The sequence below is a fragment of the Solanum dulcamara genome, chromosome 8 (assembly GCF_947179165.1).
Source record: "Solanum dulcamara chromosome 8, daSolDulc1.2, whole genome shotgun sequence".
Classification (NCBI taxonomy): Eukaryota; Viridiplantae; Streptophyta; class Magnoliopsida; order Solanales; family Solanaceae; genus Solanum; species Solanum dulcamara.
In genome coordinates, this window is record NC_077244.1 from 11680731 (window position 1) to 11752819 (window position 72089).

The following is a 72089-nucleotide window of genomic DNA, read 5'->3' on the forward strand; positions in this document are numbered from 1 at the left end:
AGATTTGAAGGCTTTTTTCCCAAGTTTGAGGTTCCAAATAGCAAATTTCTCTCTCTTTAGGCTTAAGACAGCTGATTGTTTCAAGGTCGCTCGCCTAACGTCTCCAATTATCCGTTTGAGCTGAAACTTCTTGGGCCTTGTCAAAATAATATATACTGCAATCCTGCAAAGTTTGGATGCCTTGGTGTAGGTCCTCAGGTTGCAAAACACCCTGCATCTCTGACCCTGCTGTAGTTTGGTCATAGTCTGCTGTAAGTTTGGATGCCTTGGTGATGCCTTGTTTGAAATCTGGCATGATGAAACCTGCAGCATTCCTTATATACTAAGTTGTTATTGTGCTGTTACTCTATTTGCTGTGCTGCCTTATTATCTGTTGTAATATCTTAGAAATGTACTGCAGATTTGTTTTTTTTCTTCTTGTTTTTATTATTAAAGTGCTACTTACAGGGGACTTGTATTAAAGTGCTACTGCAGACACTGTGTTCTAACTTATAAGCACTACTTCATGATATTAGACTCTTGTTTTTCTGCACAATGACCAAACCTTGTTATTATTCTGAAGCTAAATTCATCAAATAATCAGCAGATTATTAAATAGGCTCCTACATGCTGCAGGCATCATACAGTTTTTGGTAAGTATTGGTCCTTTTAAACTTGAGAAACTTTGACAAAATATTGCACTGTCTACAATATATTCCTGTACCTAGTCAATCAATTAACTAATAAGAATTTTTGGTTTATCGGTTTGCCTGTACTTTAGACCTTAATGTGTTATTAAAGTGTTACAGATTTTTTTTCTTCTTATTTTTGTTATTAATTTATTCATTTTTCTTGCAGAGTATCGAGACTCACCTTTGAAAATTAATTAGCTAATTTCATTCACGATACACCATCTGTGTGAGAATTGGTATGTTAATTGATTACACTATTCTTTTACAAAAGTTAAAGACTACTTCTACAAAAAGTTGTTTTGTAAAGCTCATTTTTTTATAGTTATGAATTGGCTGGCATTTATTCATGATGCACCTTTGGAAACCTTTATATCTCCTCTAGAGCTATATTTGACTTAACTTTTTATTTTGCAGATAAGAAAATAGAACCAGATATGCAGATTGCTTCCAATATTATGTTTATTGAGTTTAATTGAGAGATGAAGCAACTTCAGTTGTAATAGTCTAGATGATTTAGAGTATACTCAAACTCTAAGGTGAATTTTTGTTTTTGTGACATCTAACATATCATTTTGTCTAAAGCTGTAGTTGCTTAATTTTATGGAAGAAACTATATTAGTTTTTATTTATGTGTGATTAAGTTAATTGGCAGAAGTGGTGAACATTTGGGTTCATTATGGCTATTTGACATTTTAGTTATATTATAAAGTTAGAACTTTGTTTTGCCTCCGTCTATAAAAAAACCCGAAAAACCCGAAAAATCCGAAAAATCCGAGAAAAATTAATATTGAAAAACCCGACTTGTATTGGTTTGGTTTGGTTTATAGATTTAATAACCCGATACAAATAGTTTGGTTTGGTTTGTAACAAATCCGAACCAACCCGGTCTATGTACACCCCTACTATCTAATATACATTGGAAGCATGTGTGTCGTAGAAGTAGTATTGAACATCTACATTGTGAGCAAATATGATCATAGAATTGCTTATTTTATCCTAATATGTAAAATTTTCAAACATGACCAAAATGCACCTTTTTTCAATATTGCTCTGAAAACATTAGTTAACTGGAATATCATAAAATTGAACAGAAACATAGACTATCACAGAATATTCAAAACTAACAGAAAAGGGAATGAAAACTCCTAGACAAGAGAGGGGTGCTTTCGACATTCTATCTCCTACTATGGGCAATCTTGTAGCATGTATTAACAGGAATCCAAGAATTCCATGAAACGAAAGAACTATACATACAAAAACAACCCCTTTTTTTTTTCAACAGGTGGTGTCCAACTTGGGCTCACCTTAACTGTTTTACCAAGTATAATACGAACATCGTAATATAATTTAAATAATAAGCTTCTATTTAACCCCCCCCCCCCCAATTGAAATAGTAGTCACTAGACTAGATTTCGTTACAAATTATAATTTCTCCTACCATGCTCTTTGTGGGATTCGACTACAACTTTGTTCGGTTACTATATTTTGTCACTGACCGCTTTATTCCCATTTGAGGGTGTAATTTGGACAACATCACTCCACACCGGGGCATCCGTGCATCTCCACTTCACATGCCTGAACCATCTCAGTCTCACCTCTCGTATCCCATCCTCCATCAAGAGGTCAGCCCCACTTTATTTCGGATATGATTATTTATAATCTTATCTCTCCTAATATTTTCACACATCCATCTCAGCATCCTCATTTTCATAATTTACACCTTGACTGGTCAATACTCCGCTCCATAAAATATAGTAGGTCTAACTACCACTCTGTAGAACTTGCCTATAAATTTTGGTGGCACCTTCTTGTTACACAAGACTGTCGATCGAGCCTCTGCTTCATGTACCCTACACCAACACAATGTGTGTCATCACCACCAGTCTCTCCATTACCTTAGATAATAAACCCAAGATACTTGAAACTTACTTCCTTTTAGATGGCCTTTGCAGCAAGCCTTACTTTTATACCAACCTCATGTGTTATGTCACTAAACATGCACTCCAAGTATTTTATCTTGATCATACTCAATCTGAATCCTTTAGACTCCAGGGTTTATTTCCATACCTTGAGCTTAACCTTAACCCCGTCATGAGTCTTGTTAATTAGAACTATGTTACATGCAAATAACATATAACATGACACCCGACCTTGGGTTTTCCAAGGTAATACATTTATCACAAAGACAAATAAAAATGGTCTAAGAGCTAATTCGTGGTGCAACCCATTATATTAGGAAGTGTTCTGAGTCCCCTTCCACTTTTCTTACTCGGATCTTGGCTCCATCATACATGTACTTAATCACCCTAGCGTATGCCACACAATATCTTATAGACTACAAGTGCCTCCACAAAACCTCCCTCAAAACTTTGTCATATGTCTTTTCTAGGTCGATGCACATCATGTGCAAGTCCTTCTTCCATTCCTTATACTGTTCAACCAGTCTCCTAATAAGATGAATGACTTTTGTATGTAGTTGAATGTCCTAACATGAATTTAAACTAGTTTTCGAAAATAAACACGCCCCTTTCTCACTCTCATCTCCACCATCCTCTCTCAAACATTTATAACATGACTTAACAACTTGATACCCTATGATTGTTGCAATTTTGAATTTTTCCATTATTCTTATACAACAAAATTATTGTACTTCATCTCCATTCTTCGGACATTTTAATTGTCTTAAAAACAATACTAAACAACCTAATCAACCACTTCATACCTATCTTGTTTGTGCTCTTTCAAAATTCCATTTGGATCTTGTATGGCCCGTTCACCATTCTCCTATGCATCCTTAGAAACAGAACCTTAACCTCCCCAACCTTTATACACCTACAATACTCAAAATCTTGATGCTTATCGAAGTTCTCTAAATCTCCTAACATGTCTTTGTCCCCTACTTCGTCTAAGAATTTATGATAATATGACTGTCATCTTCGTCTAATGAATTCATCCTATAGTAGTAATTTATCGTTCTTATCCTTAATACACTTTACTTGGTCCATATCTCTTACTCTCCCCTCTTTCGCCTTAGTTAGCTTATACAAATTCTTTTCCACACATTTATCCTCTAGTTCGATATACAAATGTTCAAAAGTTATTGTTTTTGTCGTCATAGTCGCTAACTTTGCCATTCTTCTTCGTCGTCTTATATCTTTTCTTTCTTTACTTTATCTAAATATTAGAAAATGTAATAATAAGGGTAAAAATAGGTATAAAATGTAAATTAAGTGTTGTTTTTAAAAATTGGATAAGTAAAAAATGAATATTTCTTTTTAATATATTTAATATAGTGGATAAAAGAAAAGTAGACTTATAAATTTTAGAAAGTAAAAAAAAAAGAAAATGATAAAAATCCTAGTGGTGGGAAGCCCTCGCATCATATAGGCACACCAGCCGAAGGATCATAGTCGTTTCTCTGAGCCTCATTTTTGTTGTGAGCTGCCTCTAAAGCTTGATCGACCCTACACACACTTTTAGACTGCGAGAAAATGAGCGGTTCAGCGAAGAAGATCGCCGATGTGACTTTCAAAGCCGGCAGGACTATTGATTGGGAAGGAATGGCCAAGCTTCTCGTCACCGATGAAGCTCGCAAGGAGTTCTCCAATCTACGTCGCGCTTTCGATGATGTCAACTCCCAACTTCAAACCAAGTTCAGCCAGGTTTACTCTTTCTCTCTCTCTGCATTTTTTTTTCATTTTTAGGATTTTTTTTGTTTTCATAGATATTTTCTCTATAAGGATCTAGATTTAGATTGTTTCTTTTGCTATTCTGTGGTTTTTGGATCTATTATTAGGTGGATTATTAATTTGGTTGACTAAAGCATGATCTGTTTCATATTTGTGAAGTATGATTTTTTTTTATGTCAAGTAACAGTTTATTCTCTTACGCGAGCTGTGAAATGGTACGATGAAGGTAGAACTTTTGTTGAAGGATTGGGTTTTGGGATGTTTAACTAGCAAATTACGGGCCTAATTTCCATTAAAATTGAATTAACATGATTGTTTGATTTGGAATGATATCTATTATATGATTTGAAGAGTGGTAAACGTTGCCATTCGTACTCTTACATTTGTTGGATGAGTGATTACAGTGATGTGTGGGGAAGGGAGAATGAAATTCTGTTTTCATAACTCACTAATACATTTTTTCAATGGACAATTCAAGTGGCAAAAGAAAATAAAATGGATTGTATAAAAAAGGAAACTTGCTTCAATCAGTTGATGGCTGACCGATTAGATGATAAAGAAATGAGAATATGATAAATCAGGTACTGGGGGTAACCCTCTGTCAGCTAAGGCTTGGAAAGATGTGAAGAAATCACAGCCTCTGTTGGAGTTTGAACTTGAGAGCTCGTGGTTCTCAACCCACTTTATTTACCACTAGACCATATCCTTGGGTGCTTATGTGCATTCTTTCTATTTGTCCCAGAAGGTTTATGCTATAGGTTTTTGGACAAATCCTTTAACTATCCTATTTGTCTAGAAAGGCCGAAGAAATTATTAATAGGTACTTGTTATTCCCTTATTTCTACAACAACAACATCAAATTCAGTGTAGTCCCACAAAATAGCAAGACGAACAACGCAAATGCAGTAGTATAAGTAGAAGAAAAAGGATACTATGCGAATACTAGCTAAAACTAATAAATAAGGATGAGCAGAGGATTGTAGAAATGATATCTGTAACTGAAAGAAATGCAGGTGCCTCTTGTCCTCTTTTTTTTTTCTGAAAAGGAAGACATGTTGGATAATGTGGAAACCTTTACTGGCATTTCTAAATTGTTACAGTTAAACTAAAGAGAAATAGACAAGAGTCATTTGGATAGAAAATGCAATGTTCAACATTCAAATCTTGGTTCTTGAGGAACCTGGTTTTGGCGGGACCATGTGAGAAACTCCAGATCATTCGCTTAAAACTCCTCCTCTTCATCATAAATAATCAGGTTGTCCTCAATGACCTGAACCAAAAGCAATAGAGATTCAACTGCTTTTTAAGTGAACACAATGTTCTTTGCGAAAAGCTTTTGATTGAAATATTTTAGTAAATGCTATCATTGCTGGGCTGTAATTTTGCGGGCTTCTTGTATAGGGAGGCACCCTTGTCACCAAGTCTCAGATGCACATTGGCACATTTACTTATTGTTAAAAAACATAGCAACGAACAAGTTTATCATTTTATCAAATATTTTGATACCTATCAAATTTTTCGCTAAAATGAACTACTCAACTTTTAATTCATACCGGAAGAGTTATCACAGAAATTCAATTAGGGCTGCTTATCGGATGGATCGGGCAGATAATTATGTTTAACGGTTTGTCTTATCGGATATCGATTTTTAAATATACTAATCCACTAGCCAACCAATAAGATATCGATTGGTTTGGTATCAGATTGGTAATTATCGGACGGTTAACGGATAGTGTATTTACTCGATCATTTTATGCTTCCTTTTTTCTTCTTCACTCACCAATATATTGATCTCCCATCAAAAAAATAATTTGTCTATCTCTACTTAAGCTAGTAATTTTGTAGTTGTAAATCACAATGAGAAATACATGAAAACCTAAATTTTGATGGTGCATGAACATAAACATTTATTTAATAAATATTTACCTGTACAACAATTTAATATTTCATGACTAAAATATATTTCAAATACACATTTTTATAAACAAGAAGTGAAGATTCGTACATTATGATCAAGACTAGCTAGCTAGTAGACTTGTAAGAAATCCAACTCACAAAAACGTATCAAGTCATATAAGGAGCGACAAAATATTAAATGTGGCTTTAGGATTAATAATATGTACTTTATATATCGAGGGGTAAAAAAGTAAGTAGATAATTCTTAACGGGTTAACAATTTATCCAATAAGAAATTTGAGTAATCCGCCCCCACACCAATAAACCGTTAAGTATAAAATTTTAACTCATTCACCAACCGTTAATACAATAACCCAATACCGCCAATAAGTCAACTTCGCGGTTGGCTTATCGATTACTGTTCGATTTTGAACAACCCTATTTCAATGGTATTAGTCTCTGTCCCTATTGAGTTTCTGTGCCTGTTTTTAACCAAATGGTACTTGTGAGTTTCAAAACAACTAGAAAAATTCTCTAACCATGGGTAATACATGTAGTGTTGTGTTACCGATTAATCACTTGTTTTGTAAGTCTTTTCAGATAGAAAGTTTTATCTATTTGGATGATAAATTTAGAGGCTCTAACACTAGAGTGTTCTTTGCTTCTATACCAAGCAGGAACCTGAGCCTATCAATTGGGAGTGTTACAGAAAAGGAATCGGTTCTCGCCTGGTAGACATGTACAAAGAGGCCTACGACAGTATGTGCAATTTTAGATTCTCTTTTTCTGTTGGGAATCTTTTGTTTTACTTTATTAGCATGCTCTCGTAGTACTTTTAATGTTATTTCTCTCGTAGTACCCTGAATTTTACATCTCTTGTTTCTCAGAATTTGACTTTAAACTCTTGTCCATAAAACTTCAAAACTACTGTTGAAGTGTGTGACCATCTCATCTAAAAGCTTAAGCTATTAGAGAGAGCACACTTTTAATTATTTAATTGTATTCTCAACACACCCCTTCACGTGTGGGCCTGATTCTTTTTCATGGGCCAAGCACGTGGAAATTCTTTTTGATATGGGTGGTTGTGAGATTCGATCTCAGGACCTCTGCCTGCTCTGATACCATGTTGAAGTGTGTGACCATCTCATCTAAAAGCTTAAGCTATTAGAGAGAGCACACTTTTAATTATTTAATTGTATTCTCAACAACTACTAAGCAGAGTAAGTGGTCCTGGATTGTAAGGTTTCTCAGGTGTAGGATTTCATGATATAGTTTTCTATGTAGGTGAATTGTGTAAGCAAGTGGATTAAATGTGAAAAGTCTCTAGCTTTCTTCACATTTTAGTGGCTTATTTCATGAAGTACAGTTACCTTCCATAAATGTGTGAGTTTCATTTTGTTAGTGGCTTAATTTATGAGTTCCAAGTGCCTGAGTGAGAAATTTATCAGTTGATGCATCTATTGTAATATGCACATGGGATGTACAATATGTACCGACCTAGTTCAGTTTAAAACATCTGAAATTTTTGACAAGACAAATACAAGGTGAGGTGCCTTGGTGTATGTTGTTCGCGGATGACATAGTCCTGATTGACGAGACTCACAACGGAGTTAACGACAAGCTGAAGGGCTGGAGACAGACGTTGGAGTCTAAAGGATTTAAATTGAGTAGGACCAAGACAGAATACTTGGAGTGCAGTTTCAGTGGCCTGCCGCGTGAGGCTGACGGGAAAGTGAGGCTTGGTACCCAGGCCATTCAAAAGAAAAGAAGCTTCAAGTACCTTGGGTCTATTATACAGGAAGATGGGGATATCGACGACGATGTTTCACACCGTATCGGTGCAAGGTGGATGAAATGGAGGCTCGCCTCCGGAGTGTTGTGTGACAAGAAAGTGCCACCAAAACTCAAAGGCAAGTTCTACAAAGTGGTGGTTAGACCGACTCTATTGTACGGGGTGGAGTGTTGGCCAATCAAGAAACTTCATGTTCAGAAGATGAAAGTCGCGAAAATGCGAATGCTGCGGTGGATGTGTGGGCACACTAGGATGGATAGAATTAGAAATGGAGATATCCGAGACAAGGTGGGAGTGGCATCGGTAGAGGACAAGATGCGGGAAGCGAGACTGAAATGGTTTGGGCATGTGAAGAGGAGAGACACAGATGCTCCAGTGCGGAGGTGCGAGAGGTTGGCTATGGACGGTTTCAGGAGGGGCAAATGGAGGCCGAAGAAGTATTGAGAAGAGGTGATTAGACATGATATGGCACAGTTGCAGCTCACCGAGGACATGACCTTAGATAGGAGGCTATGGAGGACTCAGACTAAGATAGTGGGCTAGGTGGCCTATCTTTTCTCCATAGTAGTCGTAGTCGCGCTAATTTGTTTATTAACATATGATTTTTGCATGGGATTACTGCTTATATTAGTTGGCCCAGTTTACTTTGGGTATCCTATTTTTTCTATAGTAGCTAATGCTCCTTTATTCCCGATCTTTCCTACCCTGACTTTATCTCTCTCATTATCCATATTTTTATATTGTTTGCTATATGCCTGGCTCTACTGACCTATGTCTTGTTTTCCTTGTTTCTCCTCCCTTGTTCTTCTCTCTTAAGCCGAGGGTCTTTCGGAAACAACCGCCCTACCTTTTAAGGTGGGGGTTAGGTCTGCGTACACTCTACCCTCCCCAGACCCCACATGGTGGGACTATACTGGGTTTGTTGTTGTTGTTGTTGTATAGTTTCTGAATCCTTTCCTTAAGACCACTTATTGAACAATGCCTCTGCGGCTCTGCTGAGATTGTTGGACTTTATTGTACTCCTGTCCCATTTACGTCACACACTTCTTTTTAGTTTGTCCCAAAACAAATGAACGTTGCTATATTTAAAAATAATTTAATTTAACATTTCCCATTATACCTCTAATAAAATTATTTATACCACAAAAATAAGGAATATTTTAGACCACTAGTTTTCTAAGTATTTCTTTCTTGAATTCTGTGCCTAATCAAACGCCATCACGTAAAATTGTGATAGAGGTAATAGCAATTACTACATGCATGGTCATGGTTGGGGATGAAATGCTTCTCTACCGAGCTTGTTTTGCATCAGATATGTAGTTTTGGACAAAACATTTATTGTTTGGATGAAGAATATTTCAAATGAACCTGGCCTAAGTTTGTGTCTTTAGCCTCACTACAAGAAGTTGTCTACTACCTAAGTTTCTCGGACTTGGGTGCGGGTGTCCCAGGTGGATGCAAATCTGAGAGTCGGATTCGGCAAAATCTAAATTTTAAGATTCGGGAATACGAATCCAAGTATGGATACGGGTGCGGGATTTCGGTTAAACATATTAAATATTATAAAAATATAGTTATAAAGATATTCTAAATTTGAGAGATATGTTGTTATAAACTTACATGTATATTGTAGAACTCAATCTTCCATTCTCCAAGATGAGATTGCTCTTCCATTCTTCCTATGAACACAACTAAATAGCAACTAAACATTAAAAACATATTACAATAGAATAAATATAACTAAAAGAATAAAAAAAAATTGAAAAGAAGAACTAACCTTAGACCAAGGATAGTAACTCTTGAAACAAAGTGAAAGTGGAAAACTAGAAAAATTTAAGATTTAAGACATAAACAAAGATATTCATCCACAATTTAGATATTCATAAATTATAATTACTAATTAATATTCAATACATCAAGTAAAAATTTACTATTTAACAAAAAACAAGAGATCATCTCAACTCAACTCATAAGTCATAACTAACATAACAACAAAGTATTGTCAATTGTCAAGTTATTAAGTTAGCTATTCTTCAGCATCTTCTTCAACTTCTTCCAAACCTTCAAATTCTTCCTCAAATACCACACCTTCAATTTGAGGTTCATCTATTGATAGCTCGGTTAGACCATTAGTTGTCTCATCAATATCAAACCGATCTCCACCTAAAAATAAATTTTAAAAAATAGATATATTAGAATGTTTTACATAAAGAGAAAAAAATCATCATGCAAAATAAATAATTGAGGAAAATAATAAAGAAAATGTAGACATACCAACATCCCAATACTTGCTCGGCCCATTTATATATTTTTCTTTCTTGCGAGATAGCAACCTTAGATTATAATGTACAAACACTAAATCTTCGGCTCTTGAAGTTGCTAACATATTTCTCTTGATGTTGTGAATCAAAGAATACGTTCTCCAATTTCTTTCACAACAAGAGGAAGAAGCCGGTTGAGTAAGCAACTTGTAAGCTAATTGTTGCAAAAGTGGAGCCGAGACCCCATGATTTGCCCACCAAGAAAGAGAATCTTCATACATCATATGCTCAATCACATGTGACTCACCTAAATAACCACTTCCACTACAAAAAGATCCATACTCCAATGAGACTTGTTTCATTTCATTAGAATCTTTAAAGTACCTTTGAAAGCACTTGATTCTATTCAATGAAATTTCTTTATCTTCATTAGGAGCTAGTCTTCGAATTCCATTCTCTCCTTGAAGCCATGATTCATGATAGTATTTGAGAACCAAAGAGTGCCATACAATGTAGAGGGGTATTGCTTTTGTTCCACCTAGCCACAAAAATATCATGAATAGTATCAAAAAAGCTTGATTGACCGGAAATGAGATATTTCCCCATGCTCAAAGATTACTTTCTTGACCTTCTCAGTCATTGAGTCCCACATACCATAGATGAGATGTTATTTTGGACCATCAATATTGGCACTTCTAAGCATATCAACAATTGGTTCCGTAAATTCCAAAAAGTAGTCAATATTATCACACTTCTCATCATTCATTATAAGGGATTTTATTTCACGAGTTTTGTCTTCAATTCCCTTATCTCCCTTATAATTCTTCCATGACCATTTTCTCTAAAGATGATTTCACTTTGCGAACTCGGGTGGTCATAATAATGTGTGAGGCAAATCTTGTTTGACCAATTTTCAATAAACACAAATTTGAATGTTTTTGAAAAAGGTGTGCCAAGTCATGATTCACAACAAAGTTGTTCAAATTACTCACTTCACGAAGTAACTCTAAAATTCATTTGCAATTAGTAAAGGGAGGTGAGTTATCCGAAGGTTGACACATACTTTTCAAAGCTAGATTCAAAACAATGAACAACACAAGGAGTCCAAAATATATGAGGAAATTTTTGCTCCACAATAGTAGCGTTATCAAAGGCGAAAAGCACTAAAAAGCTCTAAGGTCCATTGGGGCTTTAAGCGCAAAGCGCAAAACGCAAATAAAGTGTAGGCTTTAATGAAAAAAGGCGCAAAGGGAGAAAAAGATACAAATATATATGTTTAGTCCAAGACCAATAGTTATAAGGGAAAAGGGTCAAATATGCCCCTGAACTTGTCGAAAATGTCTAGATATACCCTCCGTTTGAAGTTTGGCTCACTCATGCCTTCGCCGTCTATATTTGGGCGCATATATACCCCTTTCAGCGTTAGTTGCTTTGTTGGAATTTTTTTATGCAATTAAATTAAAACACCACATAATTGATTGTTTAATAAAGAAAATTATCACACTTTCGTCGGTTATTTTTTTACGCAAAATACAGAGAATTTCTCAAAAAAATTGATATTCATTTGTCAGTTTTTTTATACCAAATCTAACGGATGAACGTCGATTTGTAAAATGCAAAACTGTATTCGAAGAATATATACAAAAATAAAGAAATCATAAAATTAGTATTTTGAATTTAAATGAAACATAAAAAAATTGAAGGGTTCAAATAGAACAAGACTAAGATATATTAAAGTTTATTCTACATAAATATCATGGGAGATAATAGTGTTTGGGAAGACTATGAAAATGAAATGCAATTAATATAGAATGTTATTCGTGACTATAATTTTAAGGTAAAATGGTCAAATATGCCCCTGAACTTGTCAAAAATGTCTAGATATACCCTCCGTTTGACACATGGCAATTCCACGTGTAATATGTAAAAAAAAAATTCCAACAAAACAACTAACGCTGAAAGGGGTATATATGCGCCCAAATGTAGACGGCGAGGGCATGAGTGAGCCAAACTTCAAACGGAGGGTATATCTAGACATTTTCGACAAGTTCAGGGGCATATTTGACCCTTTTCCCTAGTTATAAATATGAATGATAAATATATGACCAATGAAATTGAGAAAAGGTGCGATAAGTGAAATATAAATTGTTTAGTGTCATATTTTCAAAAAAGGCTCATTGGAAAGGAAAAGTTTGCCTTAGAACCTTGATGACAATGTTGAAGCGCACATAAAGCGAGGCGAAGCGCTCAACACATTTTGAGCCTCGCTTACAGGGCTTAAGCCTGTTTAAAGCACGCCTTTGACAACACTGCACGATAGAACCGGCAAGTTTCATATTACTTGCATTATCCGTAATAACTTTAACAACATTGTTTGAACCTACATTTTCTATTGCTTCAATAAACTAGTTAGCAATATATTCTCCATCCTTTACTATCCCACTAGAATTGATTGAATTTAAAAACATTGGATCTCCACTAGATGATGCCGTTATATTGATCAAAGTCGTCTTTTAGTGTCGGACCGTCCATCCGAACAAATCAACAATCCTTTCTTTTTCCATGTATCTTTAATTGGTTGCAACTTTCTATCAATGTGTCTTTTCTTGAGCCAAAATAGTTGTTCTCAACCTATTATATGATGGGGGAATATAATCGGGAATAGAATTTTTAGCTAGAAACTTTGAATATTTTTTGAAATAGAGAGAGTTTGCAAAATTGAACGATAAACCTGATGCGTAGAACATTTTAGCTGCTAATTTATCGGTTGTATTTCTCTCATAGGTGCCAAAGGATTTCCCTATAGCTCCACTCTCCGAACTCTTTTTTTTGTTGGAGTAAATCAATACCCTTCAGAAGTGATACATAATTAGCTTTTTTCCTTGCATCGACTTGGATGGATGATTTTTTTCCGTTCAGCTTGTTCATTCTCCAACTTCAAAGCCACAAATATATCACATTGAATTTCTTTACATATTTGAACTCCATGATCTGATAATCTCAAGAGATGTGCTTTGGCTCTATTATATGATCCAGTAACTTTGACCATTATTGCAATGGTTACATGACCATGTTCTATTTCCACCACCATTAGGAGCAACCGAAATAACTTTCACATGATTCCATAATGGTTTATCATCAAAATCTACTCCACTTTTTGTTGGTCTCATAAGATCCTTTCCCTGTTGACTACTAGATGCACTTGCCATTTTGTTGGATAAAGAATGATAAAAAAAATTTGGTTAAGAAGCTTCTTAGCTATGGAACAGAGAGCTTGAATGGAAAAAAAGAAATTGAGAGAGACAATGGTGCTATACGTTTTAGGAGGAAAAAGTTGGTGAATGAAAAGACCATTCTGCAAAAAAGGTCTTTTTGATGTTACTTCGTGTTTGCCGCCGAACTCGTCTCGACACGACACTGGTGCGGATGCGGGGTGCGTATCCTATTCAGTCGATTCTTTCCGGATACTTTGACCAGAGCATTAATTTACTAGTTTAAATGGCTCAAATCACATGATTTTTTGTTAGCTTTTTTCTACAATTTAGTGACTCATAAGTCATAATTCCCTTCAATTAGTTATTCCATATTAATCACATGCTTAATTTAATTTGAGAATTTGAAGTTTAATTAACATCAATGGTACGTGATACAACTTATAAATTAGTTGATGCTTTTTACTCCTTGTGCCCTAATTTTTATAGCATTTTTTATTTTTTTGAGATACAACTTCTAAGTTTTGGACTATATAAATATAGTTTTTTTTATTTTTTGAAACTAAAATTTACATATTTGATAATCACGTAAAAGAAACATTTTAAGTTATAATAATGTAATAATTAAAACTATTTAAAAGAAATACGAAAATATTATGATCAAAGAATATGCAATTTAATAAAAGGGTTAATTATGTACAACTAGTAAATTTGTACGTGCTTTGGGCCATTTAAAATATAAACTAATTATAAAAAATTGACATGCTACTAATTCATTTAAAAATTATAATTCATTTATAAGAAAGAAATAGTCATAATTAGCACAACCTAGATATTGAGTAAGTTTAATTATTTATTGTCAGTTTTACAATTCAAGAAATAAAAGCCCATATACAGTATACAAGGTACAATTCACAATTAAAGTCCCTGTTCGTTTCTTCCCCCAAGAAATCTCCTCTCTTTCGCTCCTCCCTGTTCTTTTCCAAGACATCTTCTTTCGGCGAAATCCCTATGAAAAAGTGGGATCAAGAGATTTCGTGACTTACAAGTTTGTCGCTGATTTGAAGACGTCGCCGACGAAGTCCCTGTCGGTGACTGCAACTTCTGTTAGCTGTTCTTTATCAAGTTCGTCGGAGAAAATGTTGTCGACTTTTAGCAGCGATGAAATTGCTCTCTTCTTCCCCAAATTTGTTCTCGACTCTGGTCAAAGTATCCCAACGAATTGACCGAATCAGACACGCATCCCGTACCCCGCGCCCGCACCAGTGTCGTGTCGAGACGGGTTTGGCGGCAAAAATGAAGTAACATCAAAAACCTTTTTTGCATAATGGTCGTTTCATTCACCAACTTTTCCCTCCTAAAACGTATAGCGCTCTCAATTTCTTTTTTTCCATTCAAGTTCTCTGTTCCATAGGTAAGAAGCTTCTTAACCAAAAAAAATTCTATCATTCTTTATCCAACAAAATGGCAAGTGCATCTAGTAGTCAAAAGGGAAAGGATCTTATGAGACCAACAAAAAGTGTAGGAGTAGATTTTGATGATAAACCATTATGGAATCATGTCAAAGTTATTCCGATTGCTCCTAATGGTAGTGGAAATAGAACATGGTCATGTAACTATTGCAATAAAACAGTTACTGGATCATATAATAGAGTCAAAGCACATCTCTTGAAATTATCAGGTCATGGAGTTCAAATATGTAAAGAAATTCATGGTGATATATTTGCGGCTTTGAAGTTGGAGCATGAACAAGTTGAATGGAAAAAAATCATCCATTCAAGTCGATGCAAGAAAAAAACTGATTATGTATCACTTCCGAAGGGTATTGATTTACTCCAAAAAAAAAAAGAGTTCGGTCAAGCTATTAATGTTACAGCTTGCAAACCAATGAAGCAGCACAATCTTCAGTCAAGCTAATGTTATGCAATGGGAAATTCTTATTTTGGATCTACTTTTCAGAGGGAAATTCTTTCATTATTTCTGGTGTTTGACCAGTTTCAGGAACTTTTAGCTGGAAGAAAGCATTCATTTACTTGTATGTGGAGTAACTCTGTGCGCCGACTCATTAAGTGCCTTAAAGTTGCCCCTAGTCTAGACTGGAAGTAGAGAACAGTCAATTTCAATTTGTGTTCTCCTGCCTCTTAATCAAAATTCTTGGTAGATCTTTTCTGTTTATCCTGTGCTTGATTACTAACTCCTTATTGTGGATAGACAAAGATTCCTGTTGTCTTGTAGCAACAATAGTTGTCAATTCATGATATCTGAAATAATACTGATATCTTACACTACTTTCTTCACTTACCTAGCTTATTATAATTTCAAAAGTAAATATCGATTTAGTTTGCTGAGTGCAACTTCTACACATATTTCAACATAGTCCTCTATTACTCTTGATTTATTGCTCAAATTCCCGCCAAATTTTCACTGAATAACTAAAGAGGTTCAATGGTTGCACCAAGTTTGAATAGAACTGCTGGGCTCATAGTTCAGTTGAAATTTCATTTTGAAGTCTGTGCGTCTAGTATTTAGCTATACAAGGCTCTTCCACTATTGGAGTAACGGATCTAGCTCACACCCTGTATACATTTCAAACTCCAACGACATGTGTTGGCTTTTTGTAACTGTTTCAACTGTCTTTCTCTTTTGTTTGAACGAAGTTTGTGCAGATTCTTAACAATGTTTCTTTCAGGCATTGAGATCCCCAAGTTTGTGGATACGGTGACTCCTCAGTATAAACCCAAATTTGATGCCTTGGTAAGCGTAAAAATTATAATCACCTTCCTTACCTTTCTTTGCATGAGTGTTTTTTTCTAACTACTTGTTATTGGTATCGTCATACCTAAAATATTAGTTGAAAATTGATATAGGGAATTTTCAATTGCTCAAATCCTACAACCTCTCCTTGTGTTTTAATGTTGATGCCTCAGAAAGGAATCCACCTTTTGGCATAAAAATAGGTAAAGAGTATCGGAGCAAAATGAAAATGATTACAAAAAAATACATGAAGTACATATTCACTAGAATCAGTTTATCAAAAATTATTTTCCCACTGAAATAAAGTTCAGATACTCTCCTTTGTTGTCAGTGGAATGGTTAGAATACCAATTACAATATGCACCTGCTTGAAGCCAAATTGACATGTCAATGGTGATTCGATGAAAATGCCAAATCATTACCCCCTATTAGGCCTATCTTCTTTTCAGAAGTTTCAATTAGCACAAGAATGGCATGGTTAAATTATCATGTTTTTGGTTTATTCTTTCTATTTATTACAATAAATGTAGTTGGTGGAACTGAAAGAAGCCGAACAGAAATCTATAAAGGAATCTGAAAGATTAGAAAAAGAAGTTGCAGACGTGCAAGAGTTGAAGGTGATGCATCATTTCACTTTATTTCAACATGTATTCTTGTCAGTTACCCCCTTATCTAACCCTTGTGTAATTGTGGATTTCTATGGCTTTGTTTTGATGAACAGAATAAACTTAGTACCATGACAGCTGAAGAATATTTCGAGAAGCATCCTGAGCTGAAGAAGAAGTTCGATGATGAAATTCGAAATGATTACTGGGGCTATTAGTTTGCTTTTCACATAGAAGGTTTTGGGTCAACTTAGGATGGATGATCTAAGTTCATCCCTGGTTAGGAATAAAAGAAAAAGAAGTACTACTTGGTTAGTTTCAAATGTTAACTACAGTGAATCTCATCACTAGGACTGTAGGACATACTAATATGGCCTTGCGTTTGGAGGCAAAAGATGTTGGAGTGGAATATAGATCAAAATTCCATCAATTCTCGTTTTGGAATTTGACTAGGCTTTTTGGACGTTCAATGATTAGACCTTTTAAAGATGCTGAAATACTGCTTTTTGGACATTTGGACGTGCAACTTTCATCATTTATCACTGCTGAATGAGGGTGGCGGAAATACTCAAAGCATTCATGTGTTAGAAGAGTAGTCACTTGAAGAAGAATTGTAACAAGTTGTTTTTACCATTTGGGTTGAGAGTCAACTCTTTACAGAATGGAAAGAGCCTGTATTATATACAAATAAATTTGTAAAACAAAGTCATATAATCCAGGAGGATCACTTTCAACTGTAGTTAAAGAGAGTTAAAGAAACCATCCAGACTGGCTAACATCCCAAAAGTAATATTTAGATTTCTCTCAATAATGGCAATTGGGTAAAACACAAGTTCGACTGCGTCAACATTCATTTCTATCTTTTAACTCATGGTCGCTGATCAAACATGACTACTTATAAAGAGAACTTCTGCTTTAGATGATGCAAACTCAAATGCTGTTAGCCTAGCAAGTCTATTTAATATTGGAGATTCATACAAGAACCTCTGGGGATTGATTAACATTCTCACGAGCACCAGAGACTTGGCTAACTGAAGCTTGATAAGTTGCATCTCCCGCATACTGCCAGTAGCTTCTATTAGCTTAACTTCGGTTAGGTGTTGGAATATCACGTTCGGAAAAGCTTCCACTTCAAGACAATCTAGAGCCGATAGAGTGTGATCAATATTCAACACCATCTAAGACATATCAAACTCAACTACATAAGCTTATTGATGATTTGAGTATAAAAAGAAGAAAGCCACCACATAAGAAAAGAGGAATAAAAGAGAGAGAACCTGAATTTCCAGATATCGTAATAATGGGAAGCTTCTTATCAAGCAAAGAGCAGACAGAATCTCAGCCCCCTCAAGATAAATACACATGCAAAGATGTTTGACACACATCAGATCAAGGGGAAGCTTTGTTGGTATTTCTTGGCCTGTAGCCAAGGGGACCTAGAAAGAACAAGCCAAAAAATCAGGATGATTCGAAGGCCAAACAATGTGTAAATACAGAAAATGAAATAGAATGAGTTATGAAGCAACATTTACCCTGTAATCCAAGTGAAGATGCTCAAGAACAGAAAAAGATACAAAAAAGTTTGATGTTAAAAGAATTGCAACATCAAACCTTTTCCAGTCCTTATGATAATACACGAGAGAAAGTTTTGCCAAACGAGGGACACATTTTAAGCAGATAGTTGCCATATCGCCCTTGAAGTCACAAGCTCTCAGCATGGGAGCATTAATTTCAATGATGTCGCTGCTTAACATATCTGAGATCCTTAGTACCAATTGCTCAAGCAACAAGCAAGGAGAGATGAAACTTTCAAGCAACTTGGAAGAAATCGTAACATCATGTAGCTCTAGGCTAATTAACCTATCAAATCCTTTGAAGGCTGTTGGAGGACGTAATAAACAGATGCCTCAAATTCAAACATTTGAAAAATGAAGAAGGCAATTTGAATCGTTTCGGAAGTCTAAGATCAAGATGCTGAATGTTGTTCCGAGAGAGGAAATTTAATAATTTGCCAATACGAGGGCAGCTTTTCCAATACTTAATGCAAAGGGTAAACTTTGTAATTGATCCCGAATGACAGGCGACAATGTTTTGGATAGTCGTTGTAAGGTCTCTTAGGTTTCCAAGAGTCAGCATGAAGCGTCAGCTGTGGAAGTCTACACCAATGTTTTCTCCATTCCTTTGACAAAATGCTTGTGCACACAGCATCTCGAAAAGGCAGACGTATAAGAATCTCATCAATTACATTTTCAGGGAGTTTGCTGAGTACATCTGGACAAGAATGATTTATGCCCTTTGGATCCATCAAAATTTGTCTGCAAAACATAAACAAGGATGAAAAGACAAAAGAAGTATCACATTGTCAAATTATGAAGCCGCTTATTAGTGTGTTGTAATTAAAATCAGTCATCTGATTCGACAATTTATGAACATAAACGAGAAGAAAAAGTCAGATAATCAACACCAAAATGAATAATTTTTCAGTAAAACATAAACAAGGATGAAAAAAAAAAAACCTGTTCACATTGTCAAGTTAGCAAGGCCCAAGAATTGATGAACAGAACTTAAAATGAAATTACTCAAGGCATGAAAGCATCAGTGTTCAACTGTAATCTAATTAAAATCAGTCATCTAATCCAAGATTATTATTTTTTTTAAAAAAAAGCTTTAATCCAAAATTGGGTAACAACTACAAAATGAAAGTACTTCAACACCAAAATGAAATTAGTGAATGTATTTCAACACCAAACAGACCACCCATTTCGCCCCAAGAACTGATGAATAAAATCCAAGAAATTTACAAATTAGTTTTTCAGAGGGAAAACGATCAATAAACTTACTTTTTCAAAGGAAATTAGTTTCTTCTTCTTTGTTCGTTGATTGTAAGTCTTCAGCCAACAGGAATTACTCTTTTGTTTTTGAGTTATGCAAGAAGAAGAAGAAATAGAAATATCTCTCTGTGGAATTTTTTATTAAATGTAACAAAAAAGTTTCAAAATTAACAAGTGACATAAGTTTCACTTATTGAGTAAATGTGATAATTTTAAGATTAGAGTTAATGATATTAATTGTAAATCATTAAGTTTTATTATTTACACAAAAATCTTTCTACTCTCCTACCCACCCCATCCACCCACCCACACTACCCCTTCTCCTCTCCCTCCTCTACCGTCATTCTTACTTTTTCTATCATTGCTGCCGTTGCAACACCTTGAGTGGACAGATAATTACGGCAATCATTACCATCATTTCCTCTGCTACTACTGCTATCTTCTCCTTCATCACCATCACATTTTTCTCCTTCCTCCACTCTCACTAACACCTTCTCCTTTATCACCACATTTCTTTACTCCTCCTCCTCCTTCACTATAGCCAACATGCAGAAGTTGCTACAATAATTTAATAAATTATTGAAGTAATTCAAGCAATTGTTAAAGTTGCTGCAGAAAATAAAGCAATTGTTGTAGTTGCTGTAACAACTATAGTAATTATTGTAGCAATTATGATAGTTGTTGCAATAACTATCATAGTTGCTTGATTTTCTGTAGAATCTTTTTTTTCAACAATTTAAATATATATATTTTTTAAATTTTGAGAATCAAAGCAAAATAGGCTGTAAAAATAATAATAAAAAATGAACGATGACGACAACGACGAAGGTGACGACGATGGTGACGACAAAAAAGAAGAAGAATAATAAGAAGAAGGTGACGATGATGAAGAAAGGGAGAAAAAAAGAACAATATGATGGAGGGAGAGAGAGAAAATATAAAAAAAGAGGGAGAAACAAAAAAAAAGAGAGATTGATAAATAATAAAGGGGGGGGGGGGGGTTTCAAATTTTGAAATTTGAAATAAGAGGGAAGACTTTTTAAAATTTTAAAATTTTAATATGTACCCAAAGTTTCTAATCACTTTAATCAAGTTCATATTTCATTTAATCTGATTTGACCAAATCAATTCTCCCCTATTTCTTCCTTCTCTTAATTTGCATTTTATTTATACTTACTCATTTTCAATTTCTTTCTCCATATTTTCTTTTTTATCCATTTTAAAAAAAAATAGTTCTTTTCATTTTTAATAACTAACTCTTTAATTTTAATTTTTCACTTCATAATAATTTTCTTCCTGAAATTAAATTACATTTAATATATTTTAAAATATTTTTAATTTATGATAACAAATAAAAAAAATTCTTTATTTTTCAAAATTTTGTGTCAATTTAAAATAAGTCAAACAAATTTAAATGAAAGAAATAACATTTTATAACATCTTATCTACACGCGATTCTAATCAACTAATTAATTTAACTTTAGGATAAAATCCAAAATTACATTCTCTCAACTTTTGGATAAAAATCACGAGCTTAAGTGTATTGATTAGTATCTGTAACTTTAACATGGAGAATTATATAAGTTCTTAATAGGGAATTTTAAAATATAAATAAAGGAGTGCAATTATGAATTTTTTGTGGAATGATTTGTAATTTATTATGGTTAGAATAATTCAAATTAATTATTTGAATTATTACCATAGTAGGAAGCCACAATAAGTGATTCTATGATCCCTACCATGTTCATATTTAACTAGAACTCATAATCTTATTTTTCAGAGGAAAGAAAGAAAGTAATATGTTTTTCTTATTACAAGGGAAGACCATGTGTTTCTTCTCGTTTTGGGGATGGGAAGAAGTCTCTATAAATAGGGATTCTTCTAACCTAGAAAAATAATAAGTTTTCTATACGATAATTGCTTATCCAAGTATTGCGAGAGTTTCGGTGTGAACTTGACATCACTATAGAAGATTGCAAAATTGTATTAAATTTCAATAAATTTATATGTTCTAGCACAATTATATGTATTCTAATATAAACATATTTCTAAAATGCTTCCGCTATACATATGTTTTCCAACAACATCATCCACCATCAATTTCGGCCATTGCCTTGTATTTCCTTTACTATTCTCTCTCTCCTCGATCTTTGGTGTTTTTCCCACTAAAGGAGAATAGGGCTGTTCAAAACCGTCCGTTACCGATAACCCAATCGCAAAATTGGCTTATTGGCTTATTGGTATTGGGTTATCGGATTAGCGGGTGGGGAATGGATTTAAATTTTATAATTAACGGCTTATCGGCGTGGGGGACGGATTACTCAATTTTGTTATTGGGTAAACCGTTAATCCGTTAAGAATTTATTATATTTTAATATATTTTATCCCTAAACATATAAAATATGCATTATATTGATAATTTTTATTTGTAAACCTAAAATAAGGGCCAAGCCTATTTAATTAAACAGGCCAAACCAATTTAATTAAATAGGCAGGCCCATTTCTACTAGAAGCCCTACTTGACTACTTCAAGTCTTCAACTCTTCTACAGAGTTCTACAAAGACTTACTTCAGCAGTTCCGCCCCTCTTTAGACTTTAGGTTTAGCGAATTTGTGACTATTTCCGCCTCTTTCTCAGTCTCTCTCTCAAATTCTCATCTTGTGCCGCCTTGTCTCAGGTTTAGCTACTCCATAGTTCATGCAGCTTTCTGAAGTAAGAACTGTTTCTATCTGCTATGAAGAGAAACGAAGAAATCGTCGGATTGCGGTGATGTTTTTCATCTCCACAAGATGAGGTTCTATCTTCTATGGTTCGTATTCCCTGAGCAGATCTTCTTCTAATCCCTAATCTTTTTCTCTGAAACATTCTTTCTCTTCTTCTCAAACATGAAAAGATTTTGCAACAGTTCCAATCTTTTCCCTCTCATTTTGGGATTCTTGTTATGTTAGTTCATGTTGATTAGTTGAACTCAATTTTCTTGTTTTTTCTTTAGCTTCCTGCTTTTGTAAAGCTTGATTTGATGTTCATATTAGTCCTGTATTTGGCTCAAGTCTAGTCTCCTTTATGTTTTCTCGCGTCTTCCCTTTTTTCAGTAATCGTAACTATATTTCATTGAAGTAATGACTGGTAGTTATTTTAAAATGTAAACTCAACAATTATGTTGGGACTTGTATACATTCAAATGGTATCTTTGCTTGAATATTTGAATATCCTGTCTGTTGTTTAGCTACTCCTTGAATGCAGTACTTTAAATTAATTAAAGTGCTTCTTGTTTAGCTATCTCGTTTGTTCTTCTATTAATTAAAGTGCTTCTTGTTTAGCTATCTGCTTACCTAAATTACATTGTGCATGCCTGGTGTGAAGGGGAATTGAAGTAAGTGACAGAAATTTTACATGTTACCATACCACCGATACACCGCCCGATAACCGTCCGATAATTGCTAATCCGACACCAATCCAACCGATATCTTATAGGTTGGCTAGCGGATTAGTACTTTTAAAAGACGATAACCGTTAAGTCAAACCGTTAAGCATAATAATCCGTCCGATCCGCCCGATAAGCACCCCTAAAGGAGAACAAGATATTTGGATTTGTGCGTCAAATTATTTTTGGTGAAACTCAAATTTTTTAGCATGTAAGTATATTAGTGTGAATTCATAATAATAAATCACATGTATTAAGCACAATTAACTTGAACAAAAGATAAGAAATTCATCAAGATAAGAAATCAAATTTGATTTTTTTTTAAAAAATCCGACAAAAATCTATTTTTTCCCAATGATTCATAGAAATTTATTAAATTATTCGATAAAATTCTATTCTTACTCCTATATCAGTTGATAATGAGTGGAGAAAGGATCCTTGTATAATTAAGAAATAGAAGGGAACAAGGCGAAGTGAAGGATGGTTACCAGTGCGTAGGGTTGGGGGAGGAAGGGTGCATGCGTTTGCTGGGAGGATTCGGGAGAATGAGTGTCATTCGCTAGTGTATGATATACACTCTATAAATTTAACAAGTTATCAAAAAAATATTTGATAGTTTTACTTTTTGTTCAATTTAAATAAGTCTAAAATAAGATGTCTAAGTAAATTATTCTGATTACTTTCTAGGATTGTCAATGACTTAAACCAATTAATTTTGATTGCATATTTAATTGTTGATTAGTGTATAAAATAAATATTACTATGTTATAGTAAAATAATTTTAAAAAAGATACGATAAATGTTGAACATGCATTCAACTATTCAACACAATAGGTTGTCCTTTTCTCTATATAATTCCAAAACTTCACATAACACGTATTATTATAAAGATTTACTGTACATATATTCATTCACTATTATTTTATCACCAATTAAAATCATTTAAAACAAGTTATATAAAATGTAATATTTATTAACTCATAGTAAATTAATGCAATATATATCATGTTAGCATTTATTAATGTCTTCTGATTCTCTTTATTTGAGATAGTACAATTCCTCAAAGGTATACAAATCACTTTTTAAGAAAATCTTTGCTTACTATACTAAATTGCTCTCTTGATTTTGATGTACAGAAAACAAAATATAGAGGCATAACTTTTTTTCCATCTTTTATCACTTCGTAAAGAATATATGGTTCATTCTAACATTCGTCAAGTAGGTCGTTACTTCATTTGTATCTTTTAAATTTATTTAAATTTGTTCAAAATCAATTTTTATTGTCACACACTGAACCTACATTCTAAATGATGATGGATACTCAAAACCATTGTTGGTCCCAAGCAAATCCTTAACTTGATTTACTACTATGTTAACAACTATGTATAAGGTTTTAAAAGATGAGAAAGCAATAACAAAAGAAGCTCAATAACTTTATAGTAAAAAATTAAAATCTGTATAATATGCATATGCTTGTAAAACAGTGGTGAAAACTATAGCTCATCTACGAAGCCTAATATACCGAAGATAGGTAACTGGGACAAGATATCAGACTACCTGAATACTGTACTAAAAATATTTAATGACTACTAAGACTCTAGAATGACCGGATTCCTTCGAAAGCGAGGAGGCCTTATCAATGCTGGATGAAAAGTGATCCTAATGATGCATTTGTTGCCGACCTTGAATTGTTACGACCCTCTGTCACGACCTAAATCCAGGCCATGATGGCGCCTACTATAACCCCCGAGTAGGCAAGCCAAACCCAAGACAAACGGAAGTCAAATCTCATTTTAAATAAATAATTAAATACATGAGAAGGCGGAAGCAAGAAGAATATAGAACAAAAGAAATCGGACCAAGGTATAGATATGTAAATACGATACAAAATATACAAAAAGCCCCTAAAGTGACCAAAGAAATAACGAACTGATACTAGACCAAACCCCGGTCTTGGTGTCACCTATATAGGAGCTACTAAGTACAAAAGCTGACAATGTGTATAAATATACAATACAACTCTGACTGTCTAAAATACAAATATAAGTCAGAGTAAAAGAGGAAATGTAGCAAGTCTCTGAACGCCGGGAGCTCACCACAATTCGGAACTGGCATCGCTATGGATGATCCGGCGAGCGCTGAGGGTGGCTCGAACTGGGAGCTGCATCAAAAAGATGCAGAAGTGCAGTATGAGTACCAAAATACGGGGTACTCAGTAGGCATCATAGGCCGACTGAGCTAAAAAAGAATAAAATCTATAATGAGTAGAACGATGATACTAACAACAATAAGAGAATAGCACAAACTACAAATACGAGGAAAGAGGGTACGAAAATAATCATATGGCAGTCAAGTAAGTCCGACCAATCAATTAAGCACATCAATAATCCCATTTGATAGAATACCGAAAAAATACTAAATTGTAAACTTGTATCTAAGGCTCAATATCCTCAAAAATATCATGAAGTGTCCGGAATTCACGCCTCGAGATTCCCAATAATAGTAATAGTAGTAGTAACCCGAATATGTATCATGGGCCGCCCGGAATTCACACCTCGAGCTTCTCAATAATAGTAGTAATAATAATAACCCGAGATATGTATCAACGGATCGCCCGAAATTCACGTCTCGAGCTTCTCGATAATAAAATAATAATAATAATAATTCGAAATATATCAACGGACCTCCCGGAATTCACACCTCGAGCTTTCCGATATGAAATGCCATAACTAAAAAAAATCACTGGTATTTCCTTTAAATCATTACACTTATTGATCAATAAAAAATCTTAATATCACCATTTTATTCTTTAAAAAAGGTTTTTAACACCGGCGAGGAAAATCAATAAAAGAAGTAAGTCAAAATCATATATCACTCGAGTTGAGTAAAAAACCCGTCAAAGGTGTCAAATCACTAATCTGAGACTCCGGCGTACCGAAAACACGGCTTCAGGCCCAACATTTTAATATTAGAAGCAAGCAAGATATAGGCATACACTGAAATCACTAACCAACAACCAAAACCAAGCAAGTCAAGCAAACGACATTCTATGCTCAAATCACCTAGGAGCAAGCTCTAAGGATTCTAAGCGATATAAGCAAGACAAGATATCACCTAGGCTAAGGATTCAACGACCAAAACCCCAAGGTAATCACTAACGATGATCATAGACTCCAAACTTCTCAATGAACTATCAACACATAAATCACCAACCTAATCATACGTTAATACTCAAAATATAACAATTCTAGCCAACCCAAATCTGAAAAGAGTAAGTCATAGCCTACCTCAAAGCCAAAACCGCACCTGAACCGCTAAATTTGAGTCTTTCCTTTCGTGGCCGCCTCCAAACGATGCCGCTTTATCAAATTATCAAAGAATACATCAAAACAAGGCCAACGATACCCATATTGCTATAATTTCAAACGGAACTAAAAAAAGGGCAGCTCGGTGCACTAAAGCTCCCGCTATGCACAGGGTTTGGGAAGGGCCTAACCACAAGGGTCTATTATACACAGCCTTATCTTGCATTTCTGCTAGAGGCTGTTTCCAAGGCTTGAACTCGTGACCTCCTGGTCACATGGCAGCTCCGTCACAAGGTCCCAAATAACTCAAGAAACTTGTGCCCCCAAAATGGGCACATTCCTAGCATCGAAAGAGCTCAAACAACCCAACCAAATTCAAGCCTTAGAATAGTTTTAAAATGCAAGAAATAATGAAACTTATGCGAAACGTACAAGGTTTTTAGGACGGAAAAAGGTCTCAAAACGTTCCCGCAAGAATCCCCAACACACCAAAATGAGAATGATCGAATTTGGTCAAGAATTGCTCTCAAAAAGGGAGTTTGATATGTTGGAAATGGAGAAATAGGGACTAACATCGGGTCTTAAAAGACCTCACTCCCAGGCCCCATTTTGCCTTTGCCAAAGCGGAGACAAGCTCCGCGAATGCAGAGTACAACCATCTATACCTCCGCGAACGCAGCTTGAGGTCTGCGAACGTGGAGAACAAAAGGCTCGACCTCCATGAACGTGGCCAAGGGCCCGCAAATGCGGAGAGTACATTTGATGTGCACCAGCAACTGTGCTGATGCATTTTCACTAAGAGAGCAAGTCCCTCAACGGGGGCTCAGAACTCGTTCGGAATCCCGTCGACACAAATGAACTATGCTACCCAATTAGAAACGACATTCTAGACTCAACGAAATTGATGAATTTTTCCACGGAGGTCGTTTCGATGGAATGTTGACCAAAGTCAAAGAATTTTAAAGAAAACACTTAAAATGCACAAACGGCCAAAAACTCATTTCAATCACCTTGGAAACCGAATCAAAGGTCGTTCTAGACCAAACTTGGCATTCCGGAGCTAACCGCGTTGACGGAATTTTCATCCGAGCGCGTGAACTCAAAATATTGACCGAAGTCAAACTTGGCCAAACTTTAAAGTTAAAACGGCAAAACCACCTAAACTCAAAATGAAGACTCCAAAACCCAAACCAACCTTCCTTCTTGACCAAAATGGACCTTCCGAAGCTAATGGAATCGTCAGAATTTTCATACGACGCCTGAATCTATGAATGTTTACTAAAGTCAACTCTTTCAAGCCTTAAGCCTCAAAAATGGTCAAAGCACCTCAAAACTCAATCGGACAACTTAGGAAGCGTGCCACCCATCTCAACACCACGTATAAGCTATAAAAAAGCTATGAAAAGGAGTAAAACGGTAAAAACACGCAAAAGCACGAAAATGACCTTGGAAATCATTACACCCTCTTAGTCATTTTATGAATTTTTACCCGTTTTCCTAATTTTAATCCTTTCTGTAGCTTTTATATGTGGTTTATGACTTGCGATATGGATGATGCAATTTCAAATGTGATCATATGAATATCAGAGAAGATAATTTATTTTAAAAATATGAGTAGGACATGCGTAGTGAATGCTCATATCGTGATTCTTCAACAAAAATTTTAAATATGCTGGAGATGAATATTATTTTAAGTGAATGGCACCCATACTTACCCTCGGTGGGAGAACCAACCAACTAACAACTAGCACACCATCCATAAGCAATTAAGAAACTAACCAATTTTTAAATGGAAGACAAGTTTTTTAATTTCAAAACTACGTTTGCATAGAGCACAAGTCATTATCATCAAACATTTGTGGAAATAACCCCTAAAAATTGAAAGTTTGTGTACCAACACTCTAATTGTCTAGAATAAGTGGATGCAATCTCAATAACCAAGAAGATAAGTCAAAAAGGATCTAAAAGCATGTTTGACTTAGCTTATCTAAAACAACTTTCACCTAATAAGCCCCAAAAAATAAGTTGGGGTAGCCCACTTATTATTTTTAGCTTATAAGCTGGTTTCAACTTATAAACTGTTTTAGATAAGCTAAGCCAAACAGATTCAATTATTTTTGGGGGCTTATTTTAAACACAAAATGACTTTAAGTTGGCCAGCCAAACACTTTTCAGAGCTGAAAACAACTTATAAGTTGTTTTAAGCAACTTATGAGCCAATTCAAATAGGCTCTTAAGTCCGAAGAGATGGACAAAGAAGATGAGGAATTCATGTGTAGCTCGAAAGAAGTAGCTCACCCTTGGATTCATATATCAAGCATCCCACAGTTGAGGTCTCGAAGTAGCCGCTTGAATATGCCCTGTACTCAATAAAGAAAAAGTAAGTGCAGTATCCGTACACAATCATAGTATGCTAGAAGGATTATTGACTAGTTTTAGTTATACGAAATATGAACACACAATCACTACTTAAATTACAATCATAACATAGCCCAGACTCCAGTCCTCACCCTTAGTTGGTATGCATAACAAACATGAACAACCGCAACACAACAAGCCAACCCGGTTTTCTCATGAAATCCACACACAAATTGTTAGTGTATCGGGCTTGGACTCGAGCCAACCATATAGAGATATATCCGTACCAGGTAGGGCTGCGCATTGATCGGTTCGATTCGGTTTTGAAGTCTATCAGTTTTACTTACCGATTATCGATTTGTAGACGTGCTAAATCGTTATAGAACCATTAAGATTAGCTTATCGGTTATTGATCGTTATCAATTCGATTATCAGTTTAATCTTTAAGATTTGACATCATTTTTTAAAATTAAAAATGACTTAGAAATAAGGTGACAAACCAAATGAACCATGTACATAAGTTGACAGATTGCATCTTGCTCAGAAGCAAATACTGTGACATTATAGAATAATTGAGAGTTTGAGACAGTAAGAAATACAATTATGAAACAGAACTCTAAGTCAAGGACTTTATATGCCTTTTTTATTTAATTTATTTTAAGTGTATGTTGATGCAATAACTTAGTTCCTTGTTTAGAGAACAATTAATGAGATTGTAACACGTTGTTTTTATCATTTGGGTTGAGGTTCAACTCTTTACAGAAGGCAAAGGCTTGTACATATATACTAGCTCACTGAAACACAACTCTCTTTAAAGTTAACACAGAGTTCTTCCTAATCCAGGAGGAACACTTTCTTTTGAGATACTATCCACTTCCTTACTAACAACCAATTATTTGATAAAAGACTACAGCTTCAATTCCAGTAGTAAGACACATTTCAAGCACAGATATGTAATGTAACAGTAAAGACAAAGTTAAAGAAACTATCCAGACTGGCTAATATCCCAAAAGCGATGTCTAGATTTCTCTCAATATAATGGAAAAACACAAATTTTATACTGCATCAACATTCATTTCTATCTCTTAACGTCAAAACCCAAAACATGACCATGGTCTCTGATTGAACATCGGATCAAACATGATGGTACTTATCCTAGTTTAAAGATAACTTCTGCTTCAGGTGATGCAGGCTCAAATTCTGTTAGCTCAGCAAGTCTAATGAATACTGCAGATTTTTTCAATGAACTGTGGGGCTTGATTAACATTCTCACGAGCACCGGAGACTTGGCTAACAGAAGCTTGATAATTTGCATCTCCCGCAGACTGCCATTAGCTTCTATTAACTTGACTTCTGTTAGGTGCTGGAATATCACATCCGAAAAAGCTTCCACTTCAAGACAGTCTAGAGCCGACATAGTGTGATCAATATTGGACTCCATCTAAGAAAGATATATCAAAGCTCAACTACATAAGCTTATTGATGATTTGAGTATAAAAAGAAGAAAGCCACCACATAAGAAAAGAGAAGTAAAAGAGAACCTGAATTTCCAGATATCGTAAAAATGGGAAGCTTCTTATCAAGCACAGAGCAGACAGAATCATATCCCTGTCAAGATATATACACATGCAAAGATGTTTGACACACATCAGATCAAGGGGAAGCTTTGTTGGTATTTCTTGGCCTGTAGCCAAGCGGACCTAGGAAGAACAAGCCAAAAATCAGGATGACTCGAAGGCCAAACAATGTGTAAATACAGAAAATGAAATAGAATGAGTTATGAAGCAACGTTTACCCCGTAATCCAAGTGAAGATGCTCAAGAACAGAACAAGACTCAAAAAAGTTTGATGTTAAAAAATTTGCAACATCAAACCTTTTCCAGTCCTTACGATGATACATGAGAGAGAGTTTTGCCAAACGAGGGACACATTTTAAGCAGATAGTTGTCATATCGCCCTTGAAGTCACAAGATCTCAGCATGGGAGCATTAATTTCAATGACGTCGCTTAACGTATCTGAGATCTTTAGCACCAATTGCTCAAGCAACAAGCAATTAGAAATTAAACTTTCAAGCCCCTTGGAGTAAATCGTAACATAATGTAGCTCTAGGCTAATTAACCTATCAAATCCTTTGAAGGCTATTGGAGGAAGTAATAAACAGTTTTGGAGAAACAGATGCCTCAACTTCAGACATGCGAAAAGTAAAGAAGGCATTTTGAATCGTCTTGGAAGTCTAAGAACAAGATGCTGAATGCTGTTTCGAGAGAGGAAATCTAATAACTTGTCAATACGAGGGCATCTTTTCCAATACTGAATGCAAAGTACAAACTTTGTAATTGATCCTGAATGACGAGTGATAATGTTGTTGATAGTCGTTGTAAAGTTACTCGTAAGGTCCTTAGTAGCTCGCCAAACTTTTTTATCACCTGTAATGTATTCTATATCCTTTTTAGGTTTCCAAAAGTCAGAATCAAGCGTCAACTGTGGAAGTCTACACCAATGTTTTCTCCATTCCCTGGACAAAATGCTTGTGCACACAGCATCTCGAGAAGGCAAACGCATAAGAATCTCATCAATTACATTATGAGGAAGTTTGCTGAGTACATCAGGACAAGAATGCTCTATGCCCTTTTGTTCCATCATAGAGCAAGATTTCGCAGATAATTTGTCTGTAAAACATAAGCAAGGATGAAAAGACAAAAGAGGAATGTCCAAGAAAATCAGTGTTGTAACTAAAATCAGTCTTCTGATCGGACAATTCATGAACGTAAACGAGAAGAAAAAGTTGGATAATCAGTCAATTTATAACACTTAAAACAGGTCAGTGTTATAAATTTATAACACTTTTGATCCATCATAGTGCAAACTTTCGCCAATAATTTGTCTTTAAAACATAAACAAGGATGACATAAATGAAGAATCTAATAAGAAAAAAAGTCTCTCCAAGTGTCAAATTAGCAAGCCGTTACTGTAATCTAATTAAAATCAGCCATCTGATCCAAGAATTCATGAACAGAAAAGAGAAGAAAAAGTCAGATAATCAGTCAACATAAACAGCTCAAAAATTGCGTAACTGTAAAGTTTCTTGACAAGTATAAACAGAACACCCAGAATGAAATTTCGCCAACAATTTATCTGTAAAACATAAACAAGGATGAAATAAAACTGTTCACATTGTCAAATTAGCAAGTCCCTAGTGTAATCTAAGTCATCATCCAAGAATTGATGAAAGAAACGACAAGTAAATCCAAGAATTAGTATAAACTGAATGTATTTCAACAACGAAATGAATTTAGTGAAAACATGAGAGAAAGAAATTAGTGGAAAACGAAAGGGAAAACGATCGATTAGCTTACTTCTTCTTCTTCTTCTTTGTTTCTTGATTGTGTCCAACAATCTATGAATATAAACGACTGTTTAAACAGCTTATTAGTGAGAATTTCACAAAAATAAGCTTTAATCACCAAAAATTTTGTAACCCTAAAATTGGCTGACTGAATGTATTTCAACACCATAATGAATAATTTGTGTGTAAAAAAAGAAGAAGAATCTCAAAAAAAAAAAAAAAAACCTTTTCACATTGTCACTTTTATAATGTCATTGTACAAGTCATGTAATCTAAGAATTGATGAACATAAGTTAAAATGAAATTACTCAAGGCATGAAAACATTCAAACGAAAGAAAAAACGTTCATAAGCTTACTTTTTCAGAGGAAATTATGAAGCCGCAACTGTAATCTAATTAAAATCATGCATCTAATCCAAGATTTTAAAATGAATTAGTGAAAAGCGAAAGGGAAAACGATGGATAAGTTTACATCTTCTTCTTCTTCTTTGTTTCTTGAAGTCTTCAGCGGGATTACTCTTCTGTTTTTCCGTTATGGATTAAGCCAACAATCATAAGCCATAGACAAGGTGATAAACAAATAATCTTTTTGAGGGTGACTAAATTACCCGCTCAATCTATTTTAAAATTTAGTTGATTTACGTCAAACTAAATTATTTCACTTCATCAATATTTGAGCCAATGTCTACCCCAAATTGACCCTAATAAATCTTGCCAATAATTTATTTCATTTCATATATTATATTTACTCATAATAATAATAAAAAAAATAATTATTTTATAAAGTATTAAAATTAAAAAAAAATAAAGCAATTAAAATTTAGTAAGAATTGAACAAATTGAGTTATAATCTACCTTTTGAATCATTTAAGAGAATTATTACTCAAATCTAGGATACTAAGAGACCTTATGTAACCTATTTCTTTCAGGGGTGTACATCAGTCAGTTCGGTTCGATTTTATGTATTATTGATCTGGTTTATCGATTTTTAATTTTGAAATATGCTAAACCAATAACAAACCAATAAGACATTTTTTTTATCGATTTTCGATTTATCGATTTTGGTCCTTAACGGTTCGATTTTCGGTTTACCCAATAAGAAAATGCTCATAAAATAATTATATGACTTCTCCAACAATTTATCGTGAAAAGAAAATAATGTAACTTTATAGAATGCTCATAAAATAGAAACAATAATAACTAACATGAAAAAAAACTCTACAAGTGCAACACAAATAAAAGAACTAGGACAATAATGTGAATTAAGGCTAAATGGCAAAGTTTTTTTTTTTTTTGCTTAAAAAAGGGCAAAGGTAGTAACCAATAAGGTATTGATATTAATATTTAATATTTATGTAGGGGTAAAGTAGTAGATTACTACTGTCTTAATGGATTATCGGTTTACCCAATAACCCAATATTAAAAAATCAATATCGAACTAATAACCCGATAATTTTTTTATAAACCCATTAAAAACTCATTAACCCAATAACTCAATAGCAATAACAAATAAATATTATTTTTTTCAATTTGATTTATCGATCGATTCGGTATTTGCACAGCCCTAGAAATAGAACCATTAAGAGAGTTTGTACCCAAATTTAGCTTAGGAGGAGACATTGGTAATCTATTTCTCCTGAAATGGGGCCATTTAAATGATTGTCAAATATATGAAGTATTTGAAGCTTGGCTAGTGAACTGATTTTTGGTGGGATTGATCCTGAAATATAATTGATGCTCAAGTCAAGATAGACAAGATTAGTGAGATTAACAATGTCAGATGGAATAATCAATAATACTCTGAAAGGTACTACCAGATAACACAAGAGAGGTTGTAGCCTCCTGGAGATAGCCGGTGAATCCCTTCACTAGCTTGCGAATCTGCTCAAACTCTGTAGGAATGCTCAACATAGCATAGCGAGACAACTTATGAAAGCGAGTCTCGTACTTAGATACTGATAGGGAGCCCTACTCCAATCTGTCGAACTCATGCCTACACTGATCACAGAGGCTATAAGGTACATACCTTCTACAAAACACCTCAATAAACTACTCCAAACTCACCATAGGAGAACCAGTAGGTCTACGAGCAAGAACCGATCTCCACCACTCCTTGTCCACTCCCGCAAACTGATATGAAGTGTAAGCTACTACATGTGCCTCAAGAATACCCAGGTTGAACAACCTGTCCTAACACTCAGTCAAAAAGTCATGAGCCTTCTCTCCGATCGTACCATCAAATCTGAGAGGTTCCAATCTCACAAACAACTCAAAATTCTTCTTCTCATACACTGACATGGCAACACTATCAGAAACTACCGAAGCTACAAAACTCGGAGGTGCAATAGAAGGACCGAAGAAGAAATCGGAGTCTAAAATCCTACCCTAGTCCTTGAATTGGTGGTGTATCACCAACTGTAATAGGAGTTCCTAAAGTACCTGGAAGAACATCAGGAGTAGGAGCACCATCTAATCTAGCCAATAATCTAACTAGTAGATCCTGAAGCATCAGAGCACTATCGGAAACCACGAGAGGTTGGGCTGGCCTCTACATCTCAGTCTGCTGCTCAAAGTCATCTTCATGCTTATACATAGGCTTAGGTTATGGCTCTCTAGCTCATCCACGAGAAGGTGATGTTCCTCTCGCTCGGCCTTGACCCCTAACTCCATCACGTCCTCTGCCTCGCCCACGAACTGGGGCTCGAACAACAGGTGTAGCCTCACCTTCAGTGACTCTGGCTCTAGTCCTTACCATCTGCATAGAAGGAATAGATTAGAGGTATCCAACAATTGATATGAATAAATAGCACGAAAGGAATCAAAAGAAGGAATTTCTTCTATTAAGTATCTTGTAGCCTCTCGAAGATCAATAGGACATCTACGTATCGATCCACAAGATTGTACTATACACCTGTTCTTTAACTTATGAGACCGGTAACCTAGCGCTCTGATACTAATTTTTCACAATCCAAAAATTGAGGCAATGATGGCACACATTTCAATACCCAACCTGACGTGTAAGCCTAAAAGTAAAATCTATACGCAATTCCTAAAGGGAAAGTTAGGCCACAAAAATAAAGAAAAAGAAAGACAACAACGAAGATATCTCAAAACCTGGTGTCATACGTATAACGAGCATCTAATACAAAGTCTGAATCTGAATATACATCATCAGTCTCCAAATACTATAAGACTGAAAAATAAAGGATAGTACTAGTGGTGATCCTCATCCCAAGATCTCACCATTAATCTGAGTGTGCAGAATTCGCTAAAACTATCAGCTACCACGTGAGGTACTCTAAGTAGTATCTGCATCAAAAAGGAACACAGAAGTAGGGGTGAGTACGATCCATATGTACTTAGTAGGTTTAACCAACGGAGTATAAGGAATTAATCAAATCTATGAAATAAATTAAGGAACGCTTCCACCTGCATACAAAAAAGTCTCATTCCGAAATTAGTGCCGCCAATTTATATAGAATGATGCGATTAAAGTAAACTCGTAAAGACAGTTCAATATCACAACTAAACTGATAAATCAAGTAGTACAAATAGCAATGCAATATAATGATGCAATGATGTGATGGTATGGTGGAATCAAGGCTATTGCACAATCTATCGTATATACCTATTGAGCTAAGGCTTCCAGACAAGGACTCATAGGGGACTCGCAGTCCATATGCCAAATCACAATATCAAAAAATCATCAACTTGCCACCTATCTCGTGGTCAAGGATATAAATATGTGCCACATTTTCTTCTTTGAAAAGATTTTCACAGTTCTCAACTTCTTAAAATCAATGATATGATGAATGTGGATGAATGCATCACAACACATATGACATGGAGGCAATATTCAACTCAGCATGTAATATAAGGTTCAAATTTCTCAAAACTCAATCTAAACATGATATTCATCCTCAATAGATAGTAATTGGAAGGAAATACATTGAAATAAGTGTTCACCTTTTTTCAAAACATTTCAGTGCTCAACTATGCTCAAAACCCCCAACTCAACCCTTAGGTGGGCATTACAAGTCAAATAATCTGCTCACGCCTCTATCACAGGCAAATCATGAATCATATGCTGTCAAAACAAATAAGATAGCAAATAAGCCCCTCGCATGGGCTACACAACACAACTAAGCCACCACACGGGCATCACAATATAAATAAACTCCCAGACGAGCATCATAATGAAATTAAAAGTCCCAAATCATGCTACAACCACATCCCAAAGTCTATAACATACTAATGACTAATTATCCAATTTCAATCTTAAAGAAGGATAACCAAACCTACCTCTGTAATGATCTTGAGGGTCATTCCTAGAAATTTACACAAAATTATCATTTTACCCTTATCATTAGTTCCCTCGAGTATTATTTGTTTAATTTGTATAGTTGAATGTGTTAGAGTCTTAAGAGATAGCGAAATGGGCATTTCTTGAGTTCTATAAAGTTAAGAGGTGAAAAAGTGGTTTTTAATACCAAATGGAGATACGGATCTCAAAACGGAATTCCATCAATTCCATTTGCTCTAGGATGGGGAATTTGGTCTAGGAGAGTCGCCGAAAACAGATTTGGGGTTGATATGTGAATTTGAGGTTTTGAGTTGAAAAGTGAAGTTTTAAATGAGTTAGTTTGACTTTGGTCAACACATTAAGTTTGGAGACTCGGATTGGATTTATGATGATTCCAATAGTTTCGGGGGGTAATTCTAATTCTAGAAATGGATGTTTTTGTAATTTTTAGAGGTTCCGAGGGTAGTTTGGGTATTTCAAGTGCCGAAACTAGTTAAGTTGTGACTTATTGGATTTCGTATCAAGGAGACCTTGAATTTAAATTTCAATGGTTTCATTGAGTCCAGAATATCGAATTTATTAGGAGTGCATATATGGTTTGTGTGTAAGGGATTCCGAACGAATCCCGAGGGTTCGATCGAAGATTTGGAAATTTGGTTTCTGAGCTATTGTTGTGTTGCTGGTGCAGTGGTCCGCTCAAGTTTGCTTTTTCGCTAAATCGAACCTTCTCTTTAGTGAGACCCATCATTTAAGAGAAAGGTTTCACTTAAGAGGGGTTCGCGAAATCAAACCAGGTTCGTAAAAGCGAACCTCTACTTTAGCAACCCTTTGGTTGCTTTAGCGACACATGAGGGGTCCAAAAATGAGATTTGTGTCTTTTCTTCCATATTTGATTTCCAAGAGCTTGGAGGAGCAATTTTTGAAGTAGATTTTCAGAGAATTTCGTTTGGGTAAGTGTAACTTAAATCCTTCGATTTCCTTCCATTATCTTGTGATTTCACCTTGAAATTCATGGTTTTGAACTCAAACTTTGGAGGTTTTTGATGAAACTTTAAATGGTGATTTATACCTCAAATCTTACTCTGTTTATATGGGTTTTTCACCTCTGAACTTCAATTTTCGGGTAGAAGCTGATTTTGAAATAAAATTCTAGATTTGGCCCTTTTAAAAAATAATCAAATTTTGGACTATTTTACCCTCCGGTTCTAAAATCTATCAATATGGATGTCATTGGACTCTTTATGATGCGTAAATTTCATTCTTGATAGTGGGTTATCATTTTGGGTATTGAATTTGAGAGTTGATCATTTGGTGGAGGTGTTCGAGTGCAGTTTAGGCTATTGAGGTAGGTTTAACTATCCTTCTTGGGTCTGAGTTGGGGTAATTAGTCAAATTATGTATTGTAGACTTTGGGATGGGATCGTAGTATAGTTTGGGACTGATAATTAAAATTGTGATGCTAGTGTGGGGGCTTATATGTGTTGTGAAGCCCATATAGGGGTATTATTTGATATTTTATCTGTGATTGAGACCATGTAAAAGGGGTAGAGGTTATTTGACTGGTAATGCCTGTCTGAGGGATTGAGTTGAGGGTTTTGAGCATGCTTGAGTGGGGTATATTGTTGAAAAAGGGGTGAATACTTAATTGACGTATTTCCTTTCCATTACTGTTTATTGAGGGTGAATATCATGCTTAGGTTGATTTTTGAGAACTTTGGACCTTATACTACATGTTAAGTTGAATATTACCTCCATGAATTATATATTATGATTACATTCATCCTCATTCATACTATTATTGATCATTAGAAAGTTGAGAATAGTGGAAACCCTTTTGAGAAAGAAAATGTGACATCTTTTGTATCCTTGACCACGAGATAGGTGGCAAGTGAATAAGACATTAGTATCATGAGTCCTTGTCCATGAGTTGGGTGGTGAGGTAGTTGATACATTGAGATTTTGATGAGGTATATGGTCTACGAGACCCCTATGGGTCCTACTTGGTAGCACAGCTCAATAGGTGTATACGACAGGTTGTGCGACTGCCTTGATTCCACCATATCATTACATCATTGCATCATCATATTGCATTGCATAGAATTGATACATGTGATACTTGACCTATCTATCTAACTGTGATATTAGACTGTATTTGTGTTTTTACTTTACTCGCTCTGTTCTATATAAATTGACGGCAGCATAGCCGGAATGGAACTTTTCTGCGTGCAGGTAGAAGTGTTCCATAGTTTATTTCATAGCTTTTGATTAATTCTTTATACTCAGTCGGTTAAACCTACTGAGTACATGTTGATTGTACTCACCCCTACTTTTGTGTCCCTTTTTGATGCAGATACTAACTAGGGCTTCAACGTTAGTTGATTCCAGCAGGTACACTATTCTTGGATCAGTGGTGAGATCTTGGAACCCAGATCTCCGCTAGTCCATCTTGTGTTTTAGTCTTTTCTATATTTAGAGACTTAAATTGTGTATTTATATTCAGTTGTGTATTTAGATGCTCTTTACACTTATGACACCAGGTTTTGAGAATTATTCTTGTTGTTACCCTTTAATCGTATTTATTGTGGCTTGGCTTCCCTTTGGGAGTCTCGTATAATTTTAATTTTCTGCTTACGCATTGATATGGGGTTGGGATGCGTGCCATCACGACCTCGGTTTCTAGGTCATGACAACCTCGAATGCCGAAACTTAGCATGAACGCTCTAATCAGAGCTCAATCCACTAATATCGACGTTGAAACGATTACCCACTATTAAGAATGACAAGAGTTCATCAAAAGGAGTCTAATGATACCCATATTGTTAGGTTTTAAAATTGGGGTCAAAATCGTCCAAAAATTGCTTAAAATTAAAAAGGGAGAATCTGAAAATTTTATTTTAAAATCATGCTCTACTCATCAAAGGAAGTTTGTGGTTGAAAAATCCGATAAAAATAGGCCAAGAATTGAGCTAGAAATCAATGAAATCTGAATTTCAAGTTTAGGAGTAAAACCCCCAAAATCCCATTTAAAAACTTGATTTATGAATGATTTTGGAAGATAAAATTACTAGAATCTGATAAATATTGGTTAAACACACTTACCCAAATGGAAATTCTCACAATTTTACTTAAAAAACCATCTTCCCAAAGCTCCAATTGTTTGAAAAATGGTGGAATGAGGAAAAATGGGAGAATTTCCGAAATTGAACACTTTCCAGGCACCATTTGTGCATCGCAATCACGAGTCACTTACTCTTGCGATCGCGAAGCACTGGAGACTGGACCTTACGATCACGGACACACCAGTCTCGATTGTAAAGCATTGAGAAAGAACCCTTCGCATGATCGCATGACAAGTGTCGCGATCGTGAAGCACAGAAAAGTGACAGGTCGCGATCGCGTGGATATCTTCACGGTCGTTAAGAACAAAGTCACCTGCACTAGAAAATCAGAAATTGCAGATTTTTCAAGTTCAAAAATGCTTCCGGTTGAACTCTTGGAAATCATTCGGGGTCTGATAAAAATAAAACCAAATATGCTATTATAATAAATTCGACATTCTGGACTCAATAGAATCGTCAAAATTTCGAAAAAGGTCGTTATGACGAAATTATCCCAACCCCTTCGCATGGGTACCTTCCCTTTTGCTCTTGACGTAGAGAGGTTCGGTCCAGTCAGTGCATAGGTACTCTGCGATGCAGCGGGGAATTACCCTCTTGGACCCCTTTTAGGCCCAAAACCCAATTTTTAGCCCATTTTCTCAACTAGACCAAACTCGACGTCCCATTCGATGCTCGAATCTTAATATGTTGACCTAAATTAATTTTATCAATTAAACTTCCCACTTAAGGCCTCAAATCGCCAAAATCCCACCCCGATTGCATCGGAAATAGTGTTAACTATCCCCATATCACAAACAAAGTATGAAAACACTATAGGAGAGGGCAAAGTGGCTATGTCTCACCAAAAAATAATTTCTCAAGAATTCGAACATTACATCGCTCCACTTGTGTGATCCGTTAAAAACTAAGAGATAACTTCCATCCTATAGTTTATTTCACATATATCTTTAGATAGTTTGGTAGAGAAGAAATCTGGAGTGGAGTAGCCCACGTCGCATTGCTCAATCATCTAAATACTAATTTAGCTAGCATTCTGAATTGGATGCATATCTTAACTCTAGGTTCCTATTATTGAATTTTTAATAGGAAAAAACGGTTTTCCTCAGCCAAAAAAGGCGAATTTGAGTCATTTGGCTAATGATATTTGCGAGCAGCTTGCAGTATTTGTGATCGAACACTTGTTGTTGTCACTAATTAATTGAAAAGTTGAGAAGTGCAATCGCGATATTTTCCTCTACTCTCATGTCTTAGAAATGAACAAAGTAAGTTAACCTAAGAAGTTGATGGAACCACAATTTATTGTTTTGGGGTTTAAAGAATTTTATTGTGGTAGGTAGTTTATAAGTTTTGGGTTGCTTTTTTTTATTTATTTATTATTCATGTGTTAGACATCTAACTCAGGCAAGGACCTGAGTGGTCAAAATAGTTTTATTATCACACATTGATCTTGGCTAAATGTGTTGTCATTCTCAAGTCAAATTTTGGGTTATTCTATTTTTGTCGTTTTCATTTTATACGTGTTACATATCTAATTCAGCCAAGGGCTGTTGGGTTGAACAAGCCAATTATAACTCGAAGGCTTCCGTTTGTTTTTTGAGCAAGAATCACAACCTTACTTAGGTCAAGCTCGACTTCATGTTTGGTCTGACTTCGCTTATAAATAGTTTTATTATCACACATAGTTGATATTCATCTTGACAGAGTTGTCAAGTTTGAACAGATAGTTACAGTTGCAGTGTTAAGAAGACATGGGTGATTTAATGGGTTTTGGTTCAGACCTTTTCCGATAATCCAGGAACATTTTTGGCCTCTTTTTCCAAAAGATAGGGGCAGCCCGGTGCACTAAAGCTCCCGCTATGCGCGGGGTCCGGGGAAGGGCCTGACCACAAGGGTCTATTGTACGCAGCCTTGCCTTGCATTTCTGCCAGAGGCTGTTTCCAAGGCTTGAACCCGTGACCTCCTGGTCACATGGCAGCAACTTTACCATAGGTCCATGACACAGTAAATTTTAATTTTGTCAGTTAATGAGGGAAATACATTTTGGCATTGTAAACAGAATAAATTTCAAACATAAAAAAAGTGAATAAGGTAAGTATTAAATCTCCATAGGGATATGACCAACAAAATCTAAAAAGAAACATCAAGCCCACAACCAAAAGTGATGTCGAGATTTCTCTCAATATAATGGCAAAACACATGTCTTATACTGCATCAACACCCAAAACATGACCACGGTCTCTGATTGAACATCGGATCAAACATGATGCTACTTATACTAGTTTAAAGAGAACTTCTGCTTTAGATGATGCACGCTCAAATTCTGTTAGCTTATCAAGTCTTTTGACTATTGCAGATTCTTTCAAAAGCCTGTGGGGATTGATTAACATTCTCACCAGCGCTGGAGACTTTGCTAACAGAAGCTTGATAAGTTGCATCTCCAGCATACCGCCATCAACGTCTATTAGCTTAACTTCCCTTAGGTATTTGAATATCACATCTGGAAAAGCTTCCACTTCAAGACATTCTACAGCCGGCATGGCATTCATAACATTGAGCTCCATCTAAGGAAGACATATCAAAACTCAAACTACGTAAGCTTATTAATGCTTTGAGCATAAAAAGAAGAAAGCCACCTCATAAGAAAAGAGAAAAAAAAGAGAACCTGAATTTCCAGATATCGTAAAAATGGGAAGCTTCTTATCAAGCAAAGAGCGGACAGAATCTCATCCCTCTCAAGATATATACACATGCAAATATGTTTGACACACGTCAGATCAAGGGGAAGCTTTGTTGGTATTTCTTTGCCCGTAGCCAAGGGGACCTAAGGAAGAACAAGCCAAAAAATCAGGATGACTCGAAGGTCAAATAATGTGTAATACAGAAAATGAAATAGAATGAGTTATGAAGCAACATTTACCCCGTAATCCAATTGAAGATGCTGGAGAACAGAACAAGACTCAAAAAAGTTTGATGTTAAAAAATTTGCAACATCAAACCTTTTCCAGTCCTTATGATAATACATGAGAGAAAGTTTTGCCAAACGAGGGACACATTTTAAGCAGATAGTTGCTATATCGCCCTCGAAATCACAAGATATCAGCATGGGAGCATTAATTTCGATGACGTCGCTTAACGTATCTGAGATCTTTAGAACCAATTGCTCAAGCAGTAAGCAATTAGAAATTAAACTTTCAAGCAGCTTGGAGTAAATCGTAACATCATTTAGTTCTAGGCTAATTAACCTATCAAATCCTTTGAAGGCTGATGGAGGAAGTAATAAACAGTTTTGGAGAAACAGATGCCTCAACTTCAAACATGTGAAAAATGAAGAAGGCAATTTGAATTGTCTCGGAAGTCTAAGAACAAGATGCAGAATGCCTTTTTCAGAGAGGAAACATAATAACTTGTCAATAGGGGGGCAGCTTTTCCAATACTGAATGCAAAGGGTAAACTTTGTAATTGGTTCCGGATGACGGGTAATAATGTTGTGGATAGTCGTTGTAAAGTTACTTGTAAGGTCCTTAGTAGCTCTACAAACTGCTTTATCCTTTTTAGGTTTCCAAAAGTCAGAATCAAGCGTCAACTGTGAAAGTCTACACCAATGTTTTCTCCAATCCGTGGACAAAATGCTAGTGCACACAGCATCTCGAAAAGGTAGACGCATAAGAATCTCATCAATCACATTATGAGGGAGTTTGCTGAGTACATCGGGACAAGAATGCTTTGGATCCATCATAGAGCAAGATTTCGTGGATAATTTGTCTGTAGAACATAAAAAGGGATGAAAAGACAACAGATGAATGTCCAAGAAAATCAGTGTTGTAACTAAAATCAGTCATCTGATCGGACAATTCATGAACATAAACGAGAAGAAAAAGTCGGATAATCACTCAATTTACAACACTTAAACACAGGTCAGTGTAATAAGTTTATAACACTTTGGATCCATCATAGTGCAAACTTATGCGAATAAGATGACATAAATTCGCAAGCCATCACTGTAATCTAATTAAAATCAGTCATCTGATCCAAGAATTCATGAACAGAAACGAGAAGAAAAAGTCAGAACATAAACAGCTCAAAATTTGCGTAACTGTAAAGTTTCTTGACAAGTATAAACAGAACACCCCAAATGAAATTTCGCCAACAATTTGTCTGTAAAACATAAACAAGGATGAAAAAGAACTGTTCAGATTGTCAAATTAGCAAGCCCCTAGTGTAATCTAAGTCATCATCCAAGAATTGATGAACAGAAACGACAAGTAAATCCAAGAATTAGTATAAACTGAACGTATTTCAACACCAAAATGAATTTTACACAAATAAGCTTTAATCCCCAAAATTTACGTAACTCTAAAATTGGCTGACTGAATGTATTTGAACACCAAAATGAAATTGGTCTGTTAAACATAAGCAAGGATGAAAAAAAATGAAGAATCTCCCAAAAAAAAAAATCCGTTCACATTGTCACTTTTATAATGTCATTGTAAAAGTCATGTAATCTAAGAATTGATGAACAGGACTTCAAATGAAATTACTCAAGGCTTACTTTTTCAGAGTTTAATTATGAAGCCGCAACTGTAATCTAATCTAATGAAGCCGCAACTGTAATCTAATTAAAACCAGTCATCTAATCCAAGATTCAAAATGAAATTAGTGAAAAACGAAAGGGAAAACGATGGATTAGCTTACTTTTTCAGAGGAAATTAGCTTCTTCTTCTTTGTTTCTTCAAGTCTTCAGCGGTATTACTCTTTCTGTTTTTCCGTTATGGATTAAGCCAACAATCAGAAGCAAAATAATCTTTTTAAGGGTCACTAAATTACCCGCTCAATCTATTTAAATTTTAGTTGATTTACTTCAAACTAAATTTTTTCACTTCATCAAAATTTAAGCCAATGTCTAGCCCAAATTGACCCTTATAAATCTTGCTAATAACTTATTTCATTTGATATATTATATATACTCATAATAAAGAAAAATAATAATTTTATAAGGTATTAAAATTATATAAGAAAAAAGACAATTAAAATTTAGTAAGAATTGAACGGGTTGAGTTATAATCCTCATTTTGAATCATTTAAGAGAGTTATTACTCAAATCTAGGATACTAAGGACTTGTTTGACCATGTGATATAAAATCATGATTTGAAATAATGATATGAAATCATGAGATGAAGTTGTAAGTTTTGTTTGGACATGCTGTAATCATTTAAAATTTATTAAATATAAATTTATAAATCATGATTTGAATTATATTAAATTCAAGATATATTAGTCTAAATAAATATTGTGAATTAATATAATTGGATTAATTATTTAAGTTCAATAAATATTGATTTAATTAAAATCCAAATTCATTGATTTGGACTATAATAGATGAGCCCACTTTGCTAAGCTCAGTATCATCTCATCCTAGAGGCCCATTTTGGTGCCACGTGTCAAATGACGTGGCATGCCAAGTCAAACAAAGAAGCCAGTAGGATCATGCCATGTCACTTAAATCTAATGGGTCTAAGAAAGTCTGTTCTTATCACTACTCTGCCACGTCACTTAAATCTGATTGGCCGAAGGAATAAATCTAAAGTCCTTCGAAGATCAAGCTACTCGCACTCACGATATGGAGTTGAGTATGTTTTCTGCCGGAAAAGATGTGATGTTTGTTCATGATCCTCACAAAGGAAAGGACATATAGGAACCCAAGAGATGGAGCAAATTTGTGCCCAGAAATAACAAAGAATCCATGAATGTCAATGTATCGCCTGTAAAGTTTACCACAAAGGAAAGCAAGAAGCAAAGTATGAAGACGACTTTTCAACAGCGTCCAAATCAAAAGTCGACCATGAGGGAGATGTAAGAAAAGGAATACCCAATCCTTGATTCTGAAATTTTCGATGAGTTGCTCGAACTAAAGCTCATTGAGTTGCCAGAGATGAAGCGACCTGATAAAGATGGAAAACTGATTACCCAAATTATTGCAAGTATCATAGACTAATAAGTCACCCTCATGAGAAATGTTTTGTTTTCAAGGATAGAGTTATGGGATTGGCTAATGAAAAGAAGATTGTCTTTGATAATGAAAAAGTAAGTTCTAACCAAATCTCTATCACATTGGGCTCACTTGATCCGGTTCAAATATGTATCGCTAAAGCGCATGAAGAAGAATTGCTGGAGCAAGACAAATCCCAAGTTGACGGAGATAATGTAATGACCTTAAGGGTCATTTTTGGAAATTTTGCAAAATTATCATTTTACCCCTCTGTTTAGTGCCCCCTAGTGTTATTTGATCAGTTTGTGTAGTTGAATGTGTCAAAGTCTTAATAGTTTGTGAGTTGGAAAAGTTCTTGAGTATTATAGAGTTAAGTTGTAAACAGTGGTTTTTGATACCAATCGGAGCTACGGGTCTCAAAATAAAATTCTATCAGTTTCATCATCTTCGGAATATAGACATTGTTCTAGGAGTGTCTTCGTTTTCAAATTTGGAGTTGTATCATGAAATTGAGGTCTTAAGTTGGAAAATTTCGTTTTAAATGAGCTAGGTTTGACTTTGGTCAACAAATCAAGTTCGTACACTTGGATTGGATTTCTGATAATTCCAATGATTTCGAGGGGTGATTCTAACGCTAGAAATGACTTTGTTGTAATTTTTAGAGGTTCCGAGGAGATTTTGGGAATTTAAAGTGCCAAAATTAGTTTAGTTGCGACTTATCAAATTTTGGTTCAAGGAGACATCGAATTCAAATTTTGATGGTTCCATTGAGTCCGGAACGTCAAATTTGGTAGGAGTTCATATAAGGTTTGTGTATACGGAATTCCAAACGAATTTCAAGGGTTCGATTAGAGAATTTGAGTTTGAGATTTTGCTGGTTTCTGGTGCTAATACTTTTGTTCATCATGATTGTGACCTTAGGCCACACGATCGCGATGAGTCATGATAGTTGTCTTCGCGATCGCGATGGTATTTTCATCTAGTGTTCTTTGCGATCACGAGCATTAGTAGATCACGATCGCGATGCACATTTCCACCTGAATAGTGTTCAAGTTCGGGAGAAACCCCATTTCTCACCATTTTTTAGTTTCTTGAGCTTTTTTGGGCGATTTTGAGAGAGTTCTTCGAGTAGTTGTGTGGGGTAAGTAATTTTTCACTAAAATCTTTCATATTCCATCAATTATATTATGATTTCAAATGTTAATCTTTAGTTTCAAACCCCAAATTTTGTGTTTTCTTCCCTAATCCGAATATAAGGAGAATGGTAATTTCTAACTCGTTTTGAACTTTATTTTTATGGGTTTTAAACCATAAGTTCCTTATTACTAGTAGAACGTGATTTTACAATACAATTCTAAATTTGACCCTTTTAAAAAATGATCAATTTTTGGACTATTTTACCTCCGATTCCGAAACCTATCAATATGGGTGTCATTGAACTCCTTATGATGCGTATATTTCATTCTTGATAGTGGATTGTCATTTCGAATATTGAATTCAAGGTTGTTTGTCTAGTAGAGCATTCGAGTGTGGTTTCAGCAATTAAGGTAGGTTTGATTATCCTTCTTGGGGTTGAGTTGGAGTGATTAGTTAAATTCTATATTGTGGACTTTGAGATGGGGTTGTAGTGTAGTTTTGAACTGTTAATTTGCTTTGAGATGCCCGTGTGGGGGCATATATGTGTTGTGTAGCCCATGTGGGGGCATTATTTGATATCTTATCTCTGTTGAGACTGTGTAATCCATGATTTAACTGAATTAGAGATGTGAAAAGGCTATTTAACTTTAAATGCCACATGAGGGGTTGAGTTGGCAGTTTTGAGCATACATGAGTATTGAAATATCGTAGCAAATGGGTGAATACTTAATTTGAGGCATTTCCTTTCTATTACTGTCTATTGAGGTTGAATATTATGTTAGGTTAAGTTTTGAGAACTTTGAACCTTGTAACACATGTGGAGTTGAATAGTGCCTCCATGTCTTATATGTTGTGAGTGTATTCATCCTCATTCATGTTATCATTGATCATTGAGAAGTTGAGAACTGTGAAAATTCTGTTTGAGAAGGAAAATGTGACACCTTTTATATACATGACCACGAGATAGGTGGCAAGCGGATGAGACATTAGTATCATAAGTCTGTGACACCCCGGAAATTTTTTCGCAAAGAATCGAACATTTCTTCATGTGTGGGTAGACTCGGACCGGAGGACTTGTAATTCTACATATGAGTTATGATTAATTCCTAAGTATTTGAAGTGTGTTAGATGTGTTTAGGGGTCATAAGGGATCTCTAACACCAAGTCGATTCCAAAGAACTCCAATCGATTAAGTTTTCGGATGAGTTAGTATAAGGGTCAACTTCAAATGACCATATCTCCTAGGATATAAATAACTGGGTGGACCACGACCTACCAAATTAAAGGTCTTTGAGTCTTCTTTCCAAATCCACCAAGATTGCAATTTTTGGAGTTCAGAGTCAAAAGTTATGGCCATTTTACTACAGACTAGTACTGTAGGAATTTCAGGCCTAGGCGAAATTTAGGCTTGGCGCTCCAGTGGCGCCCCACGCCACTATAGCGCCAGAAAACAGCCTCAGTAGTTTGGGGCTTGGCGCGATGCGCCACTATTAGATGTGCAGGGTTTTAAGCCTATTTGGCTTGGCGCTGCAGTGGCGCGACGCGCCACTATAGCGCCAGCAAGACTTTTGCCTAAATTTTCAGATTTTTGGAAGAGGGACAACTTGGAATTTTTCCAAATTATATATACACCATCCTTGAGCATTTTTGACCATTATTTTCAGCTCCTCTCTCTCTCTAAAAATCCCTAAATATTTTCCCTCTCTTCTTCTTCTTCTTCTTCTCCAAATCCATCTCCAACAAAGGGTGCCTTCAAGAGTTTCAAGCATTCAAGCCTTCCATTGAAGACCTAACACCAAGGTTTCTTCAAAGTCTTCAAACAAGGTATGTAAGTCTAACCCAAAATATGGATTGAGTTCTTCCATATGCCCATAGATGTGTTGGTTAGGAGTTGTGAAAAAGTTGCACCTTCTAGAAAGGTTTTCTTGAAAGTTTCCCTAAACTATGGAATGTTTTTAGATACAAATGGTTGATTGATGATTTTAATGACTTGAGTTACTAAATAGTTATTTTTCATATTATTAACTACAAATGTATCTTTGTATATAGATTTATAGGTATTGACGATATTCTTGAGTTGAGTTTTGTTGAGAGTACGGGTTCATGTTTCATTCACATGAACCCAAGATGAGATTTCTTGTCATAAATATCTTGAGGTTGAGATGGATAGTTGTGTGTATGTATGTATTGATTAGAATGAAAAGAATGAATTGGATAGTTAAGAATGTCCTTTTTCTTCTATAAAATGAATATAGGACTAAAATAAGGATTTTGGAGTGGATGCTTGACGATTGATGTGATGATGATATTTGATGATGATGTGATGATAATGTTTGATGATGATGTGAATGATGATATATGATGATGATGTTTGATGACGATGTGAATGATGGTATTTGACGATGATGTAAATGAAGAGGTTATGTGGATGAGGATGTTGTGTGATGAAGTGGATTGGAGTCTAATGTGATTTTGTGGTATATGATGTGCATAATTTGAGTTGATTGGAGTCTTAGGAATATTTTGAAAATAAATGATCTTTTGAGGAGGAGTTTTAAATAAATTATTTGTGAACCTTTTTGCATAACCTATTTATACACTATTTTGAGTCTAAAGAATTATTAGTTTCATTTTTGATTTAGAAAGGAGTTTAAGTATGAGTTGAGTATGAGGAGCCTTTAAATGAGTTGAGTATTTTTACATTAAAGTATCTATTTTGAGTTTGAGTTGAGAAGTTGAAATTATATTTTAATGTACATAATATTTTCTGCATTTATTGAGTTGAGATTGTATAAATTTTTAAAGAGAAGAGTTTGATGATTTGAGATGAGTCGATTTGAAAGAAGGTCCAATGAGACTTGTCATTATGAGTTAATTGAGTTGAAATGAGAACAGAGTTGATGAGGTGGCAATGTTCCACATGAAACTAGCCGTGAGGGCTTGTTTGAGATGATTGGAGGAGTCTTATGAGCATGGAGTCATGGGAGGAGTATCGAGCACCGAATTGGGCAAGAGTATAGTCCATACTCGAACCCAATACCTGTGTTGCCAAACGTAGGGGGGATTGAACCGTTAAGTCGGATGCTTCCCCAAGAGATTTGTCCTGACATTATAGGACTTGGTTGGATTGGATCTATGAGTGTTTGATTCATTCATACCTTGGCAAGGTATCAGGGTATGAACGGGCGCGACAACAATGTCGTTTTGTTTTACCTTCACTGGCTCATAAGTGATGGTTGTCGGTTAAGAGAAACTCCCATTTAGGTCTTGATAGTGCTCTGAGTCAGTTGAGTTGAGTGAGTTGCTATATGCTTATGAGTTAGTCCTGTCTAAACTATTTCTTGTTAGACTTAGGACACTTGAGTGAGTTGTTACATATTTATTGAGTTGAGTCCTTCGAGTTGAATTGTAAAACGTTGCATAATTTAATTTGCATATTTTACTGAGTTGAGTCCTTTGAGCTGATTGTTGAGTTGAATATTTGAGTAGATTGTATATGGTCGGATTGGAGTAGATGAATTGTGATTGGATTTAATAGAATGGTATGTGACTAGATTGGATTTGATTATTGAGTTGATTGTTGAGTTGAGTGTATATAATCGGATTGTACATGATTGAAAGGGATCAAATGGTAAATGATTTGATTGAACTGTATTATACATAATTGGATTGGATTGTATGACATATGATTGGTTTCTGTCTAAACTGTATCCTTACTTTAGATTTACGACGCTTTATTGGAGTCCCTTTTATCTTTCTGATTTGAGATATGTGGACCGATGTTATTCTTCCTCGAGGTATGTTTCATTCTGCCGTATTACATACTCGTAAATTCCACGTACTGACGTCCATTTGGACCTGCATCATTTTATGATGCAGAGACAAGTTTAAGAGATTGTCAATAGGAGCATCATTGGGGATCTATTCACACTCAGCGTATTGGTGAGTCCTCCCCTACATTCGGAGGACACCGTCTGTGTATTCTTGCATCGAGTTAGCCCTTTTCATTTTGATTTGAGGTAGCCATGAACATTTCATTGACACCAATTAGATAGTAGTGATAGAGGCTTCATAGACTAGATGGTGATGCATCGATTGAGTATTTCTTTCCTTAAATTATTCTTGTCAAACTATTTTTAATGACAAATATTTTAGTTGATCTGTTGGCCCATGACTTTTATTCTTCGAGTTGGATGGGTGATTTAAGTTGCCTGCTAAATTATTCTTTATTTTTTTTCTTTCCACTGAATGAATGAATAAACGGAGGTATGATCAGGCTATGTGGTTCGCTTGGGAGCCAGAAATAGTTTCTGAGTACCGGTTACGTCTAGGGTACCCTCCCGAGGCGTGACAGAGTCCTTGGCCGAGAGTTGGGTGATGAGGTAGTTGATACTTTAAGATTGTGTTAAGGTATATGGTCTACGAGATTCCCATGAGTCCTGCTCGATAGCATAGCTCGGTAGGTGTATACGATAAGTTGTGCGACAACTTTGATCCCACCATACCATCATATCACAGCATCATCATATTGCATTGCATTGATACCTGTGATACTTGATCTATTTGTTTAAATGTGATATTAAACTATATTTATGTGTTTATTTTAATTACGTTGTTCTATACAAATTGGCGCAGTGTAGTCGGAGTGGGACTTTTCTGTGTGCAGGTAGAAGCATTCCTTAGTTTATTTCATAGTTTTTGATTAATTTCTTATATTCAGTCGGTTAAACCTACTGAGTACATGTAGATTGTACTCACCCTTACTTCTGTGTCCCTTTTTGATGCAGATACTACCCAGGGTGTCCAGCGGTAGTTGATTCTAGCGGATACATAATCATCGGATTAGTGGTGAGATCTTGGGATTCGGATCGCAGCTAGTCCATCTTTCATTTATAGTCTTTACTATATTCAAAGACTTATACTATGTATTCAGACTCAGATTTGTATATAAATGCTCTTAAACTTATAACACCATGTTTTGAGATAATTTCGTTGTTGTCCTTTTATTGCGTTTATTTTTGGTCTGACTTTTCTTTGAGAGTCTCATATGGTTTTAATTTTAGTCTTGCACATCGGGATGGATTTTGGGATGTGTGCCATCATGACCTTGATTTTTGGGTAGTGACAGACAATAATGAAGATTAGATTCTTGTGACTAGGTGGAGATGCAACAAGAATAGTTTGCGGAAAGAATCATCCGATCAACCAATCAGATGAAGGATGGTGAGAAGATCCAAGAAGCAGAAAGCAATCAAGCATTTTAAAAAGGCAAAGGTTGAAGTGCATCACCACTAGAAACCTCAATGTCCTGTGACTTTAGGGAAATTCTTACTAAGTTGGTACTGCGTAAATACTACTCAGGACAGAATCGAAGCATCATGTTTCAATGGCAACAAAGAAGAAATAATGAGTGAAACCTCACCAAAGGTGTCTCCTACCGACAAGGAAGAAGCAACAGGTGAAATCTCAGCAATGGTATCTCCTTCACCTTCTGAAAATCCTGTTGAACCGTCCTCCCAAGACGTACATACGTGTGACACAAAAATTACATTTACAAATGATGATCTTCTATTTTGTGAAACACTAAACAATTGTCATTTGTATATAGTGGGTTATGTGCTAGAGAAGAAGATAAATAGAATCCTGATAGATGAAGGATTTGTAGTTAAAATTCTGCCTATCCATACATTGAAGGAACTTGGCATCACGACTGAAGAAATTAGTGAAAGTCATTTGTTGATACATGGATTCAATCAAAGGGGTCAAAGGTCCATAGGCTTTATCAAGTTATAAATCCACATGAAAGATTTGCAATCAAGCGCATGGATGCATGTGATCGATGCAAAGCCTTCATACAACATATTGCTTGGTAGGCCTTGGGTACATGAGAACAAAATTTTCTCATCTTCTTACTATCAATATTTGAAGTACCTTGACGATGGAATTGAAAGGAAAATAATTGCTGATGATAATCCTTTCACTGAAGTCGAGTCACACTTTGTTGATGCAAATTCTCTCTGAAGAGTTACGTCGTGAAGGAGGCAATACTCGATGATGTCAAATCGAATAAGTCTAATAAGCTTGCAGGCAAAAGAGATGATGTGGCTGTCGAAAAAATCAAGGTTGATATTAAGGAGCCTCGTTCTATTCTGAATGAAGGGAAGATCACATCCCTAAAAAAGAAGTCAACTTCTATACTCCTCTATGTTCCAAAGGTGAAGAAAGAACAAGGTCAATCATCTTGCATCTAATAAAATGTATTTAAAGTACTAACTCTTCTTATAAAATAGATTGATGCAATAAACTTGTCTTCAAAGCTACCAAGAAAGTTGATTGCTCAAAATCCATCGTGAGATGTGACACTTCCTATAAGACGCACAAGAGAAGGCTTTGACCCAAATGCTTACAAGTTATTTATGAAGGATGGATACAACCTTAATAATCCATCATAGTTAGGGAAACTCCTATCGAAAGATACAAGTAGGAAAGTACGCGAAGGCTTAGGCTATCGCCAACCACCGTCGGTTCGCATCTCTATAAGAAGGGAAAGTAATTACTATATCACTGTAGAAGATGAGTTTGCTGCTTCCAATAAAAGGCCTTTCATCTTTAATCATCTTGGAAAATAAACCACAAGAACTTCTATGTTTTAGAGGTTAGGTCCATTGAAAAAGAAGAATAACAAGCACCGGAGAAGTTATCTAATAGTGACAACGCTTGCTTCACCTACTATCCAGAATGATTTCAAAAGTTTGATTCCTTCTAGAATGAGGAGACGAGTGAAGCTTATGGTTTCATGTAAAGAGTTGTTGAAGGTGAAGACTCACATTGTGGTTTGCATTAAGGAGCACACGGAAGATGAAGAAAGTATGGGCTCCTCATATCATGTTACAATCCAGAGTGAGTATGATACCTCGCCTCAAATGAAAATTGATGGAGAGTTGGGAGATATTACCTAGTGCTATCATATATCTATCAACAACAATAATCCTAAAGAAGAGGAAGATGTTAAAGATATTTCACCATAACTTAAAGAAGAAGTAAAGACCACAATAGATCCATTAAAGGAAGTTAACCTTGGCACTAATAAAGATCAAAGATAACTTATCTGAGTGCCTTTCTAGAAGTTGATGAAGAAATTGCTTATATGGATATACTTAGAGAATATTAGGATGTCTTCGCTTGGAGTTATAAAGAAATATCTGGCTTGAATCCTAAAGTAGCAGTCCATCAATTGGCAGTCAAGAATGGTGCTTATCCTCTTAAGCATGCCCAAAGATGTTTTAGGCCAGACTTGGTTTCATTTATAGAGAATGAAATTAATAAACTCATTAAAGTAGGCTTCATTCGTGAAGTCAAATATCCTACATGAATTTCAAGTATTGTTCCTATGAGGAAGAAGAATGGGCAAATTCGAGTTTGTGTTGACTTTAGAGACCTTAACAATGCATGCCCTAGGGATGAGTTTTTGCTTCCCATTCCAGAGCTAATGATTGATGCTATAATTAAATACGAGGTGATGTCTATCATGAATGGTTTATTTAGCTACAACCAAATTCGTATGGCACCAAAAGATAAATTCACTACATTTCGCATACTTGAAGGTATTTATTGCTACAAAGTGATGCCTTTTGGTTTAAAGAATGCTGGCTCCACCTATCAAAGGGCTATACAAAATATGTTCGATGACTTGCTCCACAGAAATGCCGAATGTTATTTTGATGACTTGGTGGTGAAGTCAAGAAATATGAGCGAATATTTGAAGACTTAAGAATGGTGTTTGAGTTGCTTCAAAGACACCAACTGACGATGAATTTGTTGAAATGTGCCTTTGGAGTTACTTTTGGCAAGTTTCTTGGCTTTATTATGAGACATCGAGGAACTGAGTTTGATCAAGCTAAAGCGGATGCTATTTTGCAGAGCCTCGAAACATTTATAAGCTAAAAAGTCTTCAAGGAAAGTTAGCCTACTTGAGGAGGTTTATCTCAAATCTAGCTGGAAGATGCCAACCATTCAGCCATGTCATGAAGAAGGGTGCTCCTTTCAAGGAGGACCAAGTGTCTAGCAATGCCTTTGAAAGTATCAGAGCATATCTGGCAAAGCCTCCAGTTCTAGCCACCCTTATACTTGGAAAGCCATTGATACTCTACATTGTGACACAAAAAAGGTCCGTAAGATCCCTATTATCTCAATAAAATAATGAAGGCAAGGAAAACTCTCTATATTACTTGAGCAAAATGATGACATCAAATGAGCTGAATTATTTGCCAATCAAAATGTTGTGCTTGGCGCTAGTCTTCTCAATCCAAAAGACTCACATTGTTTGCCTTGTGTCCAGAGAAAATCCCATCAACTTTGTTATGTCAAAACCATCCCTTAGTGACCATCTAGCAAGGTGGTACCACCAGTACCGACAGTTTGAGATCACATACATTCCTTAGAAAAATGTGAATGGGCAAGCATTGAAATACTTTTTAGCGGACAATCCCATACAAGATGATTGTGAGTTAACTGATGAGCTTGCTGATGAAGATGTAATGGTTATTGAAATACTACCTCCTTGGAAGATATACTTTGATGGAACTGCACATTATGGCAGAGCTAGTGCTGGCGTGATATTTGTCACTTCACAAGAAGAGGTTCTACCATTCTCTTTTACTTTGAAACAATGTTGCTCCCACAATGTCGCTGAATATCAAGCGTTAATACTTGGACTTGAAATGGATGTCGACATGAAACAATTGCAATTACAAGCCTTTGGTGACTCTCAGTTGGTGATCAATCAACTTTTAGGAAGCTATGAGGTCAAGAAGCATGAACTATACCCCTATCATTGTTATACTCAGAACTTGATAGGATGGATTGAAGATGTGACCATCCAACATGTGACAAGGAAAGAAAACAAGAAACCTAACACCCTAAATGACCTCTCTTCAACTCTGACTCTTCAAGATCAGACGCAAGTTACTATCTATCAAAAATGGGTAGTACCATAGCCAAAGGAGGACAAATATATAGAAAATGAGCTTGAGCATCTCTTCGTTGATTCTGAGGCTGCAAAAGAAGACTGGTGACAACCTATTACCGACTATTTGTGTTATTGGATACTTCCAAAAAATTCAAAGAGAAAGACTAACATTCGTCGTCGTGCGCCTCGCTACCTATACTACAAGGACACATTATATAGAAAGTCATTTGAGGGAGTACTCTTGTGATTTTTGGGAGAGGAAGAAATAGTCCAAGCTCTACAAGAAGCACATTTAGGAATATTTGGATCACATTAAGCTGGACCAAAGCTCCAGTTCCACATAAAGAGAACGAAGTATTATTTGTTAAAAGATTTTTTAGACTATGCTCGAAGGTGTATGGCTTGCCAATTTCATGAAAATTTCATACATCTGCCATGCGAAGTATTACATCTAACTATCACATCTTATCCATTCAACAATTAGGGATTGGAAGTTGTTGGACCACTGCTAAAGTCTTCTGGTGGACACTTGTATATCTTTGCTACAATGGATTACTTCTCAAAATGGGCCGAAGTTGTCGCTCATAAAGAAGTGAAGAAGGAGAATGTTGCAAACTTTATTTGGGTAAATATCATCTATCACTTTGGCATTCCTTGATACATAATAATAGACAATGACAAGCCGTTTGATAACAAGTTGATGAACAAAATTTGTGACCTCTTTGGCTTCAAGTAGCGCAAATCTTCTATGTATCATGATACCGCCAATGGTCTAGATGAAGCATTCAATAAGACTCTATGCAATCTACTGAAGAACGTCATCTCCAAATCCAAGCAGATTCTTTTATTAAATAATAGAAGAAGCTTTGTAGGCATATAGGACAACATACTACACGCCAACTTAAGCAACCCCATATTCACTTGTTTTTGGAGTTGAAGCAGTCCTACCACTTGAGTGTCAAATACCTTCCTTAAGACTTACTATCCAAGAAAGGCTCGCTCGCTGAAGAAGAAAATGCTCAACTATGTCTTGTTGAGTTAGAAGAACTTGATGAAAAGAGGATGGAAGCTCAACCAAATCTTGAATGTTATCAAGCCTTTTTGTCTTGTGCTTTCAACAAGAAGGTTCGTTTGAGGTACTTCTAAGTTGGAGATCAAGTCTTTACAATTAGAAGGCCTATTATAACTTCACATAAGCTTGGGGGAAAATTCACCTCAAAATGGGATGGAACATATATCATAGAAGAAGTACATTCAAATGGGGCTTTCAAGCTTGTCGATGCTGATGGCATGAGGATCGGTCCTATTAATGCAAAATTCTTGAAGAGGTACTACCCTTAAAGTGAGATAACGTTCCTCAAGGTACAAGCATAAAATGCATGTTACTCCTGGCCTTTAAGAGTATAAACTTTGCACGGCACACTAAAATAATGTGTCTGCTAGGTTGAAAATCTCTAAAAAGATGGCCTAGGCAAAAGTTAGGACACAAAAAAAAACCTCTTCCAGAACTACGTTGTGACTTGATCCTCTTCATTGAGGTACGTAACCGCTTAGAATTACATTCTAAGTTCAGTTGTATGAGTGTGAACAAACTACATGTTCCCATTTGATCTATCACATGAAAAGTAAAGGCTATGAGTACTCTCTCGTCGAACTTCAGACTTGCACCAAATAGTTGTGACTGATGGGGGCAAACCCCTTTGAAATATGAGCTTCTCTAATAAAAGTTGAAGTCTTTAAATTCTTTGATCCTGCAAGTTAGAGCCTCAAATCAACCAAGTTAGTAAGCTTAAGTCTTCAAATTCTTCAAATCTGCAAGTTGGAGTCTCAAATCAACCAAGTTTGCAAGCTGAAGTCTTCAAATTCTTCAAGTCTCCATGTTGAGCTCTCAAATCAAAAAGTTAAAGTCTTCAAATAGACCAAGACCGTACATTGAAGTCTTCAAATCTTTTAAATATGCAAGTTAAAGTCTTTAAATTCTCCAAATATGCGAATTAAATTCTTCAAAATTTTTCAAGTTTGTAGGTTGAAGTCTCAAATTAACCAGTTCCATATGTTGAAGTCTTCAAATCCTCCACGTCTTCAAGTTGAAGTTTGGAACCCATCATGGTTGCAAAGTTGAGTTCTTCAAAGCCATTAAGTATGCGAACTTTAGAAAACCTTCTAAGTCTGCAAAGTTGAAGTCTTCAAATAAAAGTTTTAGATCCATCATGTCTGCAAATCGTCAAGTATGAAAGTTTAAGTCTTAAAGTCGTGACCTTTCTTAAGACGGAAATGTGTGTCCACTCCTTTTTTCATAAAAATACCTTCAAATTACCTTTGTATATCCATTTCTTTTCACCTTAAGAATACCTTCAAATTACTTTTCTTAAGGCAGAAATGTGTATCCATTCCTTTTTACCATAAGAATACCTTCAGATTACCTTTTTAGGGCGGGAATGTGTATCCATTCCTTTTCTCCATAAGAATACCTTCAAATTAGCTTTCTTAGAGTGAGAATGTGTATCCATTCCTTTTCACCTTAAGAATACCTTCAAATTACCCTTTTTAGGGCGGGAATGCATATCCATTCCTTTCACCTTAAGAATACCTTCAAATTACCTTTCTTAGGATGAAAATGCGTATCCATTCCTTTTCACCATAAGAATACCTTAAAATTACCTTTTTTAGGGTGGAAATGTGTATCCATTCTTTTTCACCTTAAGAATACTTTGAAATTACCTTTCTTAGGCTGCAAATGTGTATCCATTCCTTTTCACCTTAAGAATACCTTCAAATTACCTTTCTTAGGGAAGGAATGTGTATCAATCCCTTTGTGTCGTAAGAATACCTTCAAATTACCTTTATTAGGATGGGGACAAGATACATCCTTTTGCATCGTAAGAATACCTCTAAATTTGCATGCCTTAAGGAGAATAAAATGTGTCCTTTTTCACCTTAAACTGGCCTTTTCACGGGTTTATCCTTAAAAGGATCTCTAAATTTCCATGCCTTAAGGTGGAAAAAATTTGTCCCTTTGCACCTTAAGCTAGCCTTTTCACGGGTTTATCTTTAAAAGTATCTCTAAATTTCCATGCCTTAAGATGGGCAAAATTTGTCCCTTTGCACCTGGCCTTTTCACCGACTTATCCTCAAAAGGATCTCTAAATTTTCATGGCTTAAGGTGGACAAAATTTGTCCCTTTGCACCTTAAGCTAACCTTTTCACCGGTTTTATCCTCAAAAGGATCTCTAAATTTTCATGCCTTAAGGTGTACAAAATATGTCCCTTTGCACCTTAAGTTGGCCTTTTCACGGATTTATCCTTAAAACGATCTTTAAACTTGCATCTTTCTAACAAATGATGTAAAGTCTTTGGCTTAGTTGGTGTAAAGTCTCTAGCTCGGACGCCGTGATGTATTCCACTAAAATCATGTAAAGTCTTTGCTTTAAACGGTGTAAATTCTTTGACTTGAACTATGTGATGCCTTTGCCATAAGATTACCTCTAAATTACTTTTCTTAAGATGGGGACACATATCCATCCCTTCACACCTTAAGATAAATTCTTGTGTTACAATAAACCTCCCCATTGTGTAGCCTTCTTAAAATACAAATATTGCTTTCAATGACCGGGAAAAAACATATAAATAAAAGAAAATACAAGAAAAAAACACATAACAAAATTGCACCAGAACGTTCCACGAGAGAACCCCAAATTAATGCTAAAAGAATGAATAGCATGCTCCTATTTATAGATTAGTAGTGATGGTGGTTCATTCCTAGATTAAGACTACTTTGGTGTTGTTCAAGAAGGAGATGCAAATTGCGCCTAGTTCAACTATGAAAGCACGTATGTGTAAGAGCATAAGGCGGTGAAAGATATTCTTAAAGTTTGGGCGGTTTATGTGAATTAAATGGCAGCATATATTGATTTGTTCAAAACATTTAAAACCCTGACAATATATACATGATTTACTCTTATCTTTGAACATGACACATGATCATTGGAATATCTCAAAGCAATTGGCACACTGTGTGGAAAAATTTATAGGATAGATTATTAGTTTTAACTTGACTAGAATCCAATTTATTAATCCATTAATACTTCAAGACATATCTCGACAAGACTTGAAACAGGAGGCATTTGTAATCATTTAAAATTTATTAAATATAAATTTGTAAGTAATTTGAATTATTTTAAACTCAAGATATATTAGTCCAAATAAATATTGTGGATTAATATAATTGGATTAATTATTTAAGTCCAATAAATATGGATTTAATTAAAGTCCAAATTTATTGATTTGAGATATAATAGATGAACCCATTTTGCTAAGCTCAATATCATCTCATCCTAGAGGTCTATTTTGGTGCCATGTTTCAAATGATGTGGCATGCCAAATCTAACAAAGAAGCTAATAAGATCATGTCATATCATTGAAAAATCTAATGGGCCTAAGAAAGCCTGTTCTTATGACTACTCTGCCACTCACTTAAGTCTGATTGGCTGGAATGAAGCATGTTCTCATCATAACTCTCCTATTTTACAACTATAAATGGGAGTCCTTATAATTCATAAATCATACCAAAATTCTAACAAGAAGACAGAGAGAGCTCGTGGATCAAACGCCGCAGATTTATCTACAAGCTACAAGTTCAAGAATTCAAGACTTCAAGCATTCAAGTTCAAGAACAACTCAAGATCAAAATCACCAGATTAAAAAACAAACTCAAAAATCCTTGAATTCAAGTACAAGTCAAGATCAAGTTCAAGAACAAGTCTAGATTAAGTTCATGAAATTCAAGTTCATAATAAGTTCATCAATCCACAATTCAAGATCAAGACAACAAGATTCAAGATCAAGCCCAAAAGCCCTTGAATTCAAGTACAAGTCAAGATCAAATCCATCAAGTTTAACCAATTTCAAGATCAAGCTTACAGACCCTTGAATTTATATTCGAAAAGAAGAATAAGAGGATTCATAGAGATTGTAACACTCATATTTTGAAATCAAATACTACGATTGTTGCGATATAATTTCCGATCCTGATTATTATTTTCTTGATGCGAATTTTATTGTCTACATATGCAATTTGGACCTTTTATGTTAGATATTTTTTATAAACATAAAACTGCATAAGTTGTAAAGCTATTAAAATTGTCCCATTCTTTATACAATTTGACCAAATGTGCACAAGTTTATAAAATCGCATAATACACTATTACAAAGCTATTCCTAAAAAACTATTAATCAAACTTTAATTCAATATAATGATGCAAAATTATTTTTTATTAAACATTGATTTGAATGAAGTAGTAATTAATTTGGTCAAACACAAGAATTTAGCGAAAATAACTGGTAAAGTAGGAATTGATTTGAAGTAATAATAAATTTTATGTTAGTGAGAATAATCATTATATGAGATATAAATGGTTTAAAAAATAATTATTTGATTTATAAACTTTATTTATATATGAAATAAATGGTTAGTAGATACAAATGTATGTTTTTTTACAAAATATAAATTTGTGGGTCAAATTTTGTATATGAAAATCTCAAATCATGATTTGAAATTGCCAAATCATATTTTTTTTTTGGAGATTTGGGATTTCATCTCATGATATGAGATCATGAGAAGGGGAGCCTTGGAGTAACTGGTAAAGTTGCTGCCATGTGACCAGGAGGTCACGGGTTCAAGCCTTGGAAACAGCCTCTGGCAGAAATGCAAGGAAAGACTGCGTACAATAGACCCTTGTGGTCAGGCCCTTCTTCGGACCCCGCGCATAGCGGGAGCTTTAGTGCACCGGGCTACCCTTTTTATATGAGATCATGAGAAATGCTGATTTCATATTGCGATATGCAATTGTATGTCCAAATGCCTACTAAGCTGCCTTAGTAACCTATTTCTTCAGGAATAGAACCATTAAGAGAGTTTGCACCCAAATTTAGCTTAGTAAGAGACCTTAGATAATCTACTTCTCCTAGAATGGGGCCATTTAAATGGTTGTCAAATATATGGAGGATCTGAAGTTTGGCTAGGGAACCGATTTGTGGTGGGATTGATCCTGAAATCTGATTGATGCTCAAGTCAAGATAGACAAGATTAGTGAGATTAACAATATCAGGTGGAATGATGCCAGAAAATTGTTCATGCTAAGATCAAGATTATAAAGAAAATGGAGAGATGAAAACGGAAAGACAGAGTGTAGCAATAACAGTAGAATTTGTAATATTCAACCCTTTTATCCTACAATTAAAGCATATAACTTCACACCAGTCCCTTCATGCATTAGAACTTGGCGTCCATGAAGCCAAGGAATATTGGGTTGGACAAGCCAATAACTTGAAGGTGTTCAATCTGTTTTTTGAGCAAGAATCACAACCTTACTTAGGTCAAGTTTGACTTCGCTTTACCTCACCTTATCACCTTTCATCAAGTCTCCTACCCTAGATTTTTCAGTCAATTTGAAATAGACAATAAAAAATAAATAGAGTAATGTATATTAACCAAGTGGCCAAAATAGTTTTGTTATCACACATTGATCATGACCACTTTGTTTTAGTGTCTAATACATACATGTATGGTTCTCAATCTCATTTCACGTATAAAGTCATTTAATCAATTCAAATTATATTTTTGGTAGATAATGATGGTGTGAAACTTTTTTTCAAGCCAAACGTTTTACAAAAATGAAAAACTATTAATTTTAACCAGTATATTTAAAAACTAAGATAGATAACTTCTATCCTGTAGTTTATTTCACAGATATCTTTAGATAGTTTGGTAGAGAAGAAATTTGTAGTGGAATAGCCCACGTCGCATTGCTCAATCATCTGAATAGTAATTTAGCTAGCATTCTGAATTCAATACATATCTTAACTCTAGGTTCCTATTATTGATGAGAATTTATGTTACGATGAACCGTAACGTGTTCTCTCCAAATGTTGCAAATTTGGTTGCTCTATATCTCTTATTCACACTTTGTCTGTTCATATTTTATCAGAGAAAATATTGTCATTCTTAAGTCAAATTTCGGTTGTTATGGCTTAGTCACAATTCGATTTCTCGAGCTGTGATGACACCTAGTAAATCCACTAGTAGGTAAGTCAATCAGTGACCCAAAACATCTAGTAATGGGTATATGGGCGGAGACTAAATAACAGAAAGGAAGAAACACATAAATAATACAAGGCAAGCCAAATATATATATATATATATATATATATATATATATATATATATATATATATATATATATATATAGCCAAAATAAATCCCTCACAGAACCTGGAAGTCACTAGTATAGAGCCATTAATAGTGTACAAGTCCTAAAAGTGGACCAAAAATATATACAACCACAAGGAACTATCTCGAATACAAAAGATAAGTCACAAAATAGCAAAAGGAGATGGCAATGATCCAGAACATTGTACGCTCACCCTAGCCTCCGAATCCTGGCTGCTACCGGCTCGAATGACGTCGATGATAACTGGTACTCAATCATGCATCACGAAAATATATGCAGAATGTAGTATGAGTACTAATAAAAAGGTACCCAGAAGACATCATAGGCCGACTGAGTAAGAAAAGTAAATGCAATAGGAAATGTTACCATTAAAACACAGACAAAGGTCAAGCACAAAAATAGTAAAGGTATGCACACGGGTGTACAAGCACAACCAAAACCTAAGAACTAAACCTAAATGAGCCCAAAAGCCCAGAAGGTACACCTGTGCACAAGTTAAGGTGAAAATCCGGATGGACCATCATAAGCCTGACAAGTACACAGAAATGCTAAACTAAGAATAAAAAAGCTGATGGAACCGAGATATTTCAGAAGTACTAATAATTTAGGGCTTTGAATGGGATGAAGCATAGAGCCAAGACCTCGAACCGCAGATGAGTCTGCCTGCTGTAGAATGTCAATAAACCGGACCTTGTAAGGTTAGCGTAGAGCCCAGACTTTGAACCATGGATATTTCTTTCCCCTAAGTGCAGTAATGATATCAATGGGGACGAACTCTGAATGTTGACTCCATGTAGGAGGATGTACTGCCAAATCAGGAAGTACAAAGTCCGAACCTTGAACCGTGGATGAATCCTCCCGATAGTATCATAATAAGAATATCCAATCTGAAGTGAGTCTCTCGAAAGTTTTCCATACCAATCATTCATGCAAGTCTTTATAGATCGCCTTACGCTCCTTCAGAATTAGCCCAACATAGCCGAGGATGCATTGTAACTGATAAATTTCTCCAAACGGGCCCAAAAGCGTGGCCGAAGATGCCAAAGTAGGGAAGCACGGGGGTTATGGATAATAACACTTCGAGCTGAGTTACTGTCTAAATAAGGCCTATCTCTATCAGACCCAAGTCAACTACATCAGTCTATATGGAGCTAAGTCATCCGGTGCGACGCCGACAAAGAGGAAACAAGGCCTATCGGCAACAAAATATTGAAAGTCTATGGAAAATACTAGCCTAAGCCTAGACTAAAGCCAAACATGCTCTAATATTATAAACAGATCCATACAAGCAATTGAAGATACAAGCAAACTCAATTATAGCAATTCACACACCGACCTAACTCGAAAACAGTTCAAAATATAAATTCTATCAAGCATAGACTACTAAATCAGTTCCATGCCCTAATATTCATGCAAATCCACATACATTCACATCTTTGAACTCAATCTAAAAGAAGGAAAGTCGTAGCCTACTTGTAGGACGATCACACGTTCTCCAACTCACAATGTCGGAGTTTTTCCCTTTCGTACAACCTCTGAACACTGCCACACTACCAAAAATAGAATGACAACATTATTTCGGTCGTTTTGACACTAAATTTCCAATAAACTAAGATAGATTAATTTTGGAGTCCAAACCAGAAATATGGGACCCACATTTGGAATTTTGAAATTAACCCTTTAAAAAGGTCCTAAACACTACCCCAAACTTGTGTTACAATAAGAAACACAATTTGGGTCTCGGAATAGCCCCAACCCGAACATGCAATAAAAACCCAAAATAAGCTAAAAATGACAACAAAGGCAACAACTAAATTCAAGAACTTATCAAAAACAAAGTCCCAACAACTAAAACCAACCGCACTAAAATGATCCTCATGAAAACCCCCACAATCTAGGCTCTTGAATCACCAAATTCGGACCTAAAATGAGCAAGAAACCATCCTCCAAAATTCTCCAAAAAAAATGAAGCTTGAAAATGAGCTATGACAACAGCTAAATTACAATTCTTACCTTCAACAAAGCCTCAAATATGAATTTCAACCATGGAAATGCGTTCTCCCTAGGAAACTACACAGATTAGCCTCTTGAACTGCTAGATTCGGACCTAAAATGCCTAGAAAATCAAGTCTCAAAATTCTCTAAAAACCTTAGCTCAAAACTCAACTATGGCAGTAGAAAAAAGACTCAATTTACCTCAAATGATTAGTCAACAACCAATTCCGACTACACTACGACGATCTCCACGAAAAATCATGTAAGATAGACCTTTGAATCACTAAATTCGGGCTTAAATTGCTCAAGAAATACATCTTTGAAGTTAGAAGAAAAATTATGAGAAAGGTTGTCTTATAGGGCGAGGGTGCACCAGATACGGTGCACAAGTGCACCATCCGATTATTCCCATTTTTAAAGTCTCTAATGAGGTTCTGAGGATTCATTCGGAACCCCATGCCAGCAAATGAACTATGCTACCCCATCAAATTCAATTTTTTGGACTCAACGACACACTCAAAATTTCCATCCGAAGTCATCTTAATAAAAGTGGGTCCCACACCCAAGCACCATTATAAGCCAAAATCCATAAGGAGACTCGAAATGAGACCGAAAGCCTCGGGAACCACACAAAAGGTCATTCTAGATCAAACTCAATATTTTAGAGCTTACTGCGCTGATGAAATTTCAGTTCGAGCACCTTTTTCAAGAATGTTGATCGAAGTCAACCTTATGCCAAATTTCAAAGACTCAAACGTCAAATAGACTTAAACTCGTACCGAATGCTTCGATACTCTTGACGATCATGCTACTAGCCTAATTTGACAATTTCAAAGCTAATGGAACTATCAGAATTCCATTCTGAGGTTGTTTACCCGCATTTGTGACTGAAGTCAACTTTTCAAGTTATAAACGCCTCCAAACATGAAAAGCTGCACAAAATCCAAACGAATGACTAGACGACCTAACTATCAGTGCCAGCAAGTCATAAATGACCTGAGGTCACTATAGGAAAGCTCTAACTGATGAAAAAGGGATATTAACACAGAAATAACTTAGAGAGTGATTACAACATCCACTACTAAAATAACTTTTGTCCGCAAAAGTAAAATTCATGAAATACCTGAAGGCTTAAATAGGCTGGGGTAATGATCCTGCATGTCCTGCTCAGTCTCCTAGGTAGCCTCCTTGAAAAGATGATGGCGCCAATGAACCTTAACCACTGGAATTATTTTGGATCGAAGCTGTCTAACATCTCTAGCTAAAATAGTAATCGATGCCTCAGCAAAAGTCAGACGATCATATAACTCAACCGAATCATACTACAACACATAAGACTTATTTAGAATGTACCGCGACAGCATCGAGACATGAAAAAATGGGTATATTACTGAAAATGATGGAGGTAGAGCTAACTCATATGAAACCTCACCCACTCTCTTTAGAATCTCAAACAACCCAATATACGAGGATATAAGATTGCCCCGCCTACCGAATCTCATCACGCCCTTCAAGGGAGATACCAACAGAAACACTCGATCACCAACACCAAAACACAAAGGATGACATCTATGGTCAGCATAGTTGTCCTCAGTCTATCTTGGATCATCCAAACTCTGACTAAAGCCTAAAGAAAATTTGTACTTTGAGGCCTTGGCTCTGAAGACTCAAACCAACCAACTGGAGTGCGACAATGCCTACCATATAAGGCCTCAAACGGGACCATATGAATACTAGAGTGGTAGTTATTATTATACATAAACTCCGCCAAAGGATAAAACTGGTCCCACTAACCCCCAAACTCTAACACACAGGCCCGCAACATGTCTTTGAGGATCTAAATAGTATGCTCTGACTGGCCATCGGTCTGTGGGTGGAAAGTAGTGTTGAGATCAACCCGAGTATCCAACTCTCTCCGGAAAGCTCTCCAAAACTAGAAGTAAACTGTGACCCACGATCTAAAATAATAGATACGGGCACCCTATATAGGTGAACCACTTCCTGAATATAAATGCGAGCTAACCACTATGAATTGTAAAAGAACCGAACTAGGAGAAAGTGGGCTGACTTGGTAAATTGATCAATGATAACACATATACTATTAATACTCCTAAAAGACCAAGGCAATTCCATCACAAAGTCCATGGTGATACACTCCCATTTCCACTAAGGAATGGGTAATCTCTAGAACTCTCCACCAGGTCTCTGATGCTCAGCCTTCACCTGATCACAACTTAGGAAACAGAATACATACTTAGTAATATCTTTCCTTATACCATCCCACTAGTAATGTTGTCTCAAATCGCGATACGTCTTCATGGTGCCTTGATGAATAGAATATCTGAAATCAGATGAATAAAATATTTGATATCATAGAAGTGAAGCTTTCCACATAACCTATTCCCGAGAAAGAAAGCTTTAAGTATCTTGGGTTCATACTTCAAAATATTGGGGACATCGACATTGATGTCACACTTTGCATTGGGGCGGTATGGATGAAATGGAGGTTTGCTTCTGGAGTCTTGTGTGATAAGAAGGTTCCACCTAAATTTAAAGGAAAGTTTTATAGAGTCATGGTTAGAACGTCCTTGTTATATAGGGTAGAGTGCTGGCCAGTCAAAAACTCTCATGTTCAGAAAATGCATGTTGTGGAGATGAGGATGTTGAGATAGATAAGTGGGCATACTAAGAGCGACAAGATTAGGAATAAGGTTATTCGGGAGTAGGTAAGAGTGGCCTCTGTAGTGGACAAGATGAGGGAAGCGAGGCTAAGATAGTTTGGATATATGAAAAGGAGGGGCGTTGATGCCTCAATGAGAAGGTGTGAGAGGCTAGTTGTATGGGATCACCGGAGGGATAGATGTAAGCCGAAGAAATATTAGGGAGAGGTGATTAGATATGATTTGGTGCAACCCCATATTACCGAGGACATGACCCTAAATAGAAAGGAGTGGAGGATTAGTATTAGGATAGAAGGCTAGTAGGGTGAAGGTTAGTGGAGGTTTAACGTGTTATGTTGTGCATCGTGTTACTATTATCACACTATTTTATGGTTGTTATTGTTTTTTTCTTGTAGACTTTACAATTATTTCGCTGATTAACTGACATACTTTCTTCATTGTTTCCCTATTTTTTACTTGGGTTTGAGGCACTTGAGCCGAGAGTCTTTTGAAAACAGTCTCTCTACCTCCTCAAGGTAGTGGTAAGGTATGCGTACACCTTACTTTCTCTAGACCCCACTTAGTGGGATTTCACAACGTATGTTGTTGTTGTTGTTATGAGCCTCACAAAGAATCAACTAAGTCAAACCTCTCACTTTGGGAACACATAGACGATCGTCGAATAACAAAATCCCATCTGAACTAATAGTGGCCAGTCCGCTGCCATCTTGTAACACCCTATCTCTAAGTGCAACTAGAGACTTATTCTCATATTATCGGGCATGGATCCCATCAAATAAGGAAGACTGAATCCCGACAAAGGCTAGTACCTGCCTAGAATTTGAAATATCCAATCTGACTATTTTGTTTCCTAAAGACTGTATGTCTAAAGCCAAGGGTCGCTCTACAATAGACAAGCAGGCTAGGCTACCCATACTCCCTGCCTTTCACATCAAAGCATGTACTACTACATTCGCCATTCCGAGATGGTAGAGAATAGAGAGATCGTAGTCTGCCAAAAGCTCAATCAACCGGCAATTCATAGAATTAAGATCCCTATGGTCATAATATACTGTAAGCTGCAATGATCAGCTTAAATCGTAAAGACAGTGCCTCCACACCTTAAGCACGAAAACTACCGCTGCCAACTCTAAGTCATGAGTGGGGTAGTTGCGCTCGTGAATTCTCAGCTGCCTAGAAGCATATACAATAACCCGGCTGTGCTGCATTAAAACATACCCTAAACCAATACCAGAAATGTCAAAATATATTGTAAAACCTTTACCCTCAATTGGAAGAGTCAGGATATGAGCAGTAGTAAGCAATTCTTTGAGCCTCTGAAATCTCGTCTCACACTCTTTGGACCATAAAATAAGAACATCCTAACGAGTCAATTGGGTTAGTGGTGCTTCTATAGTAGATAACCCCTCAACAAAGCGCCTATATTAACCAGCCAATCTGAGGAAACTCCGAACCTCTATAACAGACATACGCCTAGCCCAGCCATGAATAATCTCAATCTTTGCCGGATCCACCTTAATACCATTCTTAGACATTATGTGCCCTAAAGCTTTCATTGACTCCAACCAAACTCACACTTTGAAAACTTGGCATAAAGACGATGATGTCTCAATGTCTGGAGCATTGTCCTCAAATGATACGCGTGCTCTTCTCTACTCCACGACTATATTAGAATATCATTAATAAAAACTATGATGAAGGAGTCAAGGTAAGGTCTAAATACATGAGTCATAAAATCCATAAAGGTAGTAGGGGAATTAGTCATCTGAAATGACATCATAAGGAACTCATAATGGCCATAGCGAGTCCGAAAGGCAGTCTTAGGGATGTCGGAGGCCCTAATCCTCAACTGGTAGTAGATGAATCTCAGGTCAATCTTAGAAAATACCGCCACACCCTGGAGTTGATCAAATAAGTCATCAATATGAGGCATGAGATAACTATTCTTCACTGCTACCTTATTCAACTGCTTGTAATCAACACATATCCGCATGTCCCATCCTTTTTTTTAACAAACATGAAAGGAGAACCCCAAGAAGATATATTGGGCCGTATGAATCCCTGATCTAGAAGGCCCTGAAGATGAACACTGATCGCTTTAAGCTTTGTGGGGGCCATCTGATAAGGTAGAATATAAATGGGCTTAGTGCCCGCTCCAAATCTATGGAAAAATCAATCTCTCTCTAAGGGGTAGGCAAAGTAGGTCAGTAGGAAACATATTTGAAAACTCACAAACCCAAAGAACTGAATTAACAGATGGAGTATCGCTAGCCACATCTCAAACATAAGCTAAATAAGCTAAGCACCCGCTAGCTACCAACCTTCGGGCCCCAACATAAGAAATAATCCAAATTAGTGTACGATTATAAGACCCCTGCCACACCACCAGAGGTATACTAGGCATGGCTAAGGTAACAGTCTTGGCATAACAGTCCAAAACTGCATGATGAGGAGATAGCCAATCCATGCCCCAAATAACATTAAAGTTCAACATATCTAGGAGAATAAGGTCAGCCTAGGTATCCTGCCCCTGTAAGGTGATGACACAAGATCTACATAGCTGACCTACTAAGGAATCACCTACTAGGGTCAAAATACGCAATGGTACTGCTAATGCCTCATAATTCATACCCAGTCGGGGGGGGGGAGGGAAATATATAAATACATATGAATAGGTAGAACCTGGATCAAATATAGCTGAATCTGACTGTTGGCATAAAAGAACTGTACCTATGATAACATTATCCGACGCTTCAGCCTATGCCCTTGCTGAAGTAGCATAGAAATGGCCCTGATGGCCTTCCCCTCATTCTCCTGACCTGCCTCCTCTGAATCCACCTCGGGCACCCTGTTGATCACCCTTACGGTCCTTGCCCTAATCTCTATCTCTAGTTTGAGTTATTATTATTGGAGATGATCGGGATGTCTGAGAAGATGGAGGTCTCGCCCTCCGTCTGGGACAATCTCTGGACCAATGGTATAAATCACCATAATTATAACATCCCTGAGAAGATCGGACCATAATATAACGACCAACACATCCTATAGTATCGGAATCTGAGGCCCTAGAACTCTGGCTAATCCCCTGGAGCTGGAGATATATGATGATACTGCGGTGCTAGAGCTGATGCTAGGGCCTGCTACATACCCCCTAAAACGGTTAGTAACTAAGTGATAGCCACTTGTAAAGTAAGTGTCAAAGCAAGCATGGCTGGCGGCTATATTGGCTAGGGAGGCACATGAGCGTCTTAGTGCTCTGCTTCCCGCTTTGGAGTCCTATACCTATGATGATTTGGTGAAGCAGCTCTAGCACAACTTCATGTCATCCCCTACCCAAAAATAAGTCCCTATCTACTGGTCTAGGTGGGTCATCCCCAGTTGTAGATCTGCACATATGAGCCATTATGCGAAAGAATGAGTTAAGTGAGATTTCAGGAAACCAATAGAACATACCTTGTCACGAGATAGATGCAAAATAATTTACATTCCTAAAGACACCCTGTAGCCTCCAGAAGATAAGACATGACGTCTCTACTCCAATCCACAAGACTCTACTAGGCATTTACTTTATACAAGTGAGACCTATGAACTTGGGGTTGTGATACCAACTTTTCATGACTCGATTCCTCAAACCGTGATGACACCTCCTATAAGCCAATAGTAGGTAAGCTAACTCATGACTCGGAACAACTAGTAATGGGTATATGGGCAGAGACTAAATAACAGAAGAAAAAAATACAGAAATAATACAAGGCAAGCCAAAAATATATACATAAGCTAATGAATCCCTCCAGAACCTGTAAGTCACTAGTACAGAGCCACGAACAGAGTACAAGTCCTAAAAATGGACCAAAAATATATATACAACCACAAGGAACTATCTCAAATACAAAAGACAAGTCACAAAATTATAGAAGGAGACAGAATGCTGTGTGCTCACCCTCGCCTCCGAATCTTGGCTTCTACTGAATCGAATGATGAATGTGATAACTGGTGCTTGGTCTTGCATCATGAAAATAAATACAGAGTATAGTATGAGTATCAATAAAAAGGTATCCAGTAGGCATCATAGGCCGACTGAGTAGGAAAAGTAAATGCAATAGGAAATGCTAGAATAAAAACACAAATAGAGGTCAAACACAAAAATAGTAAAGGTGGGCACACGGTGTAGAAAAATAACTAAAACCTAAGAACTAAACCTAATTAAGCCCCTACAAGCCCAAAAGGTACACCCGTGCACAAATTAAGGTGAAGACTCGTACGGACCCACATAAGTCTGACAGATACACATAAATGCTAAACTAAGAATAAAAGAACCAATGAAACTGAGATATTTTAGAAGTGCCAATAATTTTATGCTTTGAATGGGATGAAGCTAGAGCCCGGACCTCGAACCGTAGATGAGTCTCCCTGCTATAGAATGTTAATAAATTGTACCCTATAAGGGTTAGCGCAGAGTCTAGACCTCAAATCGCGAATATCTCTTTCCCTAAGTGCAGTGATGATATCAACGGGACGAACTCT

The 72089-nt window shown here is 35.9% G+C and overlaps 4 protein-coding genes, 1 long non-coding RNA gene and 1 pseudogene across 5 annotated transcripts; 2 read left to right on the forward strand and 4 right to left on the reverse strand.

Moving 5' to 3' along the window:
- The first annotated feature begins 866 nt into the window (after positions 1 to 866).
- Positions 867 to 1350, forward strand: LOC129901583 (uncharacterized). The gene is made up of 2 exons (XR_008769878.1): positions 867 to 907; positions 1086 to 1350. It is a non-coding gene; the product is annotated as an uncharacterized LOC129901583 (long non-coding RNA).
- Positions 1351 to 4035: 2685 nt separating this feature from the next.
- Positions 4036 to 17619, forward strand: LOC129898603 (ATP synthase subunit d, mitochondrial). The gene is made up of 5 exons (XM_055973196.1): positions 4036 to 4333; positions 6934 to 7015; positions 16211 to 16275; positions 16806 to 16892; positions 16997 to 17619. The coding sequence occupies exons 1-5, from the start codon at positions 4163 to 4165 to the stop codon at positions 17096 to 17098; spliced, it is 507 nt and encodes a 168-aa protein (XP_055829171.1). The 5' UTR covers positions 4036 to 4162; the 3' UTR covers positions 17099 to 17619.
- A 142-nt stretch (positions 17620 to 17761) lies between these two features.
- On the reverse strand, positions 17762 to 18331 carry LOC129898604 (uncharacterized). Its single transcript, XM_055973197.1, has 2 exons — positions 18158 to 18331; positions 17762 to 18058 (listed from the first exon to the last, which is right to left on the reverse strand). Exons 1-2 carry the CDS (start codon positions 18263 to 18265, stop codon positions 17762 to 17764), a joined length of 405 nt encoding a protein of 134 aa, XP_055829172.1. The 5' UTR covers positions 18266 to 18331.
- A 24-nt stretch (positions 18332 to 18355) lies between these two features.
- LOC129898602 (F-box/FBD/LRR-repeat protein At1g13570-like) lies at positions 18356 to 19366 on the reverse strand (annotated as a pseudogene).
- A 10435-nt stretch (positions 19367 to 29801) lies between these two features.
- Positions 29802 to 32800, reverse strand: LOC129900618 (F-box/FBD/LRR-repeat protein At1g13570-like). Its single transcript, XM_055975629.1, has 4 exons — positions 32619 to 32800; positions 30595 to 31469; positions 30341 to 30499; positions 29802 to 30240 (listed from the first exon to the last, which is right to left on the reverse strand). Exons 2-4 carry the CDS (start codon positions 31441 to 31443, stop codon positions 29950 to 29952), a joined length of 1299 nt encoding a protein of 432 aa, XP_055831604.1. The 5' UTR covers positions 31444 to 31469; positions 32619 to 32800; the 3' UTR covers positions 29802 to 29949.
- An 8927-nt stretch (positions 32801 to 41727) lies between these two features.
- LOC129900505 (F-box/FBD/LRR-repeat protein At1g13570-like) lies at positions 41728 to 44442 on the reverse strand. The gene is made up of 4 exons (XM_055975492.1): positions 44261 to 44442; positions 42486 to 43330; positions 42231 to 42389; positions 41728 to 42129 (listed from the first exon to the last, which is right to left on the reverse strand). The coding sequence occupies exons 2-4, from the start codon at positions 43302 to 43304 to the stop codon at positions 41839 to 41841; spliced, it is 1269 nt and encodes a 422-aa protein (XP_055831467.1). The 5' UTR covers positions 43305 to 43330; positions 44261 to 44442; the 3' UTR covers positions 41728 to 41838.
- Between the last annotated feature and the right edge of the window lie 27647 nt (positions 44443 to 72089).

Bases quoted from the DNA above. Each gene is read 5' to 3' on its own strand.
- LOC129898603 (XM_055973196.1), top strand. From the start codon at position 4,163: ATGAGCGGTTCAGCGAAGAAGATCGCCGATGTGACTTTCAAAGCCGGC. The intron at 7,016-16,210 runs GTATGTGCAATT...TGTTTCTTTCAG, and splicing joins GTACAAAGAGGCCTACGACA to GCATTGAGATCCCCAAGTTT. The intron at 16,893-16,996 runs GTGATGCATCAT...TTTGATGAACAG, and splicing joins CAGACGTGCAAGAGTTGAAG to AATAAACTTAGTACCATGAC.
- LOC129898604 (XM_055973197.1), bottom strand. From the start codon at position 18,265: ATGTGTGTCAAACATCTTTGCATGTGTATTTATCTTGAGGGGGCTGAG. The intron at 18,059-18,157 runs GTTCTCTCTCTT...GATATGTCTTAG, and splicing joins TACGATATCTGGAAATTCAG to ATGGTGTTGAATATTGATCA.
- LOC129900618 (XM_055975629.1), bottom strand. From the start codon at position 31,443: ATGATGGAACAAAAGGGCATAGAGCATTCTTGTCCTGATGTACTCAGC. The intron at 30,500-30,594 runs GTAAACGTTGCT...TGTTCTTCCTAG, and splicing joins ATCTTCACTTGGATTACGGG to GTCCGCTTGGCTACAGGCCA. The intron at 30,241-30,340 runs GTTCTCTTTTAC...TATCTTTCTTAG, and splicing joins TACGATATCTGGAAATTCAG to ATGGAGTCCAATATTGATCA.
- LOC129900505 (XM_055975492.1), bottom strand. From the start codon at position 43,304: ATGATGGATCCAAAGCATTCTTGTCCCGATGTACTCAGCAAACTCCCT. The intron at 42,390-42,485 runs GTAAATGTTGCT...GTTCTTCCTTAG, and splicing joins ATCTTCAATTGGATTACGGG to GTCCCCTTGGCTACGGGCAA. The intron at 42,130-42,230 runs GTTCTCTTTTTT...TGTCTTCCTTAG, and splicing joins TACGATATCTGGAAATTCAG to ATGGAGCTCAATGTTATGAA.